The 72,089-nt window shown below is 34.9% G+C and overlaps 7 protein-coding genes across 7 annotated transcripts; all 7 read right to left on the bottom strand.

The window, feature by feature from the left end:
• Nucleotides 1-7,980: 7,980 nt before the first annotated feature.
• LOC133326991 (uncharacterized) lies at nucleotides 7,981-15,115 on the bottom strand. Its single transcript, XM_061535598.1, has 4 exons — nucleotides 14,968-15,115; nucleotides 13,684-14,679; nucleotides 13,504-13,516; nucleotides 7,981-8,020 (listed from the first exon to the last, which is right to left on the bottom strand). Exons 1-4 carry the CDS (start codon nucleotides 15,113-15,115, stop codon nucleotides 7,981-7,983), a joined length of 1,197 nt encoding a protein of 398 aa, XP_061391582.1.
• Nucleotides 15,116-17,119: 2,004 nt separating this feature from the next.
• LOC133326992 (uncharacterized) lies at nucleotides 17,120-20,289 on the bottom strand. The gene is made up of 2 exons (XM_061535599.1): nucleotides 20,157-20,289; nucleotides 17,120-18,099 (listed from the first exon to the last, which is right to left on the bottom strand). Exons 1-2 carry the CDS (start codon nucleotides 20,287-20,289, stop codon nucleotides 17,120-17,122), a joined length of 1,113 nt encoding a protein of 370 aa, XP_061391583.1.
• Nucleotides 20,290-21,188: 899 nt separating this feature from the next.
• LOC133326993 (uncharacterized) lies at nucleotides 21,189-22,506 on the bottom strand. The gene is made up of 2 exons (XM_061535600.1): nucleotides 22,368-22,506; nucleotides 21,189-22,156 (listed from the first exon to the last, which is right to left on the bottom strand). The coding sequence occupies exons 1-2, from the start codon at nucleotides 22,504-22,506 to the stop codon at nucleotides 21,189-21,191; spliced, it is 1,107 nt and encodes a 368-aa protein (XP_061391584.1).
• A 1,419-nt stretch (nucleotides 22,507-23,925) lies between these two features.
• LOC133326995 (uncharacterized) lies at nucleotides 23,926-25,314 on the bottom strand. The gene is made up of 2 exons (XM_061535601.1): nucleotides 25,167-25,314; nucleotides 23,926-24,836 (listed from the first exon to the last, which is right to left on the bottom strand). The coding sequence occupies exons 1-2, from the start codon at nucleotides 25,312-25,314 to the stop codon at nucleotides 23,926-23,928; spliced, it is 1,059 nt and encodes a 352-aa protein (XP_061391585.1).
• Nucleotides 25,315-32,973: 7,659 nt separating this feature from the next.
• Nucleotides 32,974-34,290, bottom strand: LOC133326996 (uncharacterized). Its single transcript, XM_061535602.1, has 2 exons — nucleotides 34,152-34,290; nucleotides 32,974-33,929 (listed from the first exon to the last, which is right to left on the bottom strand). Exons 1-2 carry the CDS (start codon nucleotides 34,288-34,290, stop codon nucleotides 32,974-32,976), a joined length of 1,095 nt encoding a protein of 364 aa, XP_061391586.1.
• An 887-nt stretch (nucleotides 34,291-35,177) lies between these two features.
• On the bottom strand, nucleotides 35,178-36,551 carry LOC133326997 (uncharacterized). Its single transcript, XM_061535603.1, has 2 exons — nucleotides 36,404-36,551; nucleotides 35,178-36,094 (listed from the first exon to the last, which is right to left on the bottom strand). The coding sequence occupies exons 1-2, from the start codon at nucleotides 36,549-36,551 to the stop codon at nucleotides 35,178-35,180; spliced, it is 1,065 nt and encodes a 354-aa protein (XP_061391587.1).
• Nucleotides 36,552-37,354: 803 nt separating this feature from the next.
• On the bottom strand, nucleotides 37,355-38,553 carry LOC133326998 (uncharacterized). The gene is made up of 2 exons (XM_061535605.1): nucleotides 38,418-38,553; nucleotides 37,355-38,346 (listed from the first exon to the last, which is right to left on the bottom strand). The coding sequence occupies exons 1-2, from the start codon at nucleotides 38,551-38,553 to the stop codon at nucleotides 37,355-37,357; spliced, it is 1,128 nt and encodes a 375-aa protein (XP_061391589.1).
• Nucleotides 38,554-72,089: the final 33,536 nt, after the last annotated feature.

Genomic DNA, 72,089 nt, shown 5'->3' on the forward strand with positions numbered 1-72,089 from the left:
TAAGTTAATATTGATAATTTTTCGTAGGCAAATCTAATTCCCAACGATAATCCAAAATATTAAATTAAAGCCGATTCTGTTGGAAAACTAGTCCAAAAACCACAAAAATATTGAATAATGGTGGTAGGGTGTACCGTTATATGGAGGATACCCTAAAAATGGACCAATCATGATAATTTTCGGTAGAAAAATTACATATACAATTAGAGCCAAACATAGCAAATAACAGTAAAATCATTTGGAAATATAATAATATATAATATATATATACTATAATACCGAGTATTTATAGATACAGTTATATTGAGGCTATACCAAAACGTGGACCAATATATCCCATTTGAAATTCCAATCATCCTATGAGTAATTGAAATGCCAGTGGAAAACTTCAAAGCTCTATCTTAAAATTGCGATCTCTGTCGTGATTTGAACCGACAGACGGACAAACATAAATCGACATAGCATATACATATATAAGAAAAAATGGGGAAAAAGAAATCCATTAGGCCGGTCGTCGAAAATTTCGATAAAATCGGAGATATTATCGAAGTTGACCGGCATGTTAGTAGTTGTAACAACGCCCAGGAGCCATTTCCACAAAGCTGAATTCAAAAAAAGCTCGATGTTTGGATGCCACACCCATTAACAGAAAAAAATAGATGGATCGAATTTCCATCTGCGAAGTCTTGGCCAAACGGAATGAGATAGACCTATTTCTTAAACGGATGGCGACTGGAGATGAAAAATCGATCACAAACGATAACACTGTGCGATAGTAAAAAAACGATAGTGGTCAAAGAGCAGTGTAGCGCCTCAAACGGCCACAAAGTTCTGCTTTGAATTTCGTTGGACTGGAAGGGGATTATTTATTATGAGTTGCTTCCATATTGCCAAACGCTAAATTCTGATGTCTACTGTCAACAACTGGACCGTTTGAAGATAGCAATTGACCAGAAACGTCCAGAATTGGCCAACAGGAGGGGTGTCGTGTTCCACAAGACAAGGCTGGGCCACACACATCTAAGTGACTCACCAGAAACTTCGGGAGCTTGGTTTGGGAAGTTTTAATGTATCCGCCATACAGTCCGGACCAAGCGATTATCATATTTTTCTTGTATTGCAAAATTTCTTTAATGATAAAAAATTAGTATCTCGGGAGCATTGTGAAAATCAAATACTAGAGTTTTTTGCAAATAGGGAAAAAATGGTAACAAATCACATAAAAAAACGGTGCATATTTGGCCCAAATCGAATATTCCGAAGCATGTTAAATAAAGTCCTATAATTCATATATGGATTTCTTTTTTCCCAACCTAATACCTTATGGAGTCTCTGGGAATATTTCGAGGTGTTGCAAACGGAATGTCCAATTTAATATTAACTAGATTTACTACCCAGTAAGAACCATACATACCAAAGTTCAGCTGATTACATGTCCACAAGCTTACAAATACAAAATATTGGGGGGACTGTTATTTGGGAACCGATATATCCCATTTTCAATATTAGGTGTAGTACCAGAAATATTGCAAACATAGATCACATAAAGGGTAATTTTTTTAAGAGCTATAAGATAGTTTTTAAGAAGAAAAAACCAACAAACACATTTGAATTGATAATAAGTTCAATTACAGGGTTGTCCATATTCGACGAACCCATCTGGCAACGCCATAACTTTTGACAGAGATGTCACATCGCTTAATGACATACCGCGTTTGAAGCGTCAGTCCAAGCAGATTTTTACCATGAACCAATACACGCCACGTGAGCGCTCTGAAATAGTTGAAATTTACATTCAACAGAAGAAGTCAATTGTGAAAACCCAACGTGCTTTCAAAACATTAAAAAATGTGAGAAGTGCGCCTTCTAAGAACACCATTAAGCGTTTATACGAAAAATTTTCGACTGGTAAGGCTCTTTCTAATCCGAAGAGGCCATATAAAAGTCGACCAAGGCGATCGGCCGTACGAGCCAGTGTTGAGAGGTCTCCAAGAACATCCCAAAAACGCCGTTCTCAGCAGTTGGGCATGGCTCGGTCCACTTTACAACGGTTTATTCGCATTGATTTGTATTTGTTCCCGTACAAAATTCAATTGAAGCAAAGAATGTTGCCTGCGGACAAGAATGTGCCCAAAGAGTCATCGAAATGGCCGAAGATGAGGAGCAATTTTGGAACAAAATTATCATGTCCGATGAAGCCCATTTCGCATTGAATGGGTCCGTAAATAAGCAAAATTGCCGTTTTTACGCCACTGAAAATCCTCAGGAGATTCAAGAAGTGCCTCTTCATGACGAAAAAGTCACAGTTTGGTGAGGCGTCAGTGCGAAAACGATCATTGGGCCGTTTTTCTTCCAACATGAAAATTGCCATGCAGTTACCATCAATCAGGAGCGTTATCGCGACATGATGACCAATTTTGTGATGCCAATTATTCGTCGAAAGCGTATGAGGCAGTTCTGGTTTGAACAAGACGGCGCTCCACCGCACACAAGTCACATAACAATCGATTTTCTAAAGAATTTGTTTCCGGGCCGTTTTATGTCGAAAAGTGGTGATTTGGACTGGCCACAGCGTTCGCCCGATTCTTGTGGGGATATTTGAAGTTAAAGGTTTACGTTAACAAGCCAAGGACCGTAGAAGAGCTCAAGGATAACATTCGTGAAGAAATAGCCGCTATTCCGGCCGAAATGTTGACAAAAACGATGGAAAATGCAGCAAAAAGGGCACAATACGTCATCAACGCCAGAGGCGGCCATTTGAGAGATATCATATTCTAAAATTGATGTAAACAAATCTACTTGGAACAAATTAAATGATTAACATTGCCAACCGCCAAATTTTTATTTTTTTCTTTGATTTTTAAAAAAAAACATGGGTCGAATATGGGCAACCCTGTATATGTTCGAATAATATTCTATCATCTCCAATTCAAATACCATTTTAATTTTTTAATTTTGTACTTTAAAACGCATTACCATTCATTATCTTAAATTGTTATTCTCATGTTTATGTGTTATTATTGATTGTGTCGGAGGCTTACAATCGAACAAACCATGCTACCACACACATACATACACACACTTTACAACTCACAACCTATTCATACAAGGACTTTATGATGGTAATCCTCTTAAATTTAATTTACACACCAATAAATAAATCTTTGCATAAAATTGTGTGTGTTTTAACAGTACAAAGCTCTCGTAAGCTCTCGGAGACCTTGTACAACATCACCACCAATAACAATGGAAATATATTGGCGTATGAAAAAATATAAACCCCTAAACATATTTGTTTTATTTTAATATTTTATTTATTTGGTATTGAATTGCAAATGGAAAGGAAACCTAGGAGTTGGTGTATAAATATTTCCTTCTTAATTTATTTACTGTTTATTTTTTTATTAGTTTCCAGTATCATGGGATATTGTGATTTGTATGACATACAAATCTTTTTGTTAATTATCTAGTTGGGATATAAGGGTGGATTGAAGAGATAATATATACAAAGACTTTACATACGACCTTTGTAAAACCACATAGCCCACGTAGGTTCTTCTCCTGGCTTCAATTTTCATTGCAAAACTTAGATCATTAAGCTCGACTCGAAAGAGTATAAATAACTCATCTAAAAATTACTTGCAAATGATCACTGCCCTTACAAAGCAAAATTCAAATAACAAAAAAAAAACTTTTTTAGTTATTTTTATTGTCGTATAAGGTATATCTTTGGGGTCTTCTGTACAAAAAAAAGAGAACCTAAACATTTTCGAATTCACCCTACTCTTTTAGATTTTTTTATTGCCGTATCAGATATATTTTTGAGATCTTCTGTACAAAAGTATATCATAGATAACCTAAAGATCTTCCAATTCACCCTAATATACCCATCTTGAGCTTTTGTTTATTTTATGTGTTTTTTTTTTTTCATTTAGCTGCCACACTTTCAATAAATTTGTATTGTATTTGCATTTGTAAACATTGTCAAAAGATGACAATTTGGGTGGTCCTTTTGCGTCTTTTGTCAGCAATATTTTCCGTGACACTGCCTCAGCCTGTGTGGTTGTTGGTGTTGTTATTGGTTTTACTGACTGTTGATTTCTTTTATATGTAAAATTAAATCCGAACGAACTGTTTTTTGACGGCTGTGATCACATCACACCGACAAAAGACGTAATAATATACGGTGCAATACTTGTTGAGGAACCAGAGGAGTACAGAGCAGAAACAACAGACCTTTACACACAGCTGCAAAAGCCATGACGAATCGGAATTGACATTGAACTGAAAATCATGGCATTTTTTTTCAACTGACGCTGAAAGTTTAACAATCTTCCAATGAAATAAACAAAACCTACACTATGGTTGCCACTGAACAATCTATGGGGATTTATGTGAACCTTAAATAGTTTCCTCCTTGAAACTTCTGCAGTATGCAGTTACATAAGTTAATATAAATAAATAATAAAATTTATTGATATTTGTAAAATTAGTTCTCCCTAGATCTGGCAACTTTGTTTTAAGGCCAACATGTTTTGTGCATACATGGATGGGTTTTGAGTCTATGATGCATGGCAAGGAGCCAATTGAATAATGCATTCATATGTGAAGCTAATGTGGACTGATGTTAACTGAGTGCTACGGACAATAGTTGGGTTTTTGTTGCATCGAACAGCAACTGGCAGGGATGACTCATTTATAGAAAAAACTGCAATCTTCAAACATGGTTAGACCTTAAACAGAAAAAGTAAATATATTTTTTTCAGGGGCGAGACGAGCAATATGTGTGGATTTGCAATGAATATTTTTAAGTCATCTGCGGAGCTGGAATTTAGATTTTTATAGAATTTGTATTCAAGGGCCAGTCTTTTTAGTAGAGCTATACGTTTTTAAAGGACATTTTTCCAAAGGACTAACCAAAAAAGATTTTTGAAGGACTAGCCGAGGCATATGCTAGGATTTTTAAGAATACTTTTTCAAGGACAACGGTTTTGATTTTTTTTTTGAAAATATTTTTTCGTGGAGTATTAGGGCTATAGGCGAAGATTTTTTGAGAAAATTTTGTTCTTGGAATATCAGGGCTATAGATGGAGATTTTTAAGACTATTTTTTTCATGGAATATCAAGGCCACAGGTGGGGATTTTTAAGACTAATTATTCATGGAATATCAGGGCTTTAGGCGGGGATTTTTTAATAATATTTTTTCATAGGGCTACTGGCGTGTTTTTTGATGGGAATTTTTTTATAAGGACCATCAAGGCTATAGGCGTGGCTTTTCTGGCGGGAATTTTTTTAAGAAGGTGGCTTTTTATACCCTTCACCGCACTGTGGTACAGGGTATTGGGTAAAAGATAACGATGTAGACCCATGGTTTTTTTTTTGAGAATATGCATAGAATCACTTTCTGAGTCGATTTATGCATGTCCGTCTGTCTGTCTGTCCGCCCGTCCGTACATGTATTTTTATAAGTAAAGTACAGAAGTAAAGATGGATGAAATTTGGTACAGGTCACTTATTTGGCCCAAGGACGAACGATATTGAAATTGGGGAAAATCGGTTCAGATTTACACTTATTTGGTCCAAGGACGAACGCTATTGAAATTGGGGAAAATCGGTTCAGATTTACATATAGATCCCATATATATTTTCGTCTGATTTTATGTAAATGGTGCACCATACTGTCAATATTTAACCGATTGAGACAAAATTTTGCACAGCGTCCTTAATAAGGTCCAGATTGATGTATGCGAAGTTTTGTTGGAATCAGTTCAGATTTAGATATAGCTCCCATATATAGTTTCGTCCGATTTTATGTAAATGGAGCACCATACTGCCAATATTTGTTGATTGAGGCAAAATTTTGCACAGAGTACTGAATTAGGTACAGATTGATGTATGCGAAGTTTTTTTGGAACCGGTTCAAATTTAGGTTTAGCTCCCATATATAGTTCGTTCGATTTTGGGCAAATGGTCCGATTGAGACAAAATTTTGCACAACGTACTGAGTTAGGTCTAGTTTGATGTTTTGTTGATATCGGTTTAGATTTGTCCGATTGGGTATGGAATTTAGTCTAGAATACGTTTTGTTAAGTTTGAAATCGGTTGAGATATAGGTGAGCAGGTGAGCTTAGGACAAAATGAAACCTAGAACCTATTGGATTTTTTGTCGAAATAAATCTTGGGTAGCTCATAACGTTGCAGCATGCCAAATGGTGGATGCCAAGGTTGCTCAAATATAGCTCTCATATACATTTTGCTCCATTTCATACAAATGAATGAAATTCAAATTTTCCGAAATTTCAGATAACGGTACTCTAAAAATTTAAATTTTCGGTATTTAGGGGGGTTTGAACTCATTTTTCAATCGAAGTCCCTATAATTCGGTACTTTATCATCATCCATCAACAGTTACCATTCAAACCCCCTTAGGTCGGTTACAAATCCCAAGAATTTTAGGGCTTGTACTGTTTGTAAAAGCTGACATTCCTACAAGCTCTGTACCTGCTGCTTCCCTCGGATCCAATCTTGTGTAAAAGTGCCTGCAGTTATCATGCGAGTCTACTGATTTATTTTTTATTTATTTATTTTTTGTTAAGCCTTAATAAGGAGAACAGGCTTTTTTGATGAACATTTTTTAAGGGCAATAGACGTAGCTTTTTAACGAATAATTTTCCAAGGACCAGTACAGCTCTAATAGTTTTTCTCTTCAAAAATATATTTCAGTTCATATTATTACATGTTTTTATACCCTACACAACTATGTTGTCAGGGTATTGTAGCTTTGGGCAGCCCCAAAAGTTTGTAACGCCGCGAAATATTGGTCCTAGACCCACCTTCAAGTATACCGATCGTATCTTATATATAGTCTCATATGTGTGTCCGTCTGTCCATTATAATTTGTAAACACGATACAGGCCACAGTTATGGACCAATGTTCACGGAATTTTGCATGTAAGATGGGTTAGGCCCAATGAAGACCCCTATTGTTTTTGGTAAAGATCGGTTACTATTTAGGGGATGAAATGGACCAAATACTTAATTTTTGTCGGTTTTTCTGGTCGCTCCGGAGGACGTAATTATGACCAAACATCGCGAATTTTTACATGGAGAAGGGGATTGGGCCAAAGAAAAATCATGCCTATTTTGATAAAGATCGGTCAATATTTAGCGGGCCAAGTGGACCCTGACTTTTGTGTGAAAAATTACAAAATATGTATTCTATAGCGTATATATTTACCCCTGAAGGACATAGACCCGAGAAGTTGATAGTATATCCAACAGGAGTGGTTGACCTTTAAATTGATACCAATTATATGGTCGTATGTACTCAGATGTGGGAGTTACACTTAAATATTTACAGGAGTTTACGTACTGAGATATTATTTAGTAATAGCTTTGAAATTTTCCATGAGATTCCAGTTGTGGTCAAGGACAACGCCTATAATTTTCGGTGACGATCAGATAATAATTTTGGGATGAAGTGGACCGAAAACTTTTTTTCTTTTTTTTATAGGCCACAATTATAAGCCGAACATCACAACACAAGGGCTGTACTGAATATTAGTAATATTCGGATTATATGCCAGTGTAAAGGAAGAGGTGCTGTTGATCTCTAATCGGGCAAGCGGGTGGTAGTTGTATCGGGTATCGTATGGTCGGCCCCGTCCGACTATACTGCTCCGCTCACTGGTTTAAAGAATATTTTCAACACATAGCACAGTTTTTAAAGAACATTTTTAGGACCAGAAAAAAATATGTTCTTCACGGTAAAACCATTTCCAAAAAAAACTCAACTATTATTTCGTTTACACCGACAACAGACAAACCCTCACTTAAAGTCTGTCTACAAAACTTAAGGTGTGTTCTTGAGCTTGACTCTGTTATGTTGAGATATGCTTCCTGCTTAACTCCCCCTCCAGGGACAACTGTTGATTTCATTGTAAAGAAATAGGCGTTGCTTTTTTGTTTGCCCGCTGAGCTTACAGAGTCACTTTATATGGTGGCTGGTTGTGCTGTTGTCTGCAATGGAAACGAAAAAAAAACAATAACAAGAAATCAGTGTTAACGCAATGCATAAAGAATTCATGTTGTTTTTATTGTTGATCGACAAAAACAACAACAGCAACAAAAGCCTAAAGAAACAAACTATTGTCACTGTCGTCATTTTTTGCTCCATCGATGCTTTTGTTGTTTTCATTTAATTGCAGTTCAGCGGAGTAGGAGTCATGTCACTGAAACACCTGGATTCACAAATGTGGAAAGAAATATTTATGCTCCGAATCAAAGCACCCAGCCAACCAACCAGCCAGCTTACGTTGCATTTAAAGCAATTCAAAACACTCGCCTTGGCATAAAACAAATGTGACTCCATTGTGGCAATTATCCATCCATTCAGTTGAACTTCATTGTGGTAGGGCTGGTGCTGCCTAGCTAGTTGGCTACATTAAATGCAGTTTTACCTTTAACTCCTGGCTAGGAAAGGAAAATGGAATGTTGAATAAAATTGAAAGTATTTTCCTTGGTAATTATTCGATACTGGTGTCCCATTGAAACTTAGTTCGAGACTTTAATGTGATACAACTTATAACAAAAACAAAAATTATAAGGATATATAGTCCTTGGAAAAAATATTCGTTTACAAATTAGCTTTTAAATTCTTGACAGTACTTAAAAAATCGTTAACAAATCCAAGCTAATACTTCTGATAACCCCGAAAAACATTCGATTTAATTATTATATGGAGTAGTAGGTATGGTTTGCAATTTAATTAAAATCGGCCTTTAAGGCATTTTTGGAAATAAATAAATCCACACCTATATTTCTGATAATCGTTGGAAAAATTTTATTCAAAGAATTCACGCTTATATTCCTGATAGTCCTTGGAAAATATTATTTGCAAAAACGATGATCCTATTCATGATAATCTTTAAATAATCTACCCTTATATTCCTAGTCCTTCGGAAACATATAATTTAAAAAACCAGTGAGCGGAGCAGTATAGTCGGACGGGGCCGACCATATGATACCCTACACAACTTCCATGAAAATATAACTTTCTGTGGTTCTATATTCTGAGATTGGGGAATATTTTGCGATATTTGCACACTTTTGACTGCCTAGAGGTCAGAAAATGTTACTAATAATCAGTACATCCCCTCTAATTACTTGTCCAGATTCCCTTCACCGTAAGTTGTGTTGTGATGTTCGGCTTTCGACTAGAAAAGTACAAATAACTAAGTTTTCGGCCCACTTCATTCGAAAAATTATTATCTGATCATCACCATAACTGGAACCTCATGGAACATTTCAAAGCGATCAGGCTATATATCCGCCCTAAATAAGTTACTAAATAATATATAACTCCCGCATCCCCGAATTTACGACAATATGATTGGTATCAATTTAAAGGTCAATCACTCCTCTTGGATATACTATCAACTTCTCGGGTCTATGTCCTTCAGTAGTAAATATATACGCCATAGAATACAAATTTAGTAATTTTTCACACAAAAATCAGGGTCCATTTGACCCGCTAAATATTGACGGATTTTTATAAAAGCAGGCATGCTTATTCTTTGGCCCGACGTCCTTCTCCATGTGAACATTCGCGAAGTTCGGGCCATAATTGCGGCCTCTGGGGTGACCAGAAAATTGGACAAAAATAAAGTTTTTGGTCCATTTCATCCCCTAAATATTAACCGATATTTACCAAAAACAATAGGGGTCTTCATTGGCCAGAACCCATCCTACATGCAAAATTTCTTGAAGATTGGTCCATAACTGTGGCCTGTATCGTGTTTACAAATTATAATGGACAGACGGACGGACGGACACACATGTCTAAATCGACTCAGCTAGTCACTTAAAGGTGGGTCTAGGACCAATATTTCGTGGCGTTACAAACTTTTGGGGCTGCACAAAGCTATAATACCCTGACAACATAGTTGTGTAGGGTATAAATATACTTTTATATTTCTGAGAGTCCTTGGCACATTATACTTTGAAAATCCACATTATATTCCTGATCATCCTTGAAAAATATTCTTTTAATTATTGTCGCGTCAATCCTAATAAATGTATATTCCATATTCGTTAAATAATCCAACCTTACGTTTTTGGTACTCCTAGGAAAAATAAAAATATTCTTTACAATATCCCGTCTTCCAATAGTCCTTGGAAATATATTTGGTAAGACCTTCAGCCTTATATTCCAGTTTCATTTCTATTTGATTTCATTTCCAACCATCCTACTAATAATAAAACTTTTACCATTTACCTATCACGTTATAAAAAATTATTATTTCCAATTGAAAAAAAAAGAATATCAATGCGAATTTATTCGCAAACATTTAATTCCGAATACTAACATTTCCAATCATAAAACAGTGGCCAATGACGATTTTTCGGATTTGTACCAACTGCTGTGATAGTGGGGTATGCAATGCCCTCTTGAATCTATGACGAAATCCTTCCTTACTTACGACTGGCCGTTACATTCTCTGGACTGAAAGTGTTTGAAATGCTGTCCATTGGTGTTGGCTTGGCATGGCTAAATACATGGTTAACAGGCAGAGAGACTGATAGACTAACTGACGGTCTAGCTGGTTCCTCATCGCTAAAACAGGATGTCATAAAATTCCAACATTCGTTGCAGAAAATAGCCCATAAACCGGCCGGCATTACTGATCCCGTCACAAATCCCATCTAACTAAAGTTGTTGTTCTTCTTCGCCAACGCCGTAATGCGACCACGCAGGCATACAAGAAATTATGCACGTGCGTAACGAAATTAATTAAAATGCATTTCAAGATGTTTTTATTGTTGTTGTATGTGGTAATCCTACCTAACATTCTTATGCCAAGTTATTACCTGTTTACAAGGCGTCGGACATGTTTTATTGGAAGGTGACAAGTGTGGTAACTTGTTGGTATGCCTATGAAGTGAGGAGGTTGATTCTGTTCTAATTCAAATAAAGTGAAAGAGATAAAATTCATGCTAAAAGTCCAAATTAAAAACTCTACATTAGTCAAATTAAAAAATATATTTCTGGCTTATATTTTTTTAAAAATTCTGAAATAACCTTAAGAAAATCGACGGTCACAGTATTGATAGTCTTTGGAAAAACTTTCTTCAAAAAATTTCAACCATATATATATATATATATATACAAAATCCCGGAAACATATCCTTTAAATGAATCTACGCTTGTATTAATTATAATCCTTGGGAAATATCTTTAAAAATCCACAATTATATTCCTGATAGTTCTTGGAAAATATTTTTTTTTCAGAATTCACAATTATATTCATGAAAACGTCCTATTAAAATCTACGCTTATATTCTTGATTATCCTGGGGAAATATTCTCTAAAATTCAGGCGTGTATTTCTATTTTTTTTTTTAAATACATACGTTAAAAATTCACGATTATATTTCCAATGGTCCCTCGAAAACTCTTCAGGTATAGTCCTTTGAAAAATATTCTTTAAAAAATTTAAGCTAAATTTCAGCCTTACAATTTAGAATCTATCCTCTTCATAATCTACCTGTTTCAATATATTAACTTCAATAAACCTTTACTTAATATTAATCCCCATTTCACTACATCCATAAACCGCTATCTCTGGAATTTCCTCATTTTCACAATTTGAATACATATTTGTCGGCATTTATTGACGGCTAAACTTCTTCATTTACATACCACACTAAAAGTGGAAAAGACCATCATTTAGATGCCAGAAACAAAAAGAAAAGAACTGCAACATCATTAAATGGTCATAAATGTGTTAATAGCTGTGCATTCCTATCTCCATTCACAGCCAAGCCATAACTGGACACATCTCTGTATATAAATCGTGTTAAATTCCTCATAAAGATGTGGCCAAACAATGTGTCAGCAGCCCTCCCAAGTCTATAGGTTTTCCATAGATCGTTCGGTATTCCAATGGTCGGTCTTTGATGTTTTCTCTTATGTTCCACTACATTGTAAAATTCTATTTTAGAGCCTTTCTTAGTCTTAATTACGATTGTTGTTTCAAGCATGAAGTCAGCAGCAACAGCATCTTTTGTACTTCGTTATCACTCACCTGTGTCCCTGGGTCTATGTGTGTGTACACAGATGCATTTGTCGAATGCATGAATGCTGGCTGGCATTACTACTACTTGATGGGTATTTCATCGATTCCGAACATTGTTCAGGTGTTAAAAATCACAACTTGGCGTTAATGCATATTTTTGTTGGCTAAGCCAATAGACAAGCCAGGCACGGAAATGAACTGAGAAAATTTGTAATCCTTGGGATTTTGCCACCGCCAAAATAAAAACACACGTGCAAGTGTTTTTAGATAATTTTGGAATTTCCCTTGGTTAGGATTGAATTTTTTCTTCATTCACCGAATTTTTCATTCACTGGCAGTATTTAATTTGATTTCAGCAAATATTTAAACAAAAACCTTTAATCTTGTTAAATAACAATTTTCCAAGGGCATTGTTTGGGAATTGAAAAAAAGGGGATTAATGGGATTTTTGGTAGTAAAACAGATTAAACAAAAAATAACAGGATACGGAATTAATAGAGTAGATTAGATATCAATATTAAATTTTAATTTAAAATTTAGATTTTTTTAAACAAAGCCGTCATACAATATTTTGTAAGGACTAATAAATAAACTCGGATATTTTTGAATGGTATTTTTCCAAGGACAATCACAACGAAGTACTTTAACCAATATAAGCGTATATTTTTTTAAAGAATAATTTTGCAAGGACTATATATAAACAGATATATAAACGTGGATTTTTAAAGATTTCCAAGGACGATCATAATTATAAGCTTGGATTAAACAAATTCAATCACTATCAGTATTATAACCCTGAATTTTTTAATGATTATTTTTCATTTTCTGAACTGTATGATTTGAACTTTTAAAACTAATTTCCAAGGATTCTTATAGTCCTTGGACATAAGCTTGGAACTTTTAAAAATAATTTCCCACTAACTGTCAGAACTAAATGCATGGACTTTTATAGATTAATTTTCTAAGGATTATCAGAACTATAAACTTGGTATTTTGGAAAAAAATAATTTCCAATGACTATCCGATATATAAAGTTGGAGCTTTTAAAAAAATAATTTCCAAGAACTATAAAAATTAAAAGTTTGGATCTTTTTGAGAAAACATTTTCCAATGACTATCAGAACTACAAGCGTGGAGTTTTAACGATTATTTCTAAGTTCATTTTTTTTTAAATCCGTGCCTCATATAGCCCTTGGAAAAATTAGGTAGTACTTGAAAGGGTATTTTATGTCGTGCTTGAAAGGGTATTTTTTTAAATCCCTCGATTTCGATAGTTCTTGAATAAGCATAGAGTAAAAATACACGCTGTAGATTGTCCTAGTTAAATAGTCCTATTATTTTAGAAATCTAGAATGAATTTCCCTTCTTTAGAACGATATTTCTAAGTTGTTATTATTTTACTTGATTTTGTTTTTTTTTAACTTACCTATCAACACTAGCTATTGAAACAAAATGGTTTCTAATTTTATTAGATATCAATATCATCTCCATTTTTTATTGAAAAAAATCCTTCAATATTAAAGTATAATCCAAAAGATAAAAAAATATTTTTACGAATAATTATTACAACTAGTCGATGTGGCTGCATTAATTGTAAAACGCTTACTTTGGAATGCATTACCAACGGATGTTGGTGCTGCCGTCAATGGTGGTGGTACTGTATTGGGCATTGGCGGTACCAAAATATTCAATACCAAGTCACTCATACGGGCACGAAATTGTAAATTTTGTAAATCGTTCATTTTCTTCATTTGCGGCAAGAAACTCACAAGAAAATTATAATCTGGATCGCCGTTATGATCTGTTGTGGCACGTTTCATATCTTCTCGTGTCGATTGCATCAGATTGTTTTCTTCTTGTTCAAGATTTTCAAGAAAATGAACATTATTCTCACTTCGTGATGAACAATGGCAATCGTCTTTTTTATTGGCGCTATCATTTGGAGTTGCCGAACTATTTTCTTTTGGTATTATTGCCACTTTAATTGTGGGTGGTACTGGTAATGTCAAACGTGGTGTTGCTAAAGATGTCATTGTTAAATTATTTACCGATTTTGTGGCATCACTAGACAATGATGACATTCGAGGCTTTAACGATGCCTTTGGTATATTATTTGTTATTTTTGTCGCTTCACTGTGTGGTACACTGATGACAGATATTGTAGCTGGTATACGTTGGAGATGTTGTTCGTTCAACATTGACCTATGATAATCATTATTTTGTTTTTGAATATCTTCAAATTCTACATCAGCCATATCTCCATCCATTACACAGTCGTCATCTTCGAATTCCTCTATTGAATATATTTCATCGTCTCCAATACGTGTGGGCTCCACTTTAATTTCGGAAATGGCATGAGATTCTTCAAAATCATCTGTTGAATTTGTATTCTGATCCTGTTCAATTTCAATGCGGCTACGACGTTTACGCTTCTTGTCTCTAATAAAGCTGAGATCTTTAAAATATACCCATTTACTTTCGTAGTCTATGTTGGGATCACTGATGCCCATCCGCAAATCACGAGCTTTACGTTGCTCGCAACGTTTAACCAAAGCACGATAAGAGTCGCGTAAATTCTTCCATTTACGTCGGCATTGTTCAACTGTTGTTCAACCACCGATTGCAGCGTAGCCATAAAATCATCGCACACATGCAGCAGACATACCCAACATACAACCAATTGTGTTGTCCACGACAAAAGAAACGACACGAAAGACGAACAGCACAAAAAAAGAGAAGAGAGAACAAACGTTGCTCATTTAAAGTACGTACATACATTCATACATATTTGTTGTTATTGTAATCGTCGTTGTTGATAAACAACGTCGCATCTATCTACTCAGGTAACGAAAAAAATAAGTTTATGTTTTGGCGGTTTTCTTTTACTCACCATCTTCAACGCCAAGAACTCCAGCTACTTCTTTCCATTGTCTACCAATTTCGTTATACGATTTGTTATCCTCGTGATTTAAATCCCATAAAGCTGGTCTTACGCGTACTTCGTGAATCAAACGTTTGGCATCTATTTCGTTCGACATTTTTCGTTCAACTAATGTGCCATCGTTACTGCTGTTCGTCGACTACCTACAGAGAACAATAAATGAGCGAGCACGGCGAATTCAATGTGAATGATAGAGCAATTGGTATCCACTCTCCATATAGGGAAATGAGTTCACTCAACATATTGGTTGTTGCTATTGTAAGAAATTATAAACGATGAAGTTTCTTCTCCAAACTGGTGGCAAAAAAAATAAAGTGGGGTAGCTACATAGATATGTATTTATTACGGTAACAAGAACATATGTATACACGGGAGAGGTAAAGGTTTTCGCAAAAAAGCTAAAACGGAATTGTATCCCCCTGGCGACGTGACGGCTGCTTAGCCATACTAAATAGAGTTCTATCGTTCCGGAACGAGGTCGTTCAAATGATTTATTTTGAACCAGTAACGATCTGTACTAAATCCGATCGTTTCGTTCATCTAGTTAGTTTTGCTCTAATCGTTCCTTTTAATCCCATCGTTAATCTATGACACTCATGCACATGTATGCTCTTTTTTTTTTGTCGTTTCTTCAGTGATTTTTTGATGATTATCTCTCAGTTACGCTCTCACACACTAACTCTAAATTAGAGGCAGGGCTGCCATTTTTGCGAATTTATCGGCATTTTGACGATTTTTCACTTTAAAAATGGCAAATGCGGAGTTTCCAATTTTAGCCTCATAATTGACGATTTTTCAACAATCGACACAAATTGCCTAACTTTTTAATTTAATACGGCATTACCTTACAAACATGTGAGCTTGACTGCTTTAAATCATTATAAGAAAAGGTATAATTATTTTTTACATATTTTTAAAGCATTTTTTTAGAAACTGGAAGTCAAATACAGCGAAATTGCACTTTCACGAAAACAGAAAACTGCAGATACGTTGCCACATTGTTTGTTTTAGGTGTACATATAATTTGACATATTCTGAGCCTTTGGAATTGCGATTTCTTAATTTTTCCCATTTGCAGTATCAGACAAACATAATCGTGTAGCAGCTATATTTTGGCACAAGGTAAATTTCAAATGACAATAACTCGGTGGTGAATGGCTATATTAAGATGTAGCCTTCACTATTGGATGGGTAGAATATTGTAGTTTCATTGAGTAACAATAATGTCGAAGTTTTTTTTTTAATTCACTATAAATACCAAATTGATGCATTGATACAGATTAAAACGAGACTCAACACTTGTGGAGTTCGGATATTTTTGTAGAATGGGAATTTTCATCATTTTTTCCCATTCGCAATACCAGGCAAGTTATAATTTGACCCAAGGTTAATTTTATATGGCCATAACTCGGCGGTGAATGGAGATATTTTCATGAAACTTTAACTATTGGTTGCGGAAATTTTGAAGTTTATATGTGTATCAATATCCATTTGCCATTTGGCTAATTAGTAAATACAATTTGCTACGACAAAAATATTACCAATTTAAAGCAATGGGTTTCGGACTACGTGTAATCGACGCACAAGTAATTACACAAAGAAATATAGTTTACCGAACATTTGATGCTAAATAGCTTCCAATGAGTCTTGATACAACATGAAATGTGAGTGACACAGAGATCGATACAATACAAATAATTGAGACGCCAACCGCAAAATTTCAGAGCATTCCCTAGTTGTTTCAGGGCATTCCGTATATGTGAAACAATACGTTTGTAACCCGTAATGTATGTATGTATAAATATATAGTGTAAGTTATACTTACCAACATCAATAATAGTTTCGAGCGAAATTGAGCAAACACAAACGGCAACGTTATGATCATTCTTTTATTCGAAAATATTTATTTTTTTGTCAGTCGAGATCCAGTTTCGAATTTTTAGTTATTTGTTATGGGCAATTATACATTTTGTGGCCCTTCATAATTTTTGTATTCGAATTTCATTTATTTTCAAAAAAAATAAATGCCAAATGTTGTATTTTGTTATACAAAATTGAAATAAAAAATTTGCAATTCAGTTTTTGTTAAAAGTAAAAAATATTATATGTTATCTGAAAAGAATTCAATGTCATTATCAAGTTCGATACTTGAATTCTTCTCCTGATTTGTTGTCGATTCTGGTTGTAAGGCAGTAGCATTGCTGTTGCCACACTCAACTTTAACAATAGGGGCAGGGGTTAATGGTGGTGGGGCAGGAGAGTTGTGTCGCGACATACTTGGCGCCAGGGTACTCAGTACCAAATCACACATTCGTCCACGAAATTGTAAATTTTGCAAATCTGTCATTTTTTTCATGTGTGGCAAAAAACTAACCAGGAAATTATAATCCGAATCGCCGATGTGACTCAAAGCCCGATTAATATCACGTTTGGTCGATTTAATAAGTTTTTGTTCCTCTTTTTCGAGATCTTCGAGGAAATGTACACGATCCTCACTACGCCCTTTTGGTGGACATTTGCAGTCTTTTTGTCCCCCTTCACCGGCCGATGTTGGATGGTGTTTTAATAGATTTGTTGGTTTGTCTAGAGAACTATTCGAGAGATTTTGTTCCAGGGAATTAGCGAGTGATAGTGTGACTGATAGGCGTCTGGCAGCCTGAGGTGTGGCAATACTTTGAAATTCTTCAAATAGCATATCGTTAACGGCATCGTCATCATCATCATCCGCATTGCCACCAACTCCCCTGGTATTATTATCGTCATATTCAGCATCAGCACGTTGTTCAACATTTTCGTTTAACCGAATTCGAGTTGTGGAATCCTTTTGAAAATGTATTCCATCGCCAGGGGTCTCTTCGTCATTGGAACTTGTGTTTTCGTGTTCCACGGCCGATGAATAATGCGGACGCTTACAATCGTTAATGAAACTCATCGGCTCAAAGTACACCCATTTACTGTTGTAGTTGGCATTCGGATCATACTCTCCCATTAGTTTGTCTCTCTCAACGCGACGTTCGGCGCGTCTTACTTCAGCACGATAAGCATCGCGCAAATTCTTCCATTTACGCTTGCATTGTTCGACTACACAACAACAGGAACGACGATGACAACAGAAGCAGCAACGAGAAATGAAGGCGAAATGAGGCAAAGGCAAATTGTATGTACAACAACAATTGGGCGAAAAACATAATATTGAACAGGCAGATAGGCATCCATGCAATGACCGAAAAAAGATGAGTAAATAAAAGCAAATGTTTACGTATTGGAGTGAGGAGTGGTGGTATGCAAATGTATAAAAATAACAACAACAAAAAAAAACTTTTTTTCAAGCTGAAAGGATTGTCGGTATATGGGTAACTCTATAGAAAATTAAATTGTCAGTAAGATATCGACATTAACCCTTAAAAAAATATTCTTCAAAAGAGGCGTGGTATTTTTAGTAAAATATAAGTATCACAAACTTTTTCTGATACTTACAAGAAACTACGATCTTCCACCCAGCCAATAGTAAAAGTTTCATCCAAATATCTCAATACTTTTACTATTGGATTTGGGGAATGCTATAGTTTTTATGTGTACTAGAAAACTAGAAAAAATATTCTAAAAATATTCCATGACTTAAAATTATATTTTAAAAATATTCCAAAACATCCAAGCCTATAATATCTCTCGAAAATTTATTTAGTAATCGGCGCTTAATAAATATTTAAGAAAATATTGAAAATAGAAAAAAAATATTTTTAAAAAATCTCCACCCTATCGATACATAAAAAACCCGTAGTATTATTAGTAAAATTAAAAAAATCCAAACATATATTTTTTCTTGTACATTATTACTCATAGAAACTACAATATTTCAACCAACTAACAGTGAAAGTTTCATGAAAATATCACCACTCATCGCCGAGTTATGGCCATTTGAAATTTACCTTGGGTCAAAATGTAGCTGCTACACGGTTATGTTTGCCTGGTACGGTAAAGACTACATTGTTTGTTTTAAGTGTACATATAATTTGACAAATTCTGAGCCGTTACATTAGAAACCCCCAACGTGCCAACACTTCTACATTTTTCTGTTTTTTTGTGGAATGGCAATTTCTTCACCGATTTTTTTAATATTTTTTCATGAGACCTTACAGTTGTCGATTTGTAAATAGCAAAAGTGTCATCCAAATATCTCCATTCATCCCCGAGTTATGGCCATTTGAGATTGACATTGAGTCAAAATATAGCTACTACACGATTCTGTTCGCCTAATACTGCAAATCGGAAAATAATGAAATTGCAATTCCGTTGCCACATTGTTTGCCGAAAAAATCAGAAGTGTGGCCACGTTGGAATTGCAATTTTACCATTTTCCTGATTTGCAGTACTAGGCAAACAGAATCGTGTAGCCGCTATATTTTGACCCAAGGTAATGTTCAAATGGTCATAACTCGGCGATGAATGGAGATATTTGGATGAAATTTTCACTACTGACTGTGTGAAATATTGTAGTTTCTATGTATCAAAATAAAGTGGACAATTTATAGGATTTTTTTTTCAAAATTCAATATGGCAAACAGAGCGTAACATTTTTTAATCGCCGATTTTTTTATATTTTTTCAAGGGACCTTAACGTTGCCGATTTTTTTACCAATTTTTTTGATAGCAGATTATACGTGGGAAGATTAGACGTGGGAATTTATTAAGATCAATAGCGTGGAAATTTTTGAAAGAATACTTTTCCGGACCATTGTATACATAGAATGTCAAAAATGATCCAATGAATCCTTTGCGATTCAAAAATTCGAGTACAATCGTCAAAAAATGCCTAAAATCGGTGTGGACCCCCATATATGGCGGTCATGTCAAAAATTCGAATATTATTCAAATCAAGAATATATACTTTTTGGGGATTTCCGACGAATATTTTGATAAAATGACAAATTTAATATAAAATGGGCAGTGAGCGGCTTAGCATTAGCAACTGCCAACTTCCAATGTATACATTTTATTTATTGCTATTTTTCAGTACTTTTTAATACATTTTCATTTATAGTTCATAATCAAATATATTATGGAATTACCCAAATACCATATACATATTATAATTTTATTGCAGAGGAAACATACGAATATTAACATCAACCACTTACCATCGCTGCCAACAACATTGGATACTTCCTTCCATAATTCCGGTATCGAATAACGCCATTTATTTGTAACATTTCTTGTATCCCATAGTGCGGGTCTGGTTCGAAGTTCGTCAATTAAACGCGGTACATCCATTGCGTTTGATATTCTTCCTTGAACTGAACTGGCATCTGCATGTTGCAGTCTCGTATATACAAAAACACATACAACGAATATGCCAACAACAACAATGTTGTGAGGCGGTGTGGTGGCACTACAAGAACGAAAACCCAGACGAAAATGTATATTATATTGGAAAATAAAATACGACGAAACGCGGCGAAATACTCTCGTACACTCTCTCGTCCTCATTAAATGTTTCAATAGACGATTGTCGGTTTGTGTATGTGTTGCTTTCGCTTTGTAGCGAAATACCAAAAAGTCATTGACCAGAGATGGGAAAATGTTTAATACATACCTACATGAATACGGTGTTCAATTTATTTTTGTCTGTTGGACGTGGCAGTTAATATGGCATTTGTTTAACGGGATATATTTAGACCTTAACATTATTTAGAGAATTTTTACGCCCACTATCATAAAGTCGAATGTAAATTAAAGTAAGAAGTCGTTAAGTTATGCGGGGCCGGCATTGTTATACCTCCACCAGAATGTGGGACTTCAAAGTACTCAAAATCAAATCGATTGTAAATCGTATACCGGTTATTATATCCTATGAAAACTAATTACCAAATTCGACTTTGACCTTCGACCTCCGAAATCCGTATGACTAAAATGACTTACGAACCCCGCAAATATATGTATTTTGACAGCAAACTAGAGGAACATCTGAACATCCTTAATTTTTTGTAAAATAAAATACAAATTTCTTGGTTGCAGTTCATGGTTTTATTACAAAATTCTTAAATATAAAAATAATAGAAAACTACATATAAATTATTTAATCAGGCGTTTGCTTACAAGAGAATTATACGATGACAAAACATATATGGTAGGAATTATTAAATCGATAAACAAAGTATGGTTGTATCCTCTTATGAGAAAGGCCTGGAACTGGTAGAAGTAGCTGCAAACACATTGTCTTTGTTATCTGCATCATCGGTGTTTGCATTTTCGAATGTATTCGACTGGCAATTACCATGAAGTTCGCTAGTCGCGCCTATTTGTGATCCTGGAAATGGTGTTAGAGTTGGCATTACAGGCATTAAAATATCCAATACCAAATCACTCATACGTGCACGAAATTGTATATTTTGTATATCGTTCATTTGTTTTAATTGTGGTAAAAAACTGACAAGAAAGTTGTAATCAGGATCCTTATTATTAGTTGCAGTCGTTGACATTTGTTGCTGCATCAGTTTTAGAACATTGTGAATATCTTTGAGCAGATTTTCATTTTGTGCCGAGCAATTACAATCCTTTTTGTTGGCATTACTGGTAGTAGCTGTCTGTGTGGAGGCTTCTGCTTTCAGTGTCGTAGTGGTTCCAACATTTTCACCAGCTGTACGTTTTGTAATATTATTAGGAACTGATTTTTGTGTCGCAGAAATACTCCGTCTAAATTCGTCTTCAGGTATAAATAAATTTTTAAATTGTTCCGTTGATATTTGGTCATTACCATCATCGTCATCATTGTCGTCAAATTCCTCATACTCCTCATAATGTCCCCCTTCCATTTCACGATAATCACCAGCCGAGAACATTTCATAATCGTCAGGTTCTTCAGTTGTTTGTGGTTCACCAATATCATTTGATTGCGATTCATTGAAACTGTGTTGCGAATTGATGTTCTGGTCTTGATGTATTGGCGGACGATTTCGACGTGTACGTGTATTGTCCTTGATAAAACTTAGTTCCTTATAATAAGTCCATTTAATTGCATATTGAATTTTTGGATTATAAACACCCAATGCCTTATCTCGTTTTATGCGATTTTCACAGCGTCTCAACAAGGCACGATAGGTATCGCGTAAGTTTCCCCATTTGCGTCGACATTGACGAACTAAACGTAGTGTAGCGCCACCAAACACACACGTGTTGAGAGAGAGCAAGCATAAACACACACACGGTTAGCCACATAATAAAAAAAAAGGGAAATGGAAAAAATGAGGCGAATTCATTTACGTATTGCTTGCTGTTCGTGTCAATTTTCTGTGTAAACGTTCATCTTCAACACCACTAGCGAATAAATATCGGTAATTTTTTCAACTTACCATCAACCCCTACAGCCTCTGCTACTTCCTTCCATTGTTTTTTAATTATTTTATACGAGTGTCTACGCTGTACATCCCATAACACCGGCCGAATACGTACTTCATCGATTAGGCGTATGACTTCTATGCCGTTCCACATTTCTTGTTCAACTACTGTCAAATCGTTATTGTTGTTCGTTGATATGTACCGACAAATGCAAAACAAATAAACACGGCGAATAACTGACTATGGTATGACAACACACACACATACCGTGAGAGAGAGAGAGAGTGAGAAAATACAATCCACAGTTATTTCTCATAGTTCTCTACCCTTAGTTATGCACATTACCAAATAGTAGGGGGTATACTAATTTGGTCATTCCGTTAGCAACAATCGTCGTGAGATGTACAGTAGGGAAGAAATAAAATGAATTGGTAAACTCAATTACGATTTCATGAGATATACGAACATATTTACAGTGGCTGGTTGAAAAAAATACTAAGAACGATTTTCTTTAACCTATTTAAATCTATAAGTATTTAATAACGTTCCATTCTGATCATATTTATGTTTATTTAAGCAATAGTATTTTTTCCACCAGCCACCAATGAAAGGGAAAAGTGCAAATATTCTGGGCTGTTATGCTTGATATGTTATGGTTTCTAATATTTTTCTCTGAGATTCTCACGATGTATATCCAAATAAACAAACTCATATTCCCTGAGAAGATTGAGTTATAATCGTTAAGTAGTAAATAAAACCTGTGGATACTTTTCACTGTGAGGTTACAATGGCTTTTGTTTATTTTTTATTTCATTAATTTTAAGTTAGGGCGTTCACGTATAAAAAAGAATAAAATTATATTTATTTATTACACGCACTTATGCCATTTTTATAATGGAAAAAACCTAGTATATACTTTTGACTGTGACTCATTGTACATCAGAACGATTAAGTATAGCAACAAAATACACAGAAATCGTAAACAGGTTGTCCAAACTTGAAAATGACTTGTACAAGATCAGATACTGGCGTATGGACTTATAGGAGTTATAAATCTACAGAGTAACTTTAGAGCCGAAAGTATTGGTTGCACAAAAACAAACAACAATAAATGAATATTAGACAACACAACAAGTATACAGGCGATACTTTAATTTTCGACTCTGGCGCTCTGAATTAATGTTTCCTATAAAACAATTCTTAATGTTTTGCAGCAAATCATTTCTGATGACCATAGGTAATCGTTGAAGTACCGATAAATAGATATATCAATTACATAATCAATGGAACCTCAATATGACTCCTATGTGACCAAAATACTATCAGTCGTATTTTTTTTCGGTTTCTACCGGCAAAGGTATCGCATACTATCGGAAAATGCGCGCATATACGATTGATTTAATAGGTTTGAGGTTTTGTAAATTACTCGTTTATGATTATGTAATAAAATGTTGACTGGGGTAGATCTATACCTACACATTTGTCGCACATATTCAAATAAACGATTACATTTCAATAAGTATTGAATAGTTTATTAAAAACAAAAATAATATCCGCATACAATGTTAAACATTATGAAAAATAATTGGAACTGGTAGAAGTAGCAGCATTTAATATGGTGTTGTTAGTATCATTAGTGTGATTATACAAATAATTTTGTTCGCCCATTGACATTCGAGTATTAGGTACATGCCCTGCTGTCGTCGGCACCAAAATATTCAACATCAAATCACTCATGCGCGCACGAAATTGTAGATTTTGAAAATCGTTCATTTTCTTCATTTGTGGCAGAAAACTAACCAAGAAATTATAATCAGAATCACCGATATGATTTGTAGCCCGTTTCATATCATCTTGTGTGGATTTCATTAGACTGTGTTCTTCTTGTTCGAGATTTTCCAAGAAATGGACATTTTGTTCACTTCTCGAAACACATTTACAATTTTTAGTGGTGGCATTACTGGCGCTGGTCGTCTGATGCGTTGTCGGATTTTTTGTTGTACCAACGTTAATATCTGTCATATTTGTATGTTCTCTGGGATCGGGAATAAGCGGTCTGGATGTGGGTATATCCCTAAATTCTTGTTCCGGCAACGATATACTTTGAAACTCTTCTGGTAAAATATCCAAATTATCAAAATCATCTTCATCATCATCCTCAATTTCTATTCCCTCATAATGTTCATCCGTTTCATTGTCATCATGATCATCGGTAAATTCTTCAGCCGAATATATTCCATCTTCTGCAATCTGTGTTGGTTCAATTTTAATTTCCGAAACGTCATTCAATTCTGATTCATTGAAATCATTTTGTAAACTGCCATTTTGTTCGGCATTTAATTCACGGCGACTTCGACGTTTACGTTTATTGTCTCGTATAAAATGTAGATCCTTGAAGTAGATCCACTTGCTATCATAATCAATTTGTGGATCATAAACACCCAAGTTTTTATCGGTTTGTTTGCGAATTTCTGAACGTCTCACTAAGGCGCGATAAGCATCTCGTAAATTTTTCCATTTGCGTCGACATTGCTCAACTGAACCGGGTGTAGCGTCATCATTGCAACAACAACAAAGTATCGACAGCACAGCACACAAACAGTTGTACCCAATAACATAGCGATTAAAAAAAAATAGAAAGAGAGCGAGAGATAAACAAAAATAAAGCGAATTCGCATGATGTTGTTGTTTTTGATGACTTCAGTTGTGTATACCAGATTAAGGTAGTTTTGTTTGTTTGTATGTGGTTTTTGTTATGAATCTGAACACTCAAACATAACGAATAACTCTGTTCGTGTTGTTTGTGTACTTACCGTCTTCGACGCCAAGAACTGCAGCCACATCTTTCCATTGTTTGCCAACCGTTTTATACGATTTGTTGTGAACATGTTTTAAGTCCCACAATGCTGGCCTGATACGTACTTCGTGGATCAACTGTTTGGCATCTATTTCGTTCGACATGTTCCGTTCAACTGAAGTCAATTCGTTATTGTTGTTCGCTGTATATGAACACACAGGCATTTAGACAACGAAGTTTGCTAGAAGAGACAAATGAAGAGAATACATTCCACACGTATTTAACAGCTCTCAGTAGATTTTAATTTTGATTTTACACTAAGTGAAAACAGGGTTGCCATTTCAATTAATAATTTTTTAAATAAAATTTTTGGGCACTGAATGTAATAAAGATAATGATCATTTTCGAAAGTTCGACATTTTGAAAAGTACTAATATGTACTAACGTTGTTACAATTTCGTACCATGTGAATGAATAGAGCTAAAATCTTGAAATTTAAAATGCGAATTAAGTTCGGAAGTAGGGTCGATATAAGGAGGTGGCTTTGTAAGTGGAAGTTATGTATACGGAACGGATGGAGCTGGAATCCTGAAATTTGCCGTCGGATTGTAGGATTGGAATATGTACGTAGTTTTTGAAATTGTTTACTTATGTGTACGAAAAGTACTAAATCGTACTATATTTGGTACAATTTGGATTTGTACACACCGATAGAGCTGGAATGCGGAAATTTGGAATTAGGATCATTGTTGGAGCGTAGGATAGGGCCATGTAGAAAGTTTTGGAAATTCGTTATTTTTGTACTAAATGGAACTAAATTTGAATTTGGGTGAATCGATGAAGTTGGAATCTTAAAATTTTATGCTAGCATCACTGTTCGGGTGTAGGACTGGAAGAAAGTTTTGAAAATTCGTACTAATATGTACTAAATTTGGTACAATTTAAATTTTGGGTGAACTAATAGATTTGGAATCCTCAAATTCTAAGTTATGGTCACTGTTTGGGTGTAAGATTGGGATATGTAGAAAGTTTTGGACATTTTTACTATTGTGTACAAAATGGTACCAAATGTTGTTTTAGCTGAACCGATAGAGCTGGAATGCTGAAATTTGGAAATAAGGTTACTGTTAGAGTGTAGGATTGTGGTATGGATTTAGTATTGGAAATTCATACTTATGGGTACTAAATTGTACTAAATTTCGTACAATTTGAATTTTGTGTGAAGTGATAGAGCTGGTATCCTGCAATTTGGAGTTATGATCATTGTTGGTATGTAGTACTGAGCTATGTAGAAAGTTCCGGAAATTCGTACTAATGTGTACTAAATGGTACCAAATTTATATTTGGGTGAACCGATAGAGCTGGATTCTTTAAATTTGATGTTAGAAACACTGTTGGGATGTAGGGTTTTGATTTGTAGAAAGTTTTGGAAATTCGTGCTAATCTGTACTAAATATGGTACAAATTACATTTTTGGTGAAACAATACAGCTGGAATCCTGAAATTTGGCCTTAGGGTTGCTGTTGGGATGTAGAATTAGCCTACGTAGAATATTTTGGACATTTATGCTATGTACAAAGTTTTTGGAAGTTTGTACTAAATGGTACCAAATTTGGATTTGGGTGAGCCGATAGAGCTGGAATCTTGAAATTTAATGGTAGGATCACTGTTGGAATGTAGGATTGGATGTTGTAAGAAGTTCGTACTAATGTGTATTAAATTTAGTACAATTTAAATTTTGGGTGAACCAATACAGCTGGAATCCTGAAATTTGGATTTAGGGTTACAGTTGGGGTTTTTTACTAATGTGTAGAAAATAGTAAAAATGTGGATTTGAGTGAACCAATAGAGCTAGAATCTTGAAATTTGAAGTTAGGATTACTGTTGGGTGTAGAATTGGGATATGTTGGAAGTTTTGGAAATGTGTACTAATTGCAATAAACTTGGTACAGTTTGGATTAAAAGCTAACCGATAGGGCTGGAATCCTGAATTAGCATTTGCTTAGTAACTTCCAAAAAAAAGGACTACATTTCGCAAATTTGTGGATCTCATATGAAACTACATAATCAAATATCCGATGTCATCCGACGTTTCCTAAACATATTTTCAATTGTTATTGACTACGAACTTAGCGATATTTTCGTTTATCGAACTTACCTATTAAATCGAAGCAATTAAAACAAAATGATGTCTAATTTCATTAGATTTCAGCGGTAATTCAAATATTTTTATTATAAAAAAAACTTAAAACTTATTTCAATAATTTTATAAATAAATTCCAAACGGTAAATATAAATCTTCACGACAAATTATTATAACTTGTCGATGTGGCAGCATTTATTGTGAATCGCTTACTTTGGAATGCATGACGTTGTGAATTACCACCATATTCTGAATTTGGTGCCGCTACTAATGGTGGCGGTACTGAAGTGGATATTGTCGGTACCAAAATATTCAACACTAAGTCACTCATACGTGCACGAAATTGTAAATCGTTCATTTTCTTCATTTGTGGCAAGAAACTGAAAAGAAAATTATAATCTGGATCGCCGTTATGATCGGTCGCGGAGCGTTGTATATCTTCACGCGTCGATTGCATTAGGTTGTGTTCTTCCTGCTCGAGATTCTCAAGAAAATGAACATTCTTTTCACTTCGTGATGTACTATGGCAGTCGTCTTTTTTGTTCGTAATGCCATTTGGAGTTACCGCACTACTTTCTTTTGGTATTATTGCCACTTTAATTGTCGGTGGTACTGGTAATGTCAAACGTGGTGTCGATGAGGATGTAATTGTTAAATTATTTACCAATTTTGTGGCATCACTAGACAATGATGACATTCGAGGCTTTAACGATGCCTTTGGTATATTATTAGTTATTTTTGTAGCTTCACTCTGTGGTACACTGATGACAGATATTGTAGCTGGTATACGTTGGAGATGTTGTTCGTTCAACATTGGCCTATGATAATCATTATTTTGTTTTTGAATATCTTCAAATTCTACATCAGCCATATCTCCATCCATTACACAGTCGTCATCTTCGAATTCCTCTATTGAATATATTTCATCGTCTCCAATACGTGTGGGCTCCACTTTTATTTCGGAAATGGCATGAGATTCTTCAAAATCATCTGTTGAATTGGTATTCTGATCCTGTTCAATTTCAATGCGGCTACGACGTTTACGCTTCTTGTCTCTTATAAAGCTGATATCTTTAAAATATACCCATTTACTTTCGTAATCTATGTTAGGATCATTGATGCCCATCCGCAAGTCACGAGCTTTACGTTGCTCGCAACGTTTAACCAAAGCACGATAAGAGTCGCGTAAATTCTTCCATTTACGTCGGCATTGTTCAACTGTTGTTCAACCACCGATTGTAGCGTAGCCATAACATCATCGCACACATGCACCAGAGATACCCAACATACAACCAATTGTATTGTCCATAGCAAAACAAACGATACGAAAGACGAACAGCACAAAAAAGAGAAGAGAGAATACAAACGTTGTCATTTAATGTACGTATATACATGCATACATATTTGTTGTTATTGTAACCGTCGTTGTTGATAAACAACGACGCATCTACTCAGGTAACGAAAAACAAAATAAGTTTATGTTTTGGATTTTTCTTTTACTCACCATCTTCAACGCCAAGAACTGCAGCTACTTCTTTCCATTGTCTACCAATTTCGTTATACGATTTGTTGTCCTCGTGATTTAAATCCCATAAAGCTGGTCTTACGCGTACTTCGTGAATCAAACGTTTGGCATCTATTTCGTTCGACATTTTTCGTTCAACTAATGTGCCATCGTTACTGCTGTTCGTCGTCTACCTACAGAGAACAATAAATGTACCAGCACAGCGAATTCAATGTAGATGGTAGAGAGCAAATGTAATCCATTCTCCTCGAATATAAATGCGTTCTCTCAGTATATTGTGCTTACGATTTTGTTGTTATTGTTGCACCACATTGGAAATTATAAACGATGAAGTTTCTGTTCTAAACTGGTTGCAAAAAAAAAAAACTGAAGCGAGTAAGCTATGTAATTTTGTGTGTACAGGAAATGAGAACATACAAGAAGAAGGGATAATGTTTTTACAATACGAACTCAATCTAGAAAGTCTGGCGAGAGAAACTATATTTTAGGATAATAAACAGTCATAATGTTTTTATATCTGTTGAATAAGTATTGAGATTTATATCTCTAGAAAAGTGCCGAATGTGCCCCAATTCACCAAAAATTAAAACATTTTAAAAACTGTTTTTGAAGAAATCGTAGCATGTACTTACCAACATTACTTTCCAAGAAAGTGACTTCGAATCAAATGATTTCAATTAAGACGTTATCATATATTTATTTTTCATTTAATATGTTTCTTTTTTGGGCGAGATCCAGACAAAAAAAATTGAATTTGTAATTCTTTTTTTAAAAATGCCTATACATAATTTTGTGGTCTTTCGATAAATTATATTAAAATCATATTAAATAAAATGTAAATGCTAAATATTATCCTTTGTCATAAGAAATTTAGAAATCCAAATTTCGGTTCCCCTTAAAATATATACAACTCCAATATTAAATTTTAAAAGAACTCAAGATCATTGTCAAGTTCGCTGTTTGAATTCTTCTCTGGTTTGTTGTAGATTCTGGTTGTACTGTAGTGGTATTACTATTACCACATTCCACTTTCACAACACTGGGTGCAGGTGTTAATGGTGGCGGTGCTGGAGAGTTATGTCGCGATATATTTGGTGCCAGGGTACTCAACACCAAATCACACATACGTCCACGAAATTGCAAATTTTGTAAATCTGTCATTTTCTTCATGTGTGGCAAAAAACTAACCAAGAAATTATAATCCGAATCTCCGATATGTGTCATGGCCCGACTAATATCACGTTTGGTCGATTTGATAAGTTTTTGTTCTTCTTTTTCAAGATCTTCGAGGAAATGAACTCGATCCTCACTACGTCCTTTGGGTGGACATTTACAGTCTCGTGGTTCCGCATCAACTCTGGACGGTGGATGGTGTTTACGTAAATTCGTTGGGTTTTCCACAGAACTATTCGAGAGATTTTGTTCTAGAGAATTGGTGAGCGACAGTGTGGCTGATAGACGTCTGGCAGCCTGAGGAGTGGCAATACTTTGAAATTCTTCAAATAACATATCGTTGACGGCATCGTCATCATCATCGTCGTTGCCACCACCAATAATGGCAATTCCACTCGCATTATTATCGTCATACTCGCCGCCAGCACGATGTACAGCATTTTCATTTAACCGATTTCGAGTTGTGGAATCCATTTGAAATTGCATGTCATCGCCTGTTGCCTCTTCGTCATTGGAACTTGTGTTTTCGTGTTCCCCAGCCGATGAATAATGCGGACGCTTACAATCGTTAATGAAACTCATCGGCTCAAAGTACACCCATTTACTGTTGTAGTTGGCATTCGGATCATACTCTCCCGTTAGTTTGTCTCTCTCCATACGACGTTCGGAACGCCGAACCTCTGCACGATAAGCGTCGCGTAAATTCTTCCATTTACGCTTGCATTGTTCGACTGTACTCAACAGCGGCGACGATGTCAACAAAAACAGCCACAACGAGAAATGGAGGCGAAATGAAGCAAAGGCAAATTTTATGTACAACAACAATTGGGCGAAATACATATATAAAAACAAGCAAAAGAGTGCAGGCAGTAAGGCATCCATGCAATGACCGAGGTATGAAAAAGAGATGAGCAAAAAGAAAAAAACATCAAATGTATAGCAGTGTGTGGTGTTAGGCAAATGTGTATAAAAAAATAACAGCAACAAATATATATTTTTTAAGCTGAAAGGATAGTCGGTATATGGTAACTCCATAAAAAAGTAGTCATTGAGATAAAATGATATATTTGTTATAGAAGGTCATTTTTCAATTGTTCGCCCCCTTCGAAAGAAATACATCAATATCAATTCATTATTCTCGAAGTTGATAGACCATATATCAAACCACCGACGTAGCCAGAGGGATGTCACGTCTAGGCAAGCAGACAAAGAAGTATAGTTTGCCGAACATTTGACGCTACATAGAATCTTATGAGTCTTCAATGATGCAACGTGTTTATAGGGCACTCACTAAATAGATTGAAGACTGCTGAAGAATGTAACTCCCGCATGATTCAATAATGTTCGGTTGTTATTTTAATCTGTTCTATGTTATTTTTCTGTTCTGTTCTATGTTATTTAATCTGCTCTGTTCCATATACTTCACTATGTTGAACATGGCAAGGAATACAATTTCCGATGAATTCTGGAATGACCGATGAAAATATATTGAAAGCATTTTATTCCACGAGGAACTGAAGTACCAAATTCAAGTTCAGTTGAAAATTCGTATAGTCTTGAAAATCCAATAGAACGGAACCTTTATAAAGAGATTATGTCTAAACCGATAGCTACTTTAATAAACCTAAAATCCTATATTGAAGTATTTTCGATTCACAAATTCGAGTGTAAACCTCAAAAAATACTTAAAATTTTTCGGGACCCATTGATTTTTTTTGCGGGGAAGTATTTTATAATCTGGAAATACAATGTATGTGAAGAATATATGTATCTATATAATTTATAGGAACAACGAATATTAGGAGGAAATAATAAATTCAATATACACTTCACGTGGCGAGAATCGGCAATGAGGGCTGCCAATTTACGACTGCCTTCTTATTACAACTTCCAATGTCCCAAAAACATTTTGTTTATTAGTGTTCTTTTTCTGTACTTATTAATCATTTTTTTTTTCATAATTTATTGTATTATGGAATTACCCATATACTGCATACTATATATTATGGTTTTAGTATAGACATAAATATACAAATATTATCATCAACCACTTACCATCGCTGCCAATAGCTGTGGAGACTTCCTTCCACAATTCCGGTATCGAATAACGCCATTTATTCGTCACGTTTCTGGTATCCCATAGAGCGGGCCGGGTTCGAACTTCATCAATTAAACGCGGTACATCCATTGCGTTTGATATTTTTCCTTGAACTGAACTTACATCTGCAAGTTGCATTCTCGTATATACATACAGATACGACGAACAATGTTGTGAGGCGGTGTGTTGTGGTGGCACAACATAAACGAAAACCAAAACGAAAATGTGTGTTATAGGGAAAACAAAATACGACGAAAGACGGCGAAATACTCTCGTATTCTCTCTCGCCCTCATTAAATGTTTCAACAGTTGTTTGTTTGTGTGTTTCGTTCGTGTTGTAACGAAATACCAAAAAGTCATTGACCAGAGATGGCAGAATGTCTGTTGGGCATGGCAGTAAATATAGAATTGAAGAAATGCGTGGCTATTAATGCTTACATGCAGTTATTTAACACCCACTAACATAACGTCGAATTCAGCGGAGTCGGACTTTATGTAACCCTACTAGGAAGTTTCAAAATGTTGGCCCAGAAGGAGCGGACCGACTGCATCCATGTTCAATCTTCATTTAATTTTGGTGAGAGTGGTACGATATGATTAAAAGTCGACTGCGACTGCTCCATATAAAAGGCGATTAATAAAAAATTTACTGGAAAACAGCTGAAAATCCTGGGTAATCACATTTATGAGCAGCGATGTTTACCACACCGAATCTTTTGTTAAATAAAGTGTCCTTTTTAGAAGTTCAAGGTTTTATTACAAAAATGTTAAATATGAAATTTTAGAAAAAACTAATTCAAAATTATTTTTATCCGGCCTTTAAGCGATAATCGAGTCTAATGGCAGGTATTCCTTAATCTATTAACAAGTGTGGTTGACTTCTCTTATGAGAATGACCTGGAACTAGTAGAGGTAGCTGCAAACACATCGTCTTTGTTATCCTCATCATCACTGTTGGCATTTTCAAATGAACTCGGCTGGTAATTGTCCCGAAGTTCGCCAGCCTCGTTTCTTGGTGTTTCTGGAAATGGCATTTCGGTTGGCATTGTGGACATTAAAATATTCAATACCAAATCACTCATGCGTGCACGAAATTGTATCTTTTGGAAATCGTTCATTTGTTTCACTTGTGGCAAGAAACTGACAAGAAAATTATAATCAGGATCCTGGCTTTGATTTGTAGTCGTTGACATTTGTTGTTGTATCAGTTTTAGAACATTGTGAATATCTTTGAGCAGATTTTCATTTTGTGACGAACAATTGCAATCCTTTTTGTTGGCATTACTGGTAGTGCCCGTCTGAGTGGAGGTTTCGTTGTTCATAGCCGTATTGATTCTAATGCTTTCAGCTGTTCGTTTTGCAGTATTGCTAGAAACTGATTTTGGTGTCGCTGATATACTCCGTCTAAATTCGTCTTCAGGTATGAATAAATTTTTAAATTGTTCCGTTGATATTTGGTCATTACCATCATCATCATCGTCGTCAAATTCCTCATACTCCTCATAATGACCACCTTCCATTTCACGATAATCACCTGCCGAGAAAATTTCATAATCATCACGTTCTTCAGTTGCTTGTAGTTCACCATTTGATTGCGATTCATTGAAACTGTCTTGTGAATTGGTGTGCTGGGCTCGATGTATTTTCTGACGACCACAGCGTGTACGTTTATTGTTCCTGATAAAGCTTAGTTCTTTATAGTAAGTCCATTTAATTTCATATTGAATTTTGGGGTTATAAACACCCAAGACCTTATCTCGTTTTATGCGATTTTCATAGCGTCTCAACAAAGCACGATAGGTATCTCGTAAGTTTCCCCATTTGCGTCGACATTGGCGGACTAAACGAAGTGTAGCGCCACCAAACAAACACACACGAGTTGAGAGAAACAGTCATGCCATAACAAGCATTCACACACACAATTATCCACACCACAAAAAAGAAAAAATGAGGCGAATTGATTTACACTTTGCTTGGCTGTTCGTGTCAATATGCTGTATACAAGTTTGTCTTCAATACAGATAACGAATATCGGCAATTTTGTTATGTGTGTACAACTTACCATCAACCCCCACAGCCTCTGCTGCTTCCTTCCATTGTTTTTCAGTTATTTTAGACGAGTGTCTACGTTGTACATCCCATAAAACCGGTCGAATACGTACTTCATCGATTAGGCGCCTGACTTCTGTGTCGTTCCACATTTCTTATTAAACTAATGTCAAATCGTTATCGTTGTTCGTTGATATGTACCGACAAATGCAAAACAAAAATAAACACGGCGAATAACTAACTGTCGTATGACATACACACACACTGAGAGGGAGAGAATACCTTCCACTGTTATTTCTCATAGTTCTCTACCCTTAGTTATGCACACTACCTTATAATAGATGCTATACTAATTTGGTTATTCCGTTAGCAACACCTCGCAACAATCGTCGTGACTACCAGTATAATAAAGATGATCAGAATGAAACAGTGAACAAATTATTAAATACCTGTAGATTTTAATAGCGGGTCGGTTTCAAAATGTTCGTACGTCTGTTGAAACCCCAATTAAGTTGGCAATATTGAACATTAAAAATTTGTTATCACTCCTATAATGGTATTGATGATATATATCGATCAATGGTTTGATTTAGCCTCCCTTACAACGGTATTTCCATTGTTCGTGGGACTATTAGTACATTTTCAAATATTCTCAGAATTTATTTTAAGTGCACAGAATTTTTTGTTTAAGTGCACAATTCAAAACTGCACATTAAAGATCATTACTTTAATTTTTTTGAATTTAGATATACAGATAATATCGAAAGTTTAAAAATGGTGTAATTTTTATGCTGTGATTTCAGAAATAATTACAAGTGTTGTTTGTGCAGTTAAGTCAAAACTTCGATTGATTTAATAGCTGTGAGGCGTTGTAAAGGGCTCGTTTATGATTAAAATTGTCATAAAATATTGACTGGGGTAGATTTATACCTACAAATGTGTTCATCCCGGTTGAAATATTCAAATAAACGATTACATTTCAATAAGTATTGAATATTTTATTAAAAACAAAAATAATATCCGCATACAATATTAAACATTATGAAAAATAATTAGAACTGGTGGAAGTAGCTGCATTTAAGACGGTGTTATTATTTTCATTCATTTCATGATTATACAAATAATTATGTTCGGCTATTGACATTCGAGTATTAGATACATGCCCTGCCGTCGTCGGCACCAAAATGTTCAACATCAAATCACTCATGCGCGCACGAAATTGTAGATTTTGGAAATCGTTCATTTTCTTCATTTGTGGCAGAAAACTAACCAAGAAATTATAATCAGAATCGCCAATATGATTTGTAGCACGCTTCATATCATCTTGTGTGGATTTCATTAGATTGTGTTCTTCTTGTTCAAGATTTTCCAAGAAATGGACATTTTGTTCACTCCTCGAGCCGCATTTACAATTTTTGGTGGTGCTATTATTATTAGCACTGGTCGTCTGATGGGTGGTCGGATTTTTTGTTGTACCAACGTTAATATCAGTCATATTTGTATGTTCTCTGGGATCGGGAATAAGCGGTCTTGATGTGGGTATATCCCTAAATTCTTGTTCCGGCAACGATATACTTTGAAACTCTTCTGGTAAAATATCCAAATTATCAAAATCATCTTCATCATCATCCTCAATTTCTATTCCATCATAATGTTCATCCGTTTCATTGTCATCATGATAATCGGTAAATTCTTCAGCCGAATATATTCCATCTTCTGCAATTTGTGTGGGCTCAATTTTAATTTCCGAAACGTCATTTAATTGTGATTCATTAAGATCATTTTGTAATCCGTCATTTTGTTCGGCATTTAATTCACGGCGACTTCGACGTTTACGTTTATTGTCTCGTATAAAGTGTAGATCCTTGTAGTAAATCCATTTGCTATCGTAATCAATTTGTGGATCATAAACACCCATGTTTTTATCGGTTTGTTTGCGAATTTCTGAACGTCTCACTAAGGCGCGATAAGCATCTCGCAAATTTTTCCATTTGCGCCGACATTGCTCAACTGAACCGGGTGTAGCGTGATCGAAAGAACAACAATACAACCATAACACAGCAAACAAGTTGTAGCCATTAAAACAGCGATATGAAAAGAGAAAGAGAGAAACAGAGCGAATTCATAACGTATTGTTGTTGTTGTTGATTTCAGTTGTGTATACCAGATAATGGTGATATTGTTTGTATGTTTTTGTGTGTCTTTTTTTTGTGAACTTAACCTTTCAAATTTTAACGAATAAGTCTTTGTTGTTTGTGTACTTACCATCTTCGACGCCAAGAGCTGTTGCCACTTCTTTCCACTGCTTGCCGACCGTTTTATATGATTTGTTGTGAACGTGTTTTAAATCCCACAATGCAGGCCTGATGCGTACTTCGTAAATCAACTGCTTAGCATCTATTTCGTTCGACATGTTTCGCTCAACTAAAGCCAATTCGTTATTGTTATTCGTTGTATATGCCCACACAGACATTTAGACAACGAAGTTGGCGAGACAAGAATACGTACGAAGAGAATACGTTCCACGAGTTTTTATCAACTCTCGGTGTATACTTGTTGTTGATTAATAGAAAAAAAGTGTTACCACAATAATTTGTTAGTGTCGATTGTGGGGACGCGTATGGTAAATTAAGACCAAAGACCATAACTAATAAAAATCTGATTTACCAGAAATAAGAATATATGTTTTGTATATTCAAATAAAATTTTGAAAAAAAAAAAATTTTAAAAAATTTCCAAGTAATATTTATGAAACACAAAATTTGATTTTTTATTAAATGAATTGTTGTCAACAGATAACAGACAGTTCTGGAACGTGTAATTTTTGGGAAATGTGGTTTTCAAGAGAATAAACCAAGCATTTGTGAAGAAGTCGATTTTGCGAATTTGTCAAAGATCAAAGTTTACTTCGACTTTTAGACTTTTCAATACAAAAAGTCGATTAATCGATTTACTTATCCCTAATCATAATATTAAAAAATGGATTGGACCATTACATGGTGGATATGTCATAACATTAATGGATATGCTGTTATATTTTTTGTGTGAATACTAATTATGACCAAATTCTTCAATGTTTTAAGTTTTTCATTTATTTTATGTTTTAAAGATATGTCAGTCGTTCTATATTTACAATGTGACAATAGTAAAGTAAAAAAGATTCTTAAATAACTAAAATTTTAGTCTAACAATATTCTTAATTGATAATTTGTTCCCTTATCTACGATTTGTACGACTGACCAAGTGTGGATTTGGTGTTAGCGTTGGTAGTGTTTGGTTACCGGCTGCAACGCCATTTGTTGTTGATGGTGGTATAAAAATATTCAATATCAATTGTGACATTTGCGAGCGGAATTGTAAATTTTGCAAATCATCCATTCTTTTCATGTGTGGCAAAAAACTCATGAGAAAATTGCGATCAGGATCTTCGGCGCCATGATGAGGGGTGGACGCAGTCGAACTCATATCATCTTGTGTGCATTTTATTAGTTTCTCTTCCTCCTTTTCAAGGTTCTTAAGGAAATGAATTCGCTGCTGCTGTTGTTGCTGATCGTGTTGTTGTGAGAGCGCTGCAGCTGATTCGTTTTTGTTGGTATTATCCGTCAGTGGTGACGACGGTGGTTGATTAGCACAGGAATTTTTTGGTACAATTTTGACTTGTATTGCAGCTGGTAAATTAAAGGTAGTTAGACCTTTTTGTATGCTTTTACTAGCTGGCGGCGTTGTTGTTGTTGCTGTTTTAATTTCTTGAAAAGTAGGTAGACAATTTTCAATGTCACTATACATTGTTGTATTTGTTTCTCGCGAGGTATTACTTTCGTCTATTAAATTCGTGGTAGTGTCTTCAAATTCTTGTTTTATAGCTAACAACTCATGTAAATTATCGCTGTCATCCAAATCAAAATCGACTTCTTTTATAGAATACATTCCATCATCTGTCATAACATTCTCCGCATCCATACTATTACTGGAAGAATTATTTTTGGACCTGGCATCTTTGTCCGAAACACCGTCATTAGCAGATTTTTTCAAACGAACAAATTCTCTAATAAAACTCATTTCATTCAAATAGACCCAATTACTAATATAAGTTTTATTGGGTTCATATACACCTAACGATTTGGATTTCTCTTTTTGACGTTCGGCATTGTTGAGACAGGCGCGATAAGTGTCACGTAAATTTTTCCATTTTCGCCGGCATTCGTCAACTAAAAAATATGAGAATAAATAATTGTTAACATTTACGTTGTAATACTAAAATTATCCTTTATCTACTCACCATTAGCAATTTGAAGTGCTTTGGCGATATCCTTCCACTGTTTTGTTATTGTTGCATGACATTTGTATTTCACATGGTTGGCATCCCACAAAACCGGTCGTGAACGTACTTCGTTGATCAGGCGTCGCACATCCATATCGCTTGCTTGTTATCGCTCAACTAAAGACGCTCCATTAGTCCGCTTATTTTCTCTACCTAGCCGGTAGAGCACAGGAAGAGACAAGGGATGGGCAAACGAAGAGAGAGAGAGAACTCTCTTCTGTTTTGAATACACACCAAGAGAGTGGTGTGCTAGGCATATTTGTTGATCCTTGTTTGTTTGGAATCCAAACTTTGGAATTTCATTGCGTTCTCTCTCTCTCTCTGGATGCCTGTAGAACAGAGTTGAACAGAATTAAATAAAGAGTAAATGTGTGGGAGCGGAACTGAGAGAACATCAACAAAAACGACTGACGTAAAGAGAAAGAAAGAGAATACATGGTTAGCCATCACCGCTATCGTACTATTTTGTGCATTAGTGCTGTAGAACAGTGCTGCCAGTTAAATTTCATGAAAAATCGTCAATTTTTCAGAAAAAAATCGGCATAATCGGCATTTGTATTTTTAAAAATCGGCAGCATATAATTTATAAATAAATTCATATTTTTTTGGTTTATAACAAATCAATATTGTTTATTACATTAAAAAAAGATAACAAATTCAATTCTGTATAAAAAAATAACATAAAAGATTAATTTTTCTACAAAAAAATGTAGATTTTTTTTTAATATAGTAATTATTATGTACACTAGTGAGATCTTTCTTTCGTGTGCGCACTTTTTATTCGTTTATTTTTAATTTTGCCTTATTCGATGTAAAATGTAAACTAGTGCTGACAATTCTGACAAAAATGCAGATATATAAGCCATTGAAAACGGCTGCGGCGAGTCGCCGATAGTTATAATGATTTAAAGCTGCCAAATTATATATGTTTGTATGGTAACGCCGTATTAAATTAAAAAGTTAGGCAATTTTTGTCGATTGTTGAAATATCGGCAATTCTGAGGCAAAAATCGGATAATCGGCATTTTCCATTTTTAGAGTGAAAAATCGTCAAAATGCCGATAAATCGGCAAATATGGCAGCCCTGCTGTAGAATGGAAAGAATTCGGAGCATGCCAATCCTAAGGAGAAATCTTCTTGTTGTTTAGAGTGGAATTTCCAAACAAGCTGCTCTCTACCTGACACTGTTTTTTGCCAAATTTGTCCGTGAAAAGAGGAAGAAACATAGTATGCGCTATGTTATTATTTATCCATGTTTTGAAGCGAATTCGTTCTCTCGGACTTGTAATTACCATTGATGTGTTGACAACAGCGACGGAAGGTACAGTTGAAATATAGCCGATTTGCTTGAAAAGCGTGCTTAAACTCCACAATATATTGAATAATGGGTGGTACGTTTATATGAGACCCACCCCGAATCTTTAGTTAATGAGAATTCAAAAAGAAATCAGGATGTGCAGCCCAAATATTTGTAACGCCGCGAAATATTGGTCCTAGACCAACCTTCAAGTATACCGAAAAGCATGCTTAAACTCCGCAATAAATTGAATAATGGGTAGTACGTTTATATGAGACCCACCCCCAAACTTTAGTTTATGAGAATTCAAAAAGAAATCAAGATGTGCAACCCAAATGTTTGTAACGCCGCGAAATATTGGTCCTAGACCAACCTTCAAGTATACCGATCGTCATATCTCGACGTCTGTCCATTATAATTTGTAAACACAATACAGGCCACAGTTATGGACCTATATTCACGAAATTTTGCATGTAGAATGGGTTCTGGCCAATGAAGACCCTTATTGTTTTTGTAAAAGATCGGTTAATATTTAGGGGATGAAATGGACCAAAAACTTAATTTTTTTTCGCTCCAGAGGCCGCAATTATGGCCCAAACACCGCGATTTTTTGCATGGAGAAGGGATCGGGCCAAAGAATAAGCATGCCTGTTTTGATAAAGATCAGTTAATACTTAGCGGGTCAAATGGACCCTTACTATTCAGTAACCCATTACCACACTAGAGAGCGGAAATATAGCGCTGATCGCTTTGAAATTTTCCATAAGATTCGAAGTATGGTCAAGGACAACGCCTATACTTTTCGGTGATGGTCAGATAATAATTTTGGGATGAAGTGGACAGAAAATTTAACTTTTTTTTGAGTCGATATATAGGCCGCAATTGAAATCCCAATGTCACAACACAACCTACGGTGAAGAGAATCTCATTGAAAGGCTAATAAGTTTCCGAACAGCCCTCGTATTAAATTTTACTGGTGTGATGTTCAAACTCTCCAGACTTGGAATATATATCGTTCTTTCCTCTCTACCTCAAAATTGACTTCTTGCCAAAAACTGGGTTACTGGTCCTTAGTGCAACCTATCAAATTTATATTAAAATACAAAATTATTATATTATTGCAACTTTATTTCAAAATTATTATATTTCATTCATGTGCAAATGTAACTCCCATTAGTAGTGTTCTTAATTCTTGATCAGACATTATGACCATTTGTAAATATCTAGACAGAATAAATTTTCGCTGATGTGTCGATGCCGAATTTCCAGCCTGAACAAGAATTTCGGCCGTCAAATATTCAATAACGGCAGTTAAATATGCTGCTGATCCCATTGTAATCCTTTCAGCATATTCACCATTCCGCAACAGTTGACGAATTCGTTTGACGGAGAATAATAGACCGGCTCGCCGCGAACTGGATTTGCGAAATCGTTTCTTTAACTTGGTTTTAGGTTTGTCCATACTTGTTTCCATAATTTATTGATTCGATTTCAAATGTACTTCTAAGAACAGAAATTGATTGAATTGTTTAAAAAATATTGAAATGTTGTTTGACAGAAGTACAAAACTCACCTCCCGAACTCGATCTCATCAGTGTCTCAACCATTATTGTAAACATGACCCCAAACAAATTGCAAATCTTGTCAATTAGCCAGTCAATGATGATGTTGTTGTCAATTAGATTAGTTCGTCGGGTTCAATCGATCGATCGACTGTTCGTTTGCAAGAATGGTTCAGTAATCAATCAAATGTCACCAGATTGTCAATCTCTGCAATATTTAGGTAAAATGTTTAATTTAACTGGCATAAACAATGTTGTTCTTGTCGCAGTTCTTGTAGTTGTTGTTTTTACTCTTAGTGTTCACTTATCCGACATATGTCTGTCTGTTGCACTGCTAAATATGCGTATGAAATTGTACATATATTATTAATATCGTCGTTACAATAGACGACTGTCAGCCGTGAATGGAATCCGACGTTTTGGAACTACAAATTCCGCATTTGGTAACGGCCAACAACATCGTCATTGCGAGTATGAACTTAAATTTAGACGTCACTTAAATGTCATGTCTCACCATATTTGCATCTGATGCAGTGACATGTTGGTAAAGCTATGTTTGGAAAAAGTGCACAAACACACACAACACACTCGAACTTAAATTGAACACAAAGTAATCACAACTAACACACGGGAAACATTTCAAAAAAGGCATGCAAAATTGATTTTGTTCGCTGGGGTAAATGATATAAAGATCAGCAAACATTTTGAGATTAATTGTATTTTTTTAAATACAATTTTCACAAATAATAATTTAATGTAAGTTATTAAAGAAGCTATGAGGTTTGTAGAAAAATACCTTTATTAAGATCAGTGATTCCATAGAAGTTCGTGAGAATCTGTTAAGGACTTTTGCATGTATTTTGAGCTCATTTAATGTAAATGGTGTACCAAAGTCTCTATATAGCTACAGATTTGCACGGAATTTGGTATATCGTACTGAATTGAGTCTAGAATGATGTGTGCTAAGTTTCGTGAATATCGGTTCATATTTAGAAATAGCTCACATATATATTTTAGTCGGATTTTATATATATTTGGTCCAGCTCATTTATTTGAACCAATGATGAACCCTATTGAAATTGGAATAAATCGGTTCAGATTTAGATATAGCTCTCATATATTTTCATCCCTTTTAATGTAAATGGTGTACCAAAGTCTCTATATAGCTATATATTTCCACGGAATTTGGTATAGCGTACTGAATTGAGTCTAAAATGATGTGTGCTAAGTTTCGGTTCAGATTTAGATATATCTCCCATATATATTTTAGTCCGATTTCCTTTCCCTTCGATTTGGGTGAAATTTGGCATAGCACACCAGATTAACTCTAGAATGATATATGGTAAGTTTCGTGGAAACCTGTTCAGATGTTGATATAGCTCTCATATATATTTTCTTCCGATTTAATGTAAATGGTGTACCAAAGTCTCTATATTGCGCACTGAATTGAGTCTAGAATGATGTGTGCTAAGTTTCGTGAAAATTGTTTTAGATTTATATTAGATCTCGATTGATACATCCCATGTTTTGTTGAAATCGGTTCAGATGTAGATATAGCTCCCACATATAGTTTCATCCGATTTTATGTAAATGAAGCACCATACTGCCAATATTTGTCCCATTGAGAAAAAAATTTTGTACAGAGTATTGAATTAGGCCCCGATATAAGTATGTGAATTTTTCTTGGAATCGGTTCAGATTTAGATATAGCTTCCATATATAGTTTCGTCGGATTGGATGTAAATGGAGCTCCAAAGAGTCAAATTTAAGCCGATTGGCACAAAATTTTGCGAAGCGTACTGAAGTAGGTCCAAATTTATGTATGCGAAGTTTTGTTGAAATCTGTTCAGATTCAGATATAGCTCCCATATATAGTTTCTTCCGATTTTGTGTAAATGGTGCACGATACTATAGATGTTTGTCCGATTGAGATAAAATGTTGCACGGAGTCAGTATTAGGTCTAGATTAAAGCATGTCAAGTTTTGTATTGGATTTTGTGTCGAGATAAATTTTCGATAGCGCACTGTGTCCATTTATATATCGTTAGCTGAAATGTAAAAAGGCAAAATATGTAAAAGATCTATATCGGTAGCTAAAATGCAAAAAGGCGTAACTAACAAAACATTGAAAATTGAAATTGACTTTGTCAACACATGTTGTTTATTGACATTCACAATATTCATTCAAAAAGTCAATTTTCAATTTTTTGTTAGTTACGCCTTCTTGCATTTTAGCTACCGATATAGATCTTTTACATATTTTGCTGGATGGTTGACATTCAAATTTTCATAAATTTCAGATTGGTACCCAAAGTGGTGAAGGGTATCATATAGTCGGCCCCGTCCGACTTTTGATCTTTTCTTATTGGTTAAGATAAAGATTGGTCATAGATTTAAATTTCGACATATAATTTTATTTATTTATTTTGCACCATAAGGTGAAGTGTATAAAATTGCAAAATTATAGTTTAAGTTTCCCAAAGAAACCTTCCAAATATTTTCGCCTGGTTATACATTCCACAGCAACCATTACTTGCATCTAAATAGGAAACAAACATTTACCCCCTATCTTTTAATTCTCTGTGCGATATGCAAAAATGTTCACAGAAAAAAATACCATAAAAATTGCAACTGCATATCAAAATCTAAATGAGTGATGTCCATATATAGGACTTGAGTCCCCCTCTAAATAAAATTCATAAAGAAAAAACGAATCACAAAAAACTAAAACATTGGAGCTTTTGGCATTTAAAAGTGCGTAGAGCTATGATGGTGAGTGTGTGCCTGTGTTTGATACACTTATTTGGCTGCACTGTAAAAATGGCATGCCATAACATTTACTTTACAATCTCAACTATGAGAGGCATACGAGACGGCATCATGTGGCAGCATGAAGTTAAATACTGAATTATGCGCTCTGTCGCTGTGACAGTCTGGAGTTGCTGTTGTTGTTGTTTTTCTTCCATTCAAACATTCGTAACCAGCGACAACCGGATACCAATGCGACATATGCCTTTAAATGGCAATAATTCAATTTTGATCTGTTTTCGTTGCGTTTTGCATTGCATGACTTTGGTCGGTGCTCCCGCCACCCCCTCTCTCTCTCTCTTCTGCTCCTACTTTGTCAAGTATGAAATTTAAATAATTTTTGCAGACATTTATTTCTTTTTATGGTTGTAACTATTAAAATGCTGTTAGCTGCGTGTTGTCCTCATGTCGTTGCGGCCATGTCCACTGATTACAAAAATCCAAAAGTTAGTACAAGCTGTAAGTCTTGCTTGCCACTGCGACAAGTCAAAAAGTCTGAGCCTGAAAAAAACAAACAAACAGACAAACGACTAGTGGCCGCCGTTTGCCACTTGTTGCACTGGTTATGCGCAACAAGTGTTAGTTTATGTTTGGTCGCCGGTTTTTGGCCTGCCAGTGAGTGGTTGGCAAGTCTAGTGCCACTGGTGTCGGCTACCAAACGACGAAGCCACAAAACTTAGAATTTGCTTAAGGCTTTCCTGGTTGGCTGTCTGCCTGACTAACTGGCTGGTTGGTTCGTTTATTTGGCATTTGAAGTCGTCATTTCAGCTGTGGACAAACAGAGAAAAAAACTGTTTGGTTGTTGTGGCGGTGTTGGTAATTGCAATGTTGATGTTGCCGATGATGATGGCGAAGGCGATGCTGATGGTGTCTCTTATCTGCCTCGTTTATCAGTTCCACCCAAATGTGATCGTTTTGGGTAAATATTTTGATGGCAAATTTTTATCGCTTGTTGATGTTATGGCCGAAATGTTATCGTGCGTCTATATCAATTAGTGTTTAATAAATAGCCTCTACATACATCCATACATATTTTAGGGTGATTACGTGGAAATCGAAAATTGTTGTACTGTTTAATAAGCGACGAAATAAACGACAACAATATTGTAGGTCCAGCGGAAATATAAAAATTTAGCACCGTGCCCAGGAGGGTAATAATTTCCAAAGACATTGTAATTGTAAAAAAAATTGGGGCATTTAAAAGGAATTTTTAAGGAATACTGGCATTGTAATTGAAATCTTTTGGGAAGACATTTTTTATTCATCAGTAATCCTGAATGCGAAATTACATCTACTTTGGTGGGAAATTGGGCCCGGGGCCTTCCAAATACACAAATTGCGGCGGGACTATCCTAAAACATAGATCACATCGATAAATTTTCTTTGTGTGCTATGTTTCAAGAACCCGTAATACCAAATTACAGGCACTTCGGTGGAAAATTGGGTTAAAAACCTTTTAATATGGAAAATGGGAGGGTCTTTTATATATCGGCTATACCAAAATATACACTTATGTGGATCGCTTTCAACATAGTAGTATGTCAGACTCCAAAATCCCGTAATCCTTAATTTGGTTGGAAAAGTTGGCTACAACCTTTAAAATTCCGAAAATAGTGTTTGAACTTTAAATGAGGCAATTTTTATTGTCTCCTTGTCCCGATAATAATATAGAAGCACAATGGCAAAGAATTGCCCACTCTTTGCAAACTGCAGTAAAAATCAGTGGGAGTGTCTAATGCTACTGATGTGAAAAACGCAGCTTATAGGGCCACCCTGCAGACAGTAGCAATACTTAAGTTGAGGATCTGGAAGGATCATTTTACAAAGCTTCTGGTATCAAATAGTGGCGGTGGCGACTAAATCCAATACACGCTGTAAAATTTCGTGAATATAGAACAAACATAGACTCCTCTGTGCTCCATTTACATTAAATCGTACGAAAATATATATTGGAGCTATATCTAAATCTGAACCGATTCCAACAAAAAATCGCATACATCAATCGGACCAATATTGGGAGTTTGGTGCACCAATTACCTAAAATCGGACGAAACTATATATGGGAGCTATATCTAAATCTAAACCGATTTTCTCCAATTTCAATAGGGTTCATCCTTGGGCCAAATAAGTGACATGTACCAAATTTCATCCAAATCAGATCATATATGCGGCCTGTACTTTGTTCATAAAAATACATGGACGGACAGACGGACATGCATAAATCGGCTCAGAAAGTGGTTCTATGCATATTCTCAAAAGGAACCAAGGGTCTATCTTGATTCCTTTTGCCGGTTACAAACATATGCACAAAGCCATAATACCCTGTCCACAGTGTGGTGAAGGGTATAAAAACTTCTGGTATCAAATAGTAGCGGTGAAGAGGATAACCAACCAATAATAGATGACGGTATAGAGTATATACCACCTAGCCAAGATGAGGTCAGAATAGCAGTCAATCGGCTGAAGAATGATAAAGCAGCATGTGCCGATAGGTCACCAGCTGAACTATTCAAGACCAGCGGTCAGATGCCTATCAGGAGCATACATCAGCTGATTAGTCCCGTATATAAAAAAGGATAAGACGATGTGTGCCAACTATAGAGGAATAAGTCTCTGTCCCATCGCATATAAAGTGATGTCCAACGTACTGTGTGAACTGCTGAAGCCAATGATCAATGACATTATTGGACCATACCAATGCGGATTCGGGCCTGCCAAATCCACCATTGACCAGATTTTTACTCTGCGCCAAATCCTGGAAAAGACCCACGAACAGTACATCGTCATATTTCACCTATTCGTCGGATATAAAGACGCATTCAACAGTCCTATCCGTCCCTTATTTTCCAAAGTTTTTTTTTATTCATACTCCGATAAGCATTCACATGGGAAATTCCCACATATCTAGTTGAGATTCACTCAGCCATTCCTTGCTATATACTACCTTAAGCTTCTACTTACCTTTGCTGTTATTTTATGATTGTAATCATTTTGAAATATAAATTCATACGACAAATAATAATCACCTGAAATGTTATCCCGGAACTATTTACCCAATAAACAATTACACTAACTGAAAGTTTTACACACTCTGCGGTGTTAAAAGCGAAATAGAATTGCATTTAAATTTCAAAATATGAATCACATTTAAAATATGAAACAAATATTCCAAATTATTCATAATTCATATGTGAATGGCTACGTTAGATATCCGTATTCACATGAAACTACGAGGTTTGGTAGTAAGAGTTTCGTAAATTTTGATTTGATAAATTTTAATGATAAGGGTTAAAATATTGTATAAATGCCATTGTCATAACATTTTTTAATTTTTTCAAGTTCATAACAAATAAGAAGAGAAAAATTGCAGCAACTGAAAGACATGTTTACTCCTTAGTATTTTTTTATGTGTTCTAATGCAACTATTTTAAATTTGCCTGCCATTTCTTACGACCCTCGTCTATGTTCTAATTAATGATAATTGGCTTGTACCATTCGCAATAGTACAAGATAAGACAATAATAATTACAATTGCACTCAGTGATGAATGAATTCTTAAATCATTTTACTAAACACTTGTCTTTGGCCATGGTAATTGATTGCAGCGAACAACATAAAGTTATTAATTTTATTGTTATTTGGTTTCGCACGATTTCTTTTGCAACAAAATAATTAAATTATCGCATAAATAAGATCAAGACATTTTAGTTGTTAACAAGATCACCTTAGATCACATATGTGAGTAGGGAAATGTAATTGAAATCAATTATAACTATTTGTATTTTATAGCACGAAATGGAGGATGTAGTGTCAGGGACCATATGCTACACTACACGGGAAATATATTTTTGTAAAATATACAATAAGGTTTGAGGGGAATCAACCTTTTGGATTTTTAATGGAGGCGATTTTCGATAGTCTTTGGCCATCTCCGCATGTATGTCTGTCTGTTGAACTCACGACAGAGTTTGAAATATTTAATTTTGCACATACTTTGCTACTATTCCTAGGAAGTACGGTATTGAAAATGAGGGTGGTAATATGGATTTCATTTTTTTTTATTTTGCGGAGTTTGAACACATTTTTCAATGAATCAGATGTAAATTTATATTTTCTGTTCTTATTTGGAATATAATGTCACTGCTAAAAATGATTTAGATATAGCCTCCATAAATCGATAATCCACCATTTTCGGTATTTTGAAATTTTTGGTTGTTTTTCAACCGGATTGTAATTTGGTGTTTGGGTTCTAATTGGGATCCTAGGTTAGGTTTGGGGATGTGCAGACACTAATGTGGTTGCAGCACTCTGAGATCGACCGGTCCATGATGAAAGAAATGGAGAGATCTGTAGGGGGATAGAAAATATAAGAAGATAACAAGAAGTATTAAGAGGAAGGTGGGAAATGGTTTCGATGGCTATAAAAAAAAATTGAACGGAAAACATATAACGTGCTAACGTTGCACTTTTCTAACCACTTAGTTTTCTAAAGTGGTGATGTAGATTAAAGCAGGTTTCATAGATGAAAATAAGCTTAGACACGGTGGAAAGTGAGCACCCACTAGTCTGTGGCGTCTGTAGGCCAGCTCAATTGTGTCCGTCTCTTCCTCGTCAACACAAAGTCTGTAGTAATCTGTAATATCATGGTTTCATTTACTGGTAAAGGCCCTGATATTGCAATGACCCGTAATGACCCATGTCATTACTCTAATTTCAGCATTGCTCAAGTTCAACAGTGTGTTTTTTCTCTTGGTTGACAGAGTCGGCCAGATAGATCTTGACACATTGCACCAAGGTTCGTTGTGCCAAAGTTGATTGGCTCGTTCGTCGAAGAACGCCTCAAAGTTCCGAAAAGGATTACAGATGGGTGGTTTGATTGAGCCATCGATTGCTAGATCTGTAGATTAAGATCCTCGTCTAGATAATTCGTCTGCTTTTTCATTACCCATGATGTCACGGTGTCCTAATACCCAACACATCCGATAGGTAAGACTGCTCTGCACTCGAGGTCGACCTCAGATTTGATATTACAGGATTTTATGGCTTTAAGAGCCGCCTGACTATTCACAAAGGTAGTCACCGGTTTAACGATCTCTGCATCCGGACTTTTCAATTCCGCTGCCTTCTAAATAGCGAAGATTTCAGCTTGGAAAACATTACAGTTGCTATCCAGCTTGTAGGTAGGTACTTAACACTATAACCTATATATACCTATATTGCCTAAAATCGGTCAAAATGACCTCATTCTGAAAGAATTTTTATTGTGTAAAGAAATTTTTTAAACTTATTTTTTAATATTTTTACATTATTTAAAATCATACAAAACGTTGTTATTATTTGTTTTCGGTGGTAGGGCTCTCGAGTTTCCCCTTTTGAAAAATAAGAGCGAGGACAAAATGTTCGAAAAAGAGGAAGTCTTTACTCTAAGAGTGAAATAGACTGGAAATATAAAATTTATTTTTCCCGATTTGTGTTTCTAGAGTAGCAAACGGTTTTCGATGTTCTTGTACTGATCTGGTCATATAAGAAATTTACTTTATACAATAATAAAAGTAGTTTGATTATTTAATATTTCACAAGAGGTCAAAATGACCGATTTTAGGCTATATAGGTATAGCACATGTGAATACCGGGAATGAAAGAGGAGAGGAAACAGCTACTATGATTAATAAACGTAGTTCTATGTGGTACAAAAAGTAACCAAATTTTAAAAAGCTGGGTCATAATATACACAATTGTTTTTGTACTTGAAGTTGAAAAACGGTCAAAATGACCGCCTTCGGCAATCTAGTGTTAATATCCCTAACAAATGTTATCAGTAACGGTCCACTTTTGTGGGAAGACCTCATATAACACCTTGTATTTATATTAAAAAATAAGGTATTTAATTTGCGATTTGTCCACATATAACCACCACCATAGTATACCATAAACAATCACTCGTTTTACCTATCTGTTTTTCATGTTCGAAAATAAGCTATATGGGTCAACATTAAGGCATATAATGGAACCTCCCGATTATCGATATTTTGAGTATTTAGCCTCATTCAAATATTTCTACGAGATGTACTTAAGATTGATGAACCCAACAATATAATTTAGTTCCTCGTGTGGTTGGGAATTTCATTGCAAATAAATGTCAATATCAGGGCATTGGAAAATGTATATATATATATATATATATATTACTTCTGGATTCCACTATATAATTAAAAAAATTAGTTTGCGTAGGTTCCCTTATTTGCACCGCTTTATTTTAAGTATTTTTAAAATATAAAACAGATTCAATATAGGTCCAATTTTAGCTTAGCCCCAAATAATGACAAGAGCCATCGGTGAAGGTCCAGTCACATATTGAAGTCAAAGTGGCTATAGTGCAGCATTCCACATATTTGGAGAGTAAAAAAACTTCGGAGAACATTTTTAATATAGGTCCATGTTTTGACAGACTCCTAATATGGAGGTACCGCCCACTTTAAGTATTTGCATGTACCTAGTTGTATTTTCCAACATAAGTGGCTGCATAATGCTTGGTAAAATTTAAGCAGAAAATGTAATATGTTTAGTTCTGCCTCCTTTTTAAGTTTTTTTTTTTCAAGGTCCTAACGAAGTGGCTGTTATTTGACATTCAGTGTTATTTGGGGTCTTGATCGATTTTTCAATCAGACTTAAAATATATTTAAGTAGGATATAATCTTGGCACACAATTTACAATGCAAATCGATGATTTGACATATTCTCATTATAAAGGTTCAAAATTGGTTCGCGTCTTGGCTTATCACCTATATAAAGAAAAGTCCTTATGTTTGATGGCGGGCATGATAACTCCTCACTGGAACATTGGAATCCGAAAATTCCAACGGTGTTAGAAAGGGTGACTCAAAAATCAACAAAATGGCAGACCTTTGAAAAAATGTTTTTGGAAAATCGTCTATTCTTAACCACAAACGAAGTTAAAAAATGATAATGATCTTGGCCGATTTGATTTATCCTAGTTCATGCGATTGCTATACACTCACAGAGACACGTCCCAAAATTTGGAATCGATCGGATTATTAGTTTTTGAGTTATCGTGCCCGCCATTTGCAAAAGCGCTGTTTGGAGAAAAATGTCTTTAAATTTTGAGAAGCCTTCTTGCCGTCACTTGATGCTAGCACAATAAATCGGCTATCTTCAAAAATTGTCGAGATTTTCACTTGAAATTACATAGGGATATTCTTGAATTAGTGTAAATTCGAATTAAATCAAAATAAAGAATTACAATTTTTGAAACCGAGAAGGGGGGGAAGGGTCCCCTTAAGTGCCTGTAATTTTGTATTTCATTTTGTCTTAGGATAAAAAAACTCCTGGCTTACAATGTAAATTCGCCGTTTGTTTTTAATTGTTTACCTTAGAGAACAAAGTGAAGTGGATGAATGAATGGGAATACGTGGCATACTTTCGCAAAAGTTCAGATCATTGGAACAGAAATCCCATAAAATGATTGACTGTATAGCGGCTGAATTATATTTATTTTCCAACTGAAGTCCGTATGAACACAAACAAATCATTTTCTTCCCTTCTAATGTCAATTGTATAATTCGATTACTTCAACATTAGATCGATGACCACTACAATCTGGAGATTGTATCAGTAATTCATACTGTTATCGTTATTGTAGGAATATCATCAGTTGCAAGCAACAACAACAACTGCATACATTTAAACAAACAGTTTACCATTGTCGCATCTTGTCGCGCGTATAGATTGTCACTTTTTAAATGTAAATATGATGGAGGCGTAATGTCAATCTGTCTGAGTGTCTGGTATGTACCGAGAAGAGAGTTTGTTGTATTGTGGTTTTTTTGGTGACTGTTCCTCACTTTACAATTGAAATTTATTTTATTGCTTCATCATCATTAACAATCAGCAACACCAGCACCCCGAGTTTTAGTCAGAGAGTCAACAACTTCTCTGAGGAACCTATATATCCAGTAGTATTCGAATCCTCTGTGTATGCCGTGTAGAAAAATAAACGTTTTCGATCTTATCGTCAGTTTTAGTGTCAGAAAATTGCTAATATAAAACAATATGAATGTGTATTTTTTGTTTTGGTTTTTCTTTTATATGATTGCAGTAAGTGAAAAAGTGGTGAGTGAGTCATTGACATCAGTCGGCACAATGGGTACCTATTATTAAAATATAGGAGTATATGGAAACTTTTTATACCCTTCACCACACTGTGGTACAGGGTATTATGTCTTTGTGCATATGTATGTAACAGGGAACGAGATAGACACACGGTTCCTTTTTATAATATGCATAGAATCACTTTCTAAGTCGATTTATGCATGTCCGTCTGTCTGTCCGTGTTTAATTGTGAACTTATTTGACCCAAGGACGAACCGTCCGATTTAATGTAAATGGTGCACCAAAGTCCCTATATATCATTCGATTTGCACGAAATTTGGCATAGCGTACTGAATTTGGTCTAGAATGGTGTGTATAAAATTTCCTAAACATCGGTTCAGATTTAGATAAAGCTCCCATATATATTTTCGTCCGATTTTATGTAAATGGTGCACCAAAGTCCCTATATATCATTCGATTTGCACGAAATTTGTTATAGTGTACTGAATTAGGTTTAGAATGGTGTGTTTTAAATTTCCTGAAAATCGGTTTAGACTTAGATATTGCTCCCATATATATTTTCGTCCGATTTTAGGTAAATAGTGTACCAAAGTCCCTATATATATTTCGATTTGCACGAAATTAGGCACAGCGTAATGAATTGAGGCTAGAATGATGTGTGTAAAATTTCTTGAAAATCGCTTCGGATTTAGATATAGCTCTCATATATATATTCCTCCGATTTTATGTAAATGGTGCACCAAAGTCCCTATATATATATATATCTTTCGATTTTCACGAAATTTGGAATAGCGCACTGAATTAAGTATAGAACGATGTGGGTTAGATTTCATGAAAATCGGTTCAGATTTACATATAGCTCCCATATACATTTTCGTCCGATTTTAGGTAAATAGTGCACCAAAGTTCCTTTATATCCTTGGATTTGCACGAACTTTGATATAGCGTACTGAATTGCGTCTAGAATGTTGTGTTTTGTGTTTCGAGAAAATCGATTCAGATTTCGATATAGCTCCCACTTACTACTATACATGCGTCCATAAAAATTGTCCCATGGTACACAGACGACTCTAAATCTGCCCGAATGACATTAAATGTAGCATATGTTCCAGAAAGGCATGAGTGTGTTCCTTAACACATTGATATGCAATTGTAAGGATGCATATGTACAAAATACCCAAAGTGGTGAAGGGTATCATATAGTCGGTCCAGTTCAGATAAATGGGGCACCACAGTTCCTCTATATCTTTCGATTTGTACGAAATTTGGCGCAGAGTACTGAATTAGGTCCAGAATGATGTGTGCCAAGTTTTGAGAAAATCGGTTCAGATTTAGATATAGCTCCCATATACAGTTTCGTCCGATTTAAGGTAAATGGTGCACCAAAGTCTTTATATATCTTTCGATTTGCACGAAATTTGGCACAGCGTAATGAACTAGGCCTAGATTGATGTGTGCTGAGTTTCATGAAAATCGGTCCAGATTTAGATATAGCTCCCATATATCTTTTCATCCGATTTAATGTATATATCTTTCGATTTGCACGAAATTCGGCATAAAGTACTGAATTAGGTCAAGAATGGCGTGTACCTAGTTTCGAGAAAATCGGTTCAGATTTAGATATAGCTCCCGATTTAAGGTAAATGGTGCACCAAAGTTCCTATATATGAGGACCAAAGTCCCTATATATGAGCATGTGTAAGGATGTTAGTCGGTTTACTTGTAGATAAAGATCACATTTTTAAGTTCGTTCAATTTCATGTCTACGTTTCTCCGAAAAGACGACATCTGTAAAGACACATATGTAGGATATCCCTAAAGTGGTGAAGGGTATCATATAGTCGGCCCAGACCGACTTTACTACTTTCCATACTGTGTTTTGTTTTTTTGTGCTTGACTGAGAACTTTTCGAACAGCCCTCGTACCGTAAATTTTCTGTTCTTAGAAGGTCAGTATAAGGTATTTTGTCTGTAAAATTTCTGTAGAGGTATTTAGTCTGTAGAAAGCCCATAGGAGTTATTCAGTCTTCAAAAGACCATATGTATAAAGAATTATCATAGAAGGACATCTATAGAGGGTATTATATATGTTTATAATATATCGACACATTCTGTAGAAAATTCAGATATGTTCTCTCAAATGTTATCTCCATTACATAGAACATTGATGGAAGATTTTATCCCCAAAAGAAATTTCCCACTCACCATCCATGACCTCAATTTTGTTGCATAGTGTGCATTACATTGGATTTTTGGATTCCTAAATCGATGAATAACTATAACGGAATTTTACCATGTATTACAATGTTATCCCATCCTAAATTCCAGTGCACTTCCCTGACAATTTATGGACATAATTATACCTCATTCATCAAACGTAATAATTTCCATTGGCATCCATATTTGCAGCTGATATTATTCAAATCTAGTAGCTATCTTTGTGGGAAGGTGCCTTCCGCATTACACACTCCACGCTAATGATGACAGTAGCTGAATACAGTTCAACACATACCCCGATCCAGCTTGTTGATTACAATTTGAGATCATTTCATTATTATTAGCCACCCACAGATGTTCAGATGTGGTGGGTAAATATGTATCCATACCGTTCAAAGTACAACTAGCTTTGTATGACGATGACTGGCTGTTGAAATGATTTAAACATCTCTGTATCGGGGTAAACCAAATCCGGGCTATGAGACACACTTTTTTCCATTGCTTTGCAATCGCAGACGACATCTGATGTCACATTAAACACTTTGTGGTTGTAGCTTTTTTTGCTTCATCTTCCTATCCTCAATTTTTGTAATGATATGAAATTATATTTATCTGTTGCGGGGTTTTGTTTTTTATATATGGCATCCACAACAATTGCAGCTGCAAACAACTAGTCAAGATTAATTCTCGTCATGGTGTTGCTGCTGTCATTACAAGCTTCTTCCGCTCACTGCGGCACAGTGGGGAAATTGTTAAACACAGCACAGAAAAAAAAATTGTAACCATTTGATAAAAAAATTCAAAAATCCAATTATAATTTGAATGATTTTTCGCCGATAAAAATAATGTTCATATTTACAATCGCCGATAAAAAAATTGTAATCCCATTCGAAAATATTTTGATAAAGCAATTCTCATATATACTAAAAATTTTGTTGAATTTTATTTTGTTAATCGATAAAATATTTTTCATATTGACAATCTTGTTTATCAAATTATTATTATTATTTCAAATTAAATTTCTTGTAGTACAATACAAAACCTTTTAAACAGCAATTGCCGATTTTTACCCTTATTATTAGAGCTCTCCCACAAAAATACCTCCAAATTTTCAGTATTTTAACGGCTTTAAACTAAATGTGTAGCTCTATACCGAATAAAAACTTATATTTGTTATCCATCTTTTACAATCTATTCAACAAAGTACTTTGTAATAAAGTAATAAAAAATAATATGGCATATTACAAAAAAAATTATTAAAAATTGTCCAACAAATTTAATAATTTTTTTGGTCAAACTCGTTTGTTGATGGTTTTTTTGTGAATTGTTGGTGTTTGATAAACATTTCCGACTACGTTTGAAATATGTTATCGACATCTTTTTGTCGAACGCTGATGAAGCTTTTAATCAAAAATTTCGGGGTGGCTTTTTTTTTAAGGGATTAATTAGAATATTAAAAAACAGAAAGAGGAAAAAGTGAAAACCTTCTATGCCTTCTGTAGACGTAAGACCTTCGATATGTATTGTGTAGACCAATATCTCCTTTAGACAAGAGACCTTTTAGACATAAGACTATCTATAGGTATTTTATGGACATAATATGTCCTATATACAAAATATTTTATGTATGACTTCTTTATACATATTACCTATAGGATTCATTTAGACGAAAGACCTTCCTATGGCCTTCTGTCTACGAACAACTTTTGTAGGAGTTATTTTAGGCAATTTAAAATAAGTACATCCACGGCAAAAACCAGTAAGGAAAGTAGTAAAGTCGGACTGGACCGACTATATGATACCCTTCACCACTTTGGGTATTTTGTACATATGCATCCTTACAATTGCATATCAATGTGTTAAGGAACACACTCATGCCTTTCTGGAACATATGCTACATTTAATGTCATTCGGGCAGATTTAGAGTCGTCTGTGTACCATGGGACAATTTTTATGGACGCATGTATAGTAGTAAGTGGGAGCTATATCGAAATCTGAATCGATTTTCTCGAAACACAAAACACAACATTCTAGACGCAATTCAGTACGCTATATCAAAGTTCGTGCAAATCCAAGGATATAAAGGAACTTTGGTGCACTATTTACCTAAAATCGGACGAAAATGTATATGGGAGCTATATGTAAATCTGAACCGATTTTCATGAAATCTAACCCACATCGTTCTATACTTAATTCAGTACGCTATTCCAAATTTCGTGAAAATCGAAAGATATATAGGGACTTTGGTGCACCATTTACCTTAAATGGGACGAAACTATATATGAGAGCTATATCTAAATCTGAACCGATTTTCTCGAAACTTGGCACACATCATTCTGGACCTAATTCAGTACTCTGCGCCAAATATTGTACAAATCGAAAGATATAGAGGAACTGTGGTGCCCCATTTACCTGAAATCGGACGAAAATATATATGGGAGCTACATCTAAATCTGAACCGATTTTTTTCCCAATTTCAATAGGGTTCGTCCTTGGGTCAAATGAGTGACATGTGCCAAATTTCATCCAAATCGGATTACGACCTGTACTTTGTTTACAATTTAACATCTACAGACGGACGGACAGACGGACGGACGGACATGCATAAATCGACTCAGAAAGTGATTCTATGCATATTCTCAAAAGGAACCATGTCTCTATCTCGTTTCCGTTTGCCTGTTACAAACATATGCACAAAGACATAATACCATGTACCACAGTGTGGTGAAGGGTATAAAAACAGAAAAAAGTTAAGTTTTTTTGGAAAGTTCCATCTCTGTTATGAACACATGTTAATTTTTTTCGATCTGACAACTCCTTCATATAGAAACAGAGTAGTTCTCCCGCCCAAAACAGGTATTCTGTCTAAACAAGGCCTATAGAAAATTTTCTATCTATGAAAATGCTCTTTAATGTCTTCTGTTTGTAGGTACATATTTAAGGTGTACTGCCTATGTATATACAGATACTCCATAGAGAGAATCCCGTATATTATAGATAAAAATATACAATGGCGATCATAAGTGTACAAATATTGAGCATTTTCTCTTCGGCCCATGCTGTCCCCTACTTTATTAGTTTCAATATTTTTTATAATTTCAAGTAGAATGGAGAACTTATTTCCACTTTCCGAATAGTGGAATAAAGAAAAGTTCCGCCCGCCCCAACTTAACATGTTTTTTTTACTTGTTCATATAAATCTAATTAAATTATCTTCAGTCTAATTACGTGTTAAGTATGACACATTCTCACTTTGATAATTTGTTTTTTTCTTCAAAATCGTGACCCAGTATTACTAAGCGCAGCGGTCATGGATTATCTCGAAGTTAAGTTTTTCGTTATTTATCCATGTGCCGTTCGCAGTCGGTAATGTCATGTGGTGGTGGCGCTGTTGATATTTTTGCTTCTACGCTGCATTATTGTGAAAATTTCACACGCCAGCTTAAAAATTTATCCATTTTTCATTTATTTGATAATGTCAGACAGATACAATTGTTTTAATGTGTTCATTTGCATTTTCAAGCTAAGATTGGATGCTGACAGAGGAGGAGACACATCATCGATGTTGAGGACCAGACTTCATCAGCAATTCATTACTAGTAGCCGGCATGCATAAGTTGCAGATCGATTGACTTGTACACATGTACTTTGTCCTCCAACAAGATGAGACGACAGAGGGAAGTAGCATTTTGCATATAACACAGTAACTAGCTTGCTGGTTGGCTAGCTTGCCCCAGCATTTTGCTGTGGCTTAGTCACTGTTGGTGCCGCCGTTATTGGCAACGAACACAAATGAATAAATTGGCAACAGCAGTAACAATATCAACAACAAAAATGACATAAGGTGATGGCGTCGCTGCTGTTCGTCGTCGTCGTTCGGATTGAGCCACTATTTGCATACAATCAAAAATTGTCTATAAATGAGGTGTTTTTCAATTGAATTGAATGAAAAAAGGTCACCACCCCACCAATGGGGGCAGTAGTTGTAGAAACCGAAATGAAAGATGAGCCATTACCTACATGTTTCATAATCAAGGTGTTATACTCGAAATTGGTCAATGACAAATGATGAGGAATATTAGCTGTTGTTTTTAATTTCCAATAATATTTAAGAGTTTATTGGTCATTTGTAATTTGATCAATTAACGTTGTAAAATATAAAGTATGAAATTCATACTAGGTTATTTTAAAATTTCCTAATGACCACTTATTTTTGCAATTGCAATGCCTAAATTGAGGGAAAATGGTTCAAAAATGTCTATTACGAAGGTCACGACTATTATTTGCATCAGAGAGGGTCTAAACATGGATTTATATTTTATTTATTTTTTTTTTTTTTTTTTTTTGGTTTTCGGAAGAAGAGGTTTTATTTCTATTGAAAATAATATATGCCATTTCTGTTGGAGAATGCTGGTGAAGATTAAAAATTCTGAAAACAGAATAGAATTTTTGTACCCTACAAAAAAAGGACGTACAGAAGGATATGGGTCTGTACGTTCCTTGTCTGTTAAAATCGAAATAGTTCTAAAATTGATCACACCCATTGCTACAACTCCTAGGATATTTGGATTGCAATTGGTGTATGTTTTTCAATTTGTTGTGAAAGTATTCATGGAACTGTACCTCATCGTTAAGTGATGGCCGCATTTTCCAACCGAATTGGTTGTATTTTGGTATTTTCGCTTTTTGAAAATCGGCATATATTTATACAGCAAATTATCACTATATGTCCATGTTTTTAACTAATGTGACTGGAATTTAGCATTTCAGGTTATTAGAGGATGGAAAACACTTTCTTCTTGATTCTTTACAGGTCAATTTCTATAAAGGTCCGAAATTTTGTATTGTTTTTGGTAAAGATCAGTTAATATTTAGGGGATGAAATGGACGAACAAATGTGTTTTTGTCTGATAGCTCAGCGGAGGTGATCGGGCCAAAGTATAAAGATGCCTGTTTTGATATAGATCTGTCAATATTTTGCGGGTCAAATAGACCCTGACTTTAGTGTGAACAATGACAAAATGTGTATTCTATAGCGTATATATTTACTCCTGAAGAACATATACACTAAAAGGTGATAGTATGGCCAATTGATACAAATTATATTGTCGTGTGTACTCGGATGTGGGAGTTACACTTAAATATTTGCAGGTGCTTACGTATTCAGATATTATTTAGTATCTCATTACCATAATAGAGGACGGAAATATAGCGCTGATCGCTTTGGAATGTGCCATGAGGTTCCAGTTATGGTCAAGGGCAATGCCTATAATTTTCGGTGATGATCAGATAATAATTTTGGGATGAAGTGGACCTAAAACTTGATTTTTTCTTGTGTTTTTTTTTAAGTCGATCTATAGGCCACAATTTTAAGTCGAACATCACAATACAACCCACGGTGAAGGGAATATGGACACGTAATTAATATTACATTATTACACGTAATTAATATTAGTAATAAACGGAAAATATGTCAGCTGTCGAACTTTAACCGGGCAAGAGGGTACAACTGTCACGAAATATTTTATCAATAACAAAAAAACTTGCATTTTTTTTTAAATATTTTTTTAAACACCATTTGGATGTTCGAAAAATTATTTTTTCAAAGACCAACTAAAGCGTGAATATATTTAAAAAAATATGTTGTAAAGACTTGGATGCCAACAATTTTTTTCAGGGACTAGAACAAATAAAACTTTGATTTCTTTAAGGACCAATTGAACTGTGAATGTTCTAAGAAATATTTTTTCAAGGGCTAACTACATCTTGGATTTTTTAATATTTGTTCAAGAACCTATTTTATCGGCGATCAACGACCTATAGATTTTTATACCCTTCACCACACTGTGGTACAGGGTATTATGTCTTCGTGCATATGTTTGTAACAGGCAAAAGAAAACGAGATAGACACATGGTTCCTTTTGAGAATATGCATAGAATCACTTTTTGAATCGATTTACGCATGTCCGTCCATGTATTTTTCTGAACAAAGTACAGGTCGCATTTAGATCCGATTTGGATGAAATTTGGCATAGATCACTTATTTGGCCCAAGGACGAACCCTATTGAAATTGGGAAAAATCGGTTCAGATTCAGATATAGCTCCCATATATATTTTCGTCCGATTTAATGTTAATGGTGCACCAAATGTTCTATATATCCCTCGATTTGCACAAAATTTGGTACAGTGTAATGAATTAGGTATAGAATGATGTGTGTTAAGTTTCGGGAAAATCGGTTCAGATTTAGATATATTTCCCATATATATTTTCGTCCGATTTAATGTAAATGGTGCAATAAAGTCCCTAAATATCTTTCGATGTGCACGAAATTTGGCACAGCGTGATGAATAAGGTCTAGAATAATGTGTGTTAAGTTATTTTTGAAAATCGGTTCAGATTTAGATATAGCTTCCACATATATTTTCGTCCGATTTAATGTAAATGGTGTGCCAAAGTCCCTATATATCTTTCGATTTGCACGAAATTTGGTGTAGTGTACTGAATAAGGTATAGAATGATGTGTGTTAAGTTTCGGGAAAATCGGTTTAGATTTAAATATAGCTCTCATATATATATATATATATATATATATATATATTCGTCCGATTTAATGTAAATGGTGTACCAAAGTCCCTATATATCTTTCGATTTGCACGAAATTTGACACAGCGTAATGAATAAGGTCTAGAATGATGTGTGTTAAGTTTCGGGAAAATAGGTTCAGATTTAGATTTAGCTCCCATATATATTTTCGTCCGATTTAATGTATTTGGTACACCAAAGTCCCTAAATATAAACATAAAATTTAAAATCAAGAATGGGACCTCCCCCCTTAATGTTTCGTTCTCTTAGAGTGCTAATATATCGCTCATTTGTTGCAAGACAGGCATAACTCAAAAAAAAAACAATTTTGCAGGAAATGGAAATTCTATAGTGTCTCTATAGTATGAATTTTTTAACAACATGAGGTCTATTATAGCGAAAAATCGTGCATCATTAACTCGAAAATAATTTTTTTTGAGTTATGCCTGTCTTACAGCAAATTAGCAAGATATTGGTTTTCTTAATCCTTATATAATGATCGCGTCTCATTTTAGGTATTAGGATACTCAAAGAGTAAAAATCCTTTTGGTAGTAAATTATTATAATTTAGTTTATTTTTTTTGTGATTTGCTTTTTTATAAATGTTCCCATTTTGAAACATTGTTGTTAAATCGATAATCATGCTCTTGATTTACAGTTTGCCTGTAATACCAAACCAAGAGACAACGGCACGAATTTTACGAATTCAAATTGAATTCTTATCACAATAAGGATATCCTTTGAGCACTCACTGACTTGTTCAACAGAAACCTGGCCACCAAGAACATTTATCATTTTACAATCCATTGCCGATCAAAGATACAGACCTAGATGTGCAGAATCGGACTCGAGTACATTTTGACTAGCTGCCAGGCTGATGGAGCTGATAATTTGGCCAAAGTTATTTATATGTTAACCATTTGGCTTACATGATTTCAGAAAGCAGTGCCAATATGTTAATATTGTTTTCAAGACTATTTTCCTTTTTTTGTGTTTTCTTTTTTTTTTTGGTTTTTATGGACTCCATCATTTATGTGTAACTCTTGGCCTGTCCTATGGTTCTCCCGGTTCAATTTCCATTCCAATGAAAAATATTCGCTTTGTTTGTTGTTATTTTTGAATGCACCTACATCAACTCTATGTTGAATATATAAATGTTGTGATATTTCCTAGCGATTAAAGGCGCATGCTTGCCATGGTGCCATAACATATCCACAAACCACATATGAGTCCATATACACACGCACACAAACACACTCGGTATGGTCGCAATGTTTGTTAGCTGGAATTGGAGTTGTAACTGCATGGATTACAACAGAGGGACATTTATAGCTGCCACAATCGTATAATGCGTGTAAAAAATGCGTAAATTTTAGCATTCACCACAAAAGTCGCTGGAAAATGCAAAATGGATAAAGTCTCCGTGTGGCGTTGCTGTAGTTGTGGACACCGTCGTATGATATTGGCTTGGTGACGGTGTTTCGTATTTTTTTTCGAATTGCTTTGCTACTTTGTTTGCATTTTGCGATATGTTGTTTTTATTTTTTTGCTTGATATTTGGTTTATTTATGCACCACAGTTGATTGTAATATAAAACCTAAATGTAGCAGGTTCCTGGTTGCTGATCAGTGATCACCAATTCCAAACTAGGAACATTTCAAATAACATGGATTTCTTTGTTATTACAAGATTTACAATTTAAATACAAGAGTAGAACGAGGGTTGGATAATCAGAACGGCTGTCTGTGATTTAGGATAAATGCTAACAGGATTCAAAATTCCATAATAACTAAAAAAAATACTTTTGCAGAAAATTCTATGTATTTAAAAATGTTACATTTTTATACCCTTCACCACACTGTGGTACAGGGTATTATGTCTCCTTGCACATGTTTGCAACAGGCTAAAGGAAACGAGATAGACACATGGTTCCTTTTGAGAATATGCATAGAATCACTTTTTAAGTCGATTTATGCATGTCCGTCGTCCGTATGTCCATCTTAAATTGGAAACAAAGTACAGGTCGCATTTTTGATTCGAATTGGATGAAATTTGGCACAGCTCATTTATTTGGCGCAAGGACGAACCTTATTGGAATTGAGAAAAATTGTTTCAGATTTAGATACAGCTCCCATTTATATTTTCGTCCAATTTTATGTTAATGGTGCACCTAAGTCCCTATATATCCTTCGATTTTTACGAAATTTGTCATAGCGCAATGAATTAAGTCTAGAACGATGTGCGTTAAATTTCGTGAAAATCGGTTCAGATTTAGATATAGCTCGCATATATATTTTCGACCAATTTTATGAAATTGGTTCACCAAAGTCCCTATATATCCTTCGATTTTTACGACATTTCTCATAGCGCAATGAATTAAGTCTAGAACGATGTGTGACTTCGTGAAAATCGGTTCAGATTTAGATATAGCTCCCATATATATTTTCGTCTGATTTTAGGTAAATAGTGTACCAAGGTCCCTATACATCCTTCGATTTCCACGAAATTAGGCAGACCGTACTGAATTACGTCTAGAGCGATGTGTGTCAAATTTCGTGAAAATCCATCAAAGTCCCTATATTTACTTCGATTTTCATAGCGTACTGAATTAAGTCTCGAAATAGCTCTCATATGTATTTTCGTCCGATTTTATGTAAATAGTGCACGAAAGTAATTTTATATCCTTCGTTTTGCACTAAATTTTGCATAGCGTACTGAATATAGTCTAGAACAATGAGTGCTAATTCGGGAAAATAAATTCGGATTTCAATATAGCTCCCATATATATTTTCGTCCGATTTTATGTATAAGGTGCACTAAAGTCCCTATATATCTTTCGAATTGCACGAAATTTGGTATAGCGTACTGAATAGAGTCTATAATGATTTGTGGTAAGTTTCGGGAAAATCGGTTCAGATTTCGATATAGCTTCCACATATACATATATATTTTTGACAGTGCGGCGTACCAAATAACGTGTATCAATTTAGCTATAAATCGTTTTCCAGAATGATATGAGAATGTTCCTTCGAGGGAACATTCAATTGTAAGGATACATATGTACAATATACCCAAAGCGGTGAAGGATATCACCACCGGCCCAGTCCGACTTTACTACTTTCCTTACTGGTTTAAATAATTTTTTGGACCAAATCCACACTGTGATTTTTTTCTATTTACTATTATATTTTTAACTTCTCCACTTATTACACTCTCCCTCTTTCCACACAGTCAAATATTGCGAACCAATTGAAAATTCAAATATGCGTACTCTGTGATAATGGAGCACAATGTAATACCGAACAACATTAACACGTTTTATTTTCTTGGTAAGATACAATTTCCAAATGATTCAATTGCTGGCAGGAATCGCAGTCTACCCTCCAGCGGGCGAGGTGGAGTTGCAACATAAAGTCATTGGTCCTTGTTGCACATATGTTGGTGGTTGTGACTTAACATATAAACTACTAGGCGGGGAAATAATACCATAAAACACATATGCGGACAGACAAATCGTAATACTACACACGTATTTATTTAAACAATATTTCGTTTTTTTTTATTTTTGGCTTGATGTGAAAAATTATCTACGATTGCTGAACGATTGTATTGTAAATGAACTCAACTTAAATTGGTGGTATTTCTTTTCACAGTTGTCGCACCCTTTTCCAACAAAAAACTACCATAAATTTTGGACCTGGTGGTACAGGACTGCTGAGTAGTTTCAATATTTTTGTTTTTTGTTTAACTTAAATTGTAACAAAATATTGTATCGGTATCTCGAAACGATTTACCAGACTCTGTTGGGGTACATGTGTAATTTATGCCCATGTCAACATCGATAATTGTTGTCATTTATTATAGAATGTGCGCATGTGTAACTAGCCGATTTACAACAGTTACCCATGATAGAGGATATACACACTAAAATCTCAATTTACATGTTTAGATTTCAAAGGTATTTATTATTGGAAATTATCAAATTAGTATTGATGTATGTGGTTTGAGGGTATTATATGTGACATTTTTACATTGACTTAGTTGATAATAATAATCATAATCTTGGTAGTAAGGTACACATGTTTAACAGACATTTTCCCATTGATTCAGTATTTTTAATTCGTTTGGGTTATTCAGCTGGAAGTGACAAAATGTGAATATTTTATTTTTCGGAAATGTTTAAGAAATCAATGGAAGTAAAATTTCCTTATAAAAATCCAGTCCTTCAGAGATCTTGATGTATCTACTAAATAAAATTCCCATAAATATCTACGCGTGACGTTCCTCAAAAAATGTTTTGAAAATATATATTATTTAAAATATTACATATTTACAAAATCCCGAAAATAGAATAAAATACTATGTGATTTACGACAAATATTAGATTTACACATGTTCAAACATGTTGACCCTTTATGGGGGTGATAATACATGAAGTGGGTGTATAAATCCCATTTTTAGGTTCGAAGAAGGTTTGACAGAAATATTACGATGTGCAGAGTTTTTAATAAAATTGGATACTTCCTTCTCGTTAGAACATATTATTAGCATTTTCAAAATATGGACCCTTTGTGGGGGAGGTACCACAAAGACGGCTAAAAAATTCCCATCTTCGAGCACCATATAGAGGGTGAGATGAAAAAACTGCAACAAACTTCAGACTGCTGTTATTTCTAAGCCACTCGTCCGACAGTTACAGCTCATTATATTGTTTACAAGCGAACAAAGAATTTTGGTGACAATTTTCCAAAAAAAAGTTATTCGTGATGGAATTAGCGTGATTTCTTTATGGAAACTGGAAAACCGCAGGTGGCTTTCGTTAGAGCACTCCAGCATTTAAATGTGAATAAATCGTTTGTTTCTCGTACAATCGTTAGTTACCGTGATACTGGTAGCGTAGCCCGACGTCAAGAAATTGGACGGAATAAAACAGCATTATCAGCAGAAATGGGTCGAAAAGTAAAGAAGCGACATATCGCAAAACCCGCGTCGCATTGGCCGAAAAATGGCTTGTGAGCTGAACATATCGCAATATTCCATTCAGCAAATATTATATAATATTAATATATAAGTGCAAGAACTTATACCACAACAGAAAGCAGTTTGTAAACAAATAACATGATAGTGTTTACATGCCAAAGAAGTCAGCTGAAAATGTGCACCTTCGGTTGGCCACCAGAACTCAAGCGTCGGTCATGGTGATGGTGTGGGCCGCCATAACAGCCGATGGTCGCTCTCCGCCCGTATTAATCGACCGTGCCATCAGAAAAAATGCCGAATATTATCTCGAAAAAATTCTGGAGGGTATATTAAAGACTTGGGAACGCAGCCATTTTAATTTCCTGCGCACAATGGCCTCCAAAATCTCCGGATACCAATCCGTTGGACTATTGTGTCTGGAGTATTTTGGAAAGCAAGGTTGGCACTAAAAAATACCAAAGTGTCGATCACCTCAAGCAAGCGCTTCGCCGGGAATGGGCCAAACTACCGCAGAGCAACATTCGGCAGCTTTTGGCGGTTTCATTGGCCGTTTTAAGTTCATAATTCGTGCCAAAGGTGAAATCGAAGAAATCCAAACTTATTCCAAAATTTGATGCTATTTGCTTTCATTCAATAAAATTTAAAAAAATGTAAAAATAATGGCGTTCGACTTTGTTGCAGTTTTTTTATCTCACCCTGTAGTTTTAGAACTATATCTTTGCACCATATTTTAGGTTATGTAATGATAGGGGAAAAAAGGATAATCCTTTCACAGGATATTATAAATTAATTTTTTCAGGAATATTTTGATTTTTTGTACGTACTAGAAGTAGTGGCAGTGATATTTTCCATCTTCGAACTTGATTTAGATTAGGAAAAAATATTACGATGCTCAAAGGAGCAACTCTTGAGAGTTATCGTGTGCACCAACCAGCTTGAAAGATACTTTTCAGGTTTGGGGCTTCGAGTATAGAAAATGCAAAAAATAGGTATATACTCAACCAGGGATGGTCCGTGTGATGATTTTTTAGGTGTAAACTTCGAAAACGTCATATACCTGTATAAAATGTAATACAACGTCATTTATTTCAATAGTATTACCATATACAGTTATTTTCAAGTATATATATTTTTTACATATATCTAACTGTTACTTACTAGAACTAATAAAAAATTCTAAACTTTTTGGAGATGAAAATTTTGAATTTTGAGATGCATTTGAGTAAAGCATACGAAATTTCCAAATTAATTAATGGAAATAGCTATTTTGTCAAAAACCTATGGTTTTTGGTGGTTTTCTGACGCATTTATTATACGTCGGAAATGTATGTCATTTACGCCACTGTTTCTGACGGGCATCTCTGTACTCAACAACCATAAAACTAGTGTCAAAAAGACCATTTGATCATCCTAAAAAAACAAATGTCAAAAATCCAGCGTTCTTTTTATACTTTTACTTCGAATAAATATCAAAAATATGCTATATTCTTCGATATCATTTTAAAAACCGTATAGTCGGACGGGGCCGACCATATGATATCCTACACAACATCCACCAAAGACTAAATTTCTGTGGTACTACATTCTAAGCTTCGACAATATTTGCCGATATTTGCACCCTCTTGACCGACTAAAGGTCAACAAATATTACTAATTCAGTACAGCTCTTCTAATTATTTGTCCACATTCCCTTCACCGTGGGTTGTGTTTTGGAGTTCGGCTTTCAATTGTCGCCTATAGATCGATTCGAAAAAAACACAAAAACTTATGTTTTCGGTCCACTTCATTTCAATATTATTATCTGATCATAATCGAAAATTATAGGCATTGTCCTTGACCATACATGGATCCTCATGGAAAATTTCAAAGGGATCAGCGCTATATTTCTGGCCTCTTGTGTGGTAATGGGTTACTTAATAATATATGAATACGTAAGCACCTGTAAATATTTAAGTGTATCTCCCATATCCTAGTACATACGACAATATAATTGGTATCAATTTAAAGGTCAACCACTCCTCTTGGATATATTATAAACTTACCGGGTCTATGTCCTTTAGGGGTAAATACATACGCTATAGAAAAAAAATTTTGTCATTTTTTCACACAAAAGTCATGGTCCACTTGACCAGCTAAATATTGACCGATCTCTATTAACACAGGCATGGTTATTCTCTGATCCGATCTTCTTCTCCATGTTTGGGTTGTAGTTGCGGCCTCTGTAGCGACCAGAAAAATTAGAATTAAATTAAAAAAATTAAATATTTGGTCCATTTTATCCCCTAAATATTAACCGATCTTCTTCATTGGGTAGAACCCACCCTACATGCAAAATTTCGGAAAGGTTGGTCTATTACTGTGGTCTGTACACACCTTTGTAGATCGACTCAGCTAGTCGAGATATGACGATCAGTATACTTTTAGGTGGCATTACAAACTCTTGGGGCTGCACAAAGCTATAATACCCTAACAACATAGCTGTGTAGGGTATAAAGAGTTTACTTTTTGTTCCACTTGGCATTCGAAAAAATTGCCAGGCTTCCTCTTTCAATTAATTTAAGATTAGTTTTTCATATTTTATTTATTTTTCGAAGAAATCTATAAAAGATACATGATTTTTATTTACTAAATATAAAATCTTCTATAAAAATATTTTCTACAAAACTTATTATTTAAAATCCGCGATTACCAAAAAAACATATATCTTTAAAATATACACAATTTATTTTACTAATTATCCTTCAATTATAAAATTTCTTTCACTAATTATCCTTCAATTATAAAATGTCTTTCACTAATTATCCTTCAATTATAAAATCCACGCATATTGTATAAATTATCTCTCGAAAAAATTCCTTAAAGATTAGCGAATATTGGTCTTATTATGTTAAAAAAATCGTGTAAATTTATAGACCTCTCGTTTTTCATTACCATCGTCATTATTCGAAAAATGTCCTTCAAAATAATTATTTCCAAAATATTTTCAATTATGAATTTTTCATCTTTTTTAATTGGCTATTTTATAATTGGACTTTAATTTTTTTCTCTCTTGAAATAAGAATAGAAAATAAGTTCATTATTTCCACATAACTAATGTAGACTATACACATTAAATGTCCCGTTCTTCTAGATTCAACACGCATTTATATCAGATATGCATTTTGTTTAACCATTTCTTCCCATCAACAAAATGTATAGAAAAATCTATATTTGGACATATTGATCATGTGAAATATTCAATTGAATCACCGAGAATTGCAACACCAAAACAACCAACAGACTCACACACACACATTAACAATTACCACGGTCCAAAGCCAACAAATAATAATAACAAAACAGCAAATGTTCAAGAAAGCAGCTCCCACATGTTGTTGTTGTTGCTTCTGTGTAGCTTGAAAGTTGTTTTGGGGTGTTCAACAGCTGAAATGCTTAAATGGTCTAATCACAGAATAGATGGAAACAGAAATACAAAATATGCTGCTAGCAGGTGACTATCACATGGCATGTGTATGAATTAACTTAGATTAGAGATACATTTAACCACAACAACAAAAACAACAACGACAATAATAGCTAATACAACGCATATAGCACCAACATCTGCAATGGCAACAACCATAGCCAAAAATATAACAACAAAAAAAGAAAAAAAACATGAAAACAGCGCCAAACAACGGAGCGAGAATTCATTACAAAACATGTGGCGATGCATGACGGCGCTGCAGGTGCATAAATGCTCAAAAAAAAAAAAACAAAAATAACAAAAAACAATTGAATGCGAATACGAATGCATTATTATTTGCAGCCGCCAGCCAGTGATTGTTCTTGCAGTTGTTTTTGCTGTTGCCAGTGGTGTTTTTCTATCGCGTTTTTTTTTCTATAATTTATAAGAACGCGAATCTAAAAACCAAAACAAAAAATTAAAAAATAAAAGAAAAACAACAACAAATAATCTTTTAGTTTATTTCTATTTAGTTGTTGGTTTTTACTCTATCAGCGGAAAGAAATCGCATAATCATTTATTGCAAGGCGGCAGGCGGTGGCGGTTGGCTAGCTAACCGACTGCGGCACTGTGCTCCTCAACACGTATCGAAAGAGGGCGCCACATTTGTGAAAAGTGCAAAAAATCGCAAAAAAAACTATGAAAATAAAAACAACCTAACAACAACATCTCAATACATTGCGGACATCGTATTAACAACCAGCTGCTAAGATTGTCGTCATCATCCAACATCCAAACTAAGATAAACGCCATAGAGGAGCTTTAGCTGATTGTATGGACGGACGAACGGTATGGTGACCGGCCAAGCAGTCAGTCAGCCAGCCAGCCCCGCTGTAGAAGTCGGATTATGTTTGTATGTTGTTGCTGCTGCTGTTGCTGTCGCCGTTTGTAATTAAAATATCAACACAAAATTTTTGAGTGTCAGCCAATAACAATAGAACTTAGCAATTACTTTTGTTGTTGTAGTGTTTTTTTTTCGTAGAAAAGAGACTATTTAGTTCGATGGCCCATTTAATACAGTGGTTGGATTAATTTCATGACAAGATTTTTAATGTTGTTTACATAAATTTATTTCAAGGACCATAGGCATAGATTTTTACCGAATTTATATATCAATGTCTATCACAGATAGTAGGGCGTATTAAAACATATTTCAATATATCACAGCTATTAAGAGGATTAAAATATTAAATTCATAAGCATGGTATTTTTTTTTTCAAAACTCTTGAATTGTTAACTAATTTTTATTTCAAGGACCTCAAAGCCATGAGCGTGAATTTTTAAATTATTTTAAATTTAAAAGCTCAAAAACTATAGGTCTGGATTTTTAAAGAAATTATATTTCAAGACCCTCAAAGGGGGCAGTATAGTCGGACGGGGCCGACCATATGATACCCTACACAACTACCACGGAACTCAAATTTTCTGCGTATGTTTATTCCGAGCCTGGGCAATATATAGATTAGAGGTAAACAGTACCTCTTCCTCACACTGACATATTTTCCGAATATTACGAGTATTCAGTACAGCTATTGTCCAAATTTCCTTCACCGTGGGTTGTGTTGTGATGTTCGGCTTTCATTTGTGGTCTATAGATTGACTCGAAAATAACACAAAAAATTAAGTTTTCGGTCCACTTCATTCCAAAATTATTACCTGATCATCACCGAAAATTATAGGCGTTGTCCTTGACCATACCTTGAAACTCTTGGAACATTTCAAAGCGATCAGCGCTATAGTTCCGCTCTCTAGAGTGATAATGGGTTACTAAATAATATACGAATACGGAGATACCTGTAAATATTTAGGTGTAACTCCCACATTCGAGGTCAACCACTCCTCTTGGATATAATATCAACTTCTCGGATTCGTGTCCTTCAGTGGTAAATATATATGCTATAGAATACAATTTTTGTAACTTTTCACACAAAAGTCAGGGTCAATTTGACCCGCTAAATATTGACCGATCTTTATCAAAGCTAGCATGCTTATTCTTTAGCCCGATCCCCTTCTCCATGCAAAATTTCACGATGTTCGGGCCATTATTGCGGCCTCTGAAGCGACCAGAAAAAACGAAAAAAAATTGGTATTTGGTCCACTTCATCCCCTATATATTAACCGATCTTTCAATATTTCGCGGCGTTACAAACTTTTGGGGCTGCACAAAGCTATAATACCCTGACAACATAGTTGTGTAGGGTATAAAAATTAATTCAAGACCCTTAAAACCATAGGCATGGATTTCCTATGAACTTATTTCAAGACCCTAAACCCTAAATTATGCTTGCTTCGATGCTCTCAAAACTATAGGCGTTAATTTTTTAAGGATGTTTTTTTTAAGACCCTCAAAAGCATAGGCGTAAATTTTTAATAATTATTTAAGAATCATTTTTCAAGACCTTTAAAGAATCTTTATATCAATAACTATCATACCTATTTGTATGCACTTAAACAAGTATATATATACTACAGCTATAATGGTGGATCCAAATATATCTTTTAAAGACTATCAGATTTATAGGAATATTTTTTCAAGGAATACAAAGTA

Source organism: Musca vetustissima, unplaced genomic scaffold, assembly GCF_032173495.1.
Source record: "Musca vetustissima isolate MV318-11 ecotype Yass unplaced genomic scaffold, APGP_CSIRO_Mvet_v1 utg14546, whole genome shotgun sequence".
Classification (NCBI taxonomy): Eukaryota; Metazoa; Arthropoda; class Insecta; order Diptera; family Muscidae; genus Musca; species Musca vetustissima.

What these genes read in the sequence shown, in the direction of transcription:
- LOC133326992 (XM_061535599.1), bottom strand. Translation starts at nt 20,289, where the DNA reads ATGGATGTACCGCGTTTAATTGACGAACTTCGAACCAGACCCGCACTA. An exon ending in CAATGTTGTTGGCAGCGATG is followed by an intron (nt 18,100 to 20,156) that starts GTAAGTGGTTGA and finishes GTTGTTGTGTAG; the next exon opens with TCGAACAATGCAAGCGTAAA.
- LOC133326995 (XM_061535601.1), bottom strand. Translation starts at nt 25,314, where the DNA reads ATGTCGAACGAAATAGATGCCAAACAGTTGATCCACGAAGTACGTATC. An exon ending in AGTTCTTGGCGTCGAAGACG is followed by an intron (nt 24,837 to 25,166) that starts GTAAGTACACAA and finishes ATCGCGCCTTAG; the next exon opens with TGAGACGTTCAGAAATTCGC.
- LOC133326993 (XM_061535600.1), bottom strand. Translation starts at nt 22,506, where the DNA reads ATGTGGAACGGCATAGAAGTCATACGCCTAATCGATGAAGTACGTATT. An exon ending in AGAGGCTGTAGGGGTTGATG is followed by an intron (nt 22,157 to 22,367) that starts GTAAGTTGAAAA and finishes CACTACGTTTAG; the next exon opens with TTCGTCAATGTCGACGCAAA.
- LOC133326997 (XM_061535603.1), bottom strand. Translation starts at nt 36,551, where the DNA reads ATGTCGAACGAAATAGATGCTAAGCAGTTGATTTACGAAGTACGCATC. An exon ending in AGCTCTTGGCGTCGAAGATG is followed by an intron (nt 36,095 to 36,403) that starts GTAAGTACACAA and finishes ATCGCGCCTTAG; the next exon opens with TGAGACGTTCAGAAATTCGC.
- LOC133326998 (XM_061535605.1), bottom strand. Translation starts at nt 38,553, where the DNA reads ATGGATGTGCGACGCCTGATCAACGAAGTACGTTCACGACCGGTTTTG. An exon ending in AGCACTTCAAATTGCTAATG is followed by an intron (nt 38,347 to 38,417) that starts GTGAGTAGATAA and finishes CATATTTTTTAG; the next exon opens with TTGACGAATGCCGGCGAAAA.
- LOC133326996 (XM_061535602.1), bottom strand. Translation starts at nt 34,290, where the DNA reads ATGTGGAACGACACAGAAGTCAGGCGCCTAATCGATGAAGTACGTATT. An exon ending in AGAGGCTGTGGGGGTTGATG is followed by an intron (nt 33,930 to 34,151) that starts GTAAGTTGTACA and finishes CACTTCGTTTAG; the next exon opens with TCCGCCAATGTCGACGCAAA.
- LOC133326991 (XM_061535598.1), bottom strand. Translation starts at nt 15,115, where the DNA reads ATGTCGAACGAAATAGATGCCAAACGTTTGATTCACGAAGTACGCGTA. An exon ending in AGTTCTTGGCGTTGAAGATG is followed by an intron (nt 14,680 to 14,967) that starts GTGAGTAAAAGA and finishes GTTGAACAACAG; the next exon opens with TTGAACAATGCCGACGTAAA.